This window comes from Spea bombifrons, chromosome 3, assembly GCF_027358695.1.
Source record: "Spea bombifrons isolate aSpeBom1 chromosome 3, aSpeBom1.2.pri, whole genome shotgun sequence".
Lineage (NCBI taxonomy): Eukaryota > Metazoa > Chordata > Amphibia > Anura > Pelobatidae > Spea > Spea bombifrons.
The window spans coordinates 45,110,949-45,183,037 of NC_071089.1; the positions used below are offsets into that span (position 1 = coordinate 45,110,949).

Genomic DNA, 72,089 nt, shown 5'->3' on the forward strand with positions numbered 1-72,089 from the left:
GCTGTTAATGGTCAGATCAAGGCATGTATTTTATATAACAGGGCATATCAAAGAAAAGAAAAGTTTATTAAACATACGTTGCTGCAAGACATTCATTTTACAGTTAATAAGTAATCTGTGAGGCAGGGAACAAAAGTAGATCAAAAATACAACATTTAAGATCACAATTATATTTTCAATTGCTTCTTAGCGTTTTCAGCCAGTCGCACGACCACTAGAATTCACATCAGAAAATGCATGTATGAGAATAAATCAATAACAGCTTTTATCTGATAGGGAAAGGACTATACCCAACTATTACTATTCTAGCACACTATCTTCTAATGCAGATCTCCATTATTTACAGTTCTCTAACACTGATAGGGCAACTTGCATAGTGAGGTCTAGGCCAGATACATTCCTGTCTATGAAATAAAGAGCATTTATTGTTCTATATAAATTAGGAAATTATGAAATTCATAACTTTAATAACTTTACCACTTGCTATGCTACATTCTACTTCAAGCGCACAGAGATAACCAGGCATGGGAAAAATCACATGCTGATCTGATTCAGTTGGATACATCTCAAACATTATTGGTAACAATACCAACACCAGCAGAGAGATTTTGAAAATACACCCAAGCTCTTATTTAGTGAAAAACAACAAAACATTTTAATGCCTTTCTCAGCAATGGGAATTTCATACCCATGGTTTTAATATCTGGTGACAAAGCAAACCACATTGATATGATAGACACATGACTGCATACAATTACGTGGTAATATTCCCTTCTTGGCTTCTTCTGTCATCTGTCACACTTTCAATTCCCATGTCTGAGAAGAAAAATTTTAATTCATTTTTGAAAACTTAACTCCTTAAGGGCTAAGGCTGTTTTTCTATTTTCAAACAACTGAAGTTTTTTTTTTTTAACACTTTCTTCAAAGGTCATTGTTTTGTTTTTAATAATAATTTCTTTTCCTTCTGATTTAGCTTAACTGCACAAGTTTTTGTTTTTCTCTGGAAGAAAAGCCTTTTTAAAACTATATATATATATAAACCATCAAGTTGGAAAAACTATGAAAAAAAACCTTTTTACCTATAAAAAATATACACAGCCATTGCAAATGGAAAAAAACCCCAAGAAATATATTTAGATATTTTTCCTGACTTTGGAAGCGCTTTATATGCCTTGTAATTACATTTATTTTGGAAGTAACAACTCTACATCTGAAAAACTTGCATTACTGTTTTAGAGTTTTAAACATTTTAAGAACTGTTATATTCTGGCCATCGGGCACAAATAACAGCTCGAAAAAACAAAATTGCTGAACAAAGGTATATATTTTTTATAAATGGACAACCCAAATTTTTACTAGCGACATTTTAATACTTTTTATTTAACCATTTTACTATCAATCAGTTTTGTAGTAAATTTTTTTCAACAAAACACATTGCAGGCTTTCAGTAGATTTCCTTCCCAGTGTATGTGCAAATAAAGAAAAATACCTCTTGATTTGTATTCAGAAGCACCTCTGGATTACACCAATATCTCACATCCATGTCTCATTTAACCCTATAAAACTATATATTCCCTAAAAACACACCCTTTGGAAATTTCAAAAACACCCTAGTTACCTTTCTATGTGACCCAATCTGGTGCTGGAGTGGCAGCATTTTATGTAAATGGTTCTATTGGCCTACCCACAGAGCATTTGCCCAGTGTGCCAGAAAGGCAGGCATGCACACGCATCCCTTTTAATTACATTTATGGTTTTCAAGTTACATTAAAACTTAATTGGGTTGTCCAGGCAGCCACCTGAGCAGCCAGAATCAGAGGGGTGGTGGGCTGACAAGGGCATGCTGAGACAGTTGTACTTCACTCAATATTCTCTGTAACAGAGGCTCACCAAATTGCTTAAAGTTTGTCAATTGTTTTGTATTACTCCCACACAAATCTAGGTCCATAAAGGCTTGGTTAGAGTTAGAGTGGAAGAACTTGACTGGCCTGCTCAGATCCTTGACTTCTACTCCACTGAACACCTTTGAGATGAACCAAAATGGAGATTGTGAGCCAGGTCTTCACGTACAACATCAGTGCCCAGCATTACAAATGCTCTACAAAAATTCCCACATAAACACTCCAAGATCTTTCCTAGAAGAGTGGAAGCTGGTATAGGTGCAAAACGGGGTCAAACTTCATATTAATGTCTATGTATTTAGATTGCAATGTCATCAAAGTCCCTGTTGGTGTAATGGTCAGGTGTCCTAATATTTTAGGATATTTTAATTTAAGCCCTGTGCGGCCGCACACCCCTAAGGCCGGCCCTGGTTGGGGCTGCCCGGCCCCCTAGAGTGGCGGACCCGGTCGCAGTTGCTGCGGGCTTAAGGGGCAGGTGCCCCTTATGCCCTGCGTTAATGCGGCCGCATAGGCCCAGTCAGTCCGGTCCTGACTGAGACTATTTTAAGGTAGGGGCCTGGAGCTGCAGCTCCATCAGCCCCTACGTCAATGCGGCCCTGGGCGCCCGGACCACCGGGCCTGTGTACGGGCTACTGTTAAACAGCTGCATCGGCGCGATCGGCGGCTTTGCAGCATCCACGGAAGCCTCACAAGTGAGGCTGACCATGGATCTGAGGAGGAAAACCTCCCCACAAAAAAAAAGGCCGCCACCGCACCGATCATCAATGATCGCTGCGGTGCCCGGCTAAAACAGCTTAAGAAGCGATCGGAATAGCTTCCTAAGCATAAACGGTGTTGCTGACATGCCTCGATATCGAGGACTGAAGCAACACAACCCCCGACCCTGATAGGCTTGTGATTGCTCTGAAGAGCAACCACAAGTGCCATCATGCAAATGACGCTGCCATCACTCACAAGATGGCGTCACTAACTGAAAAATCAACGCGTTCACAAAGGGTTTATCCAAACCCTCTTGAGAACTCTCGAGGTACTACATTCAACCATGCAGGGTCAATGGAGCCCAGCTCACTAATCAGTGTCATTAGTTAAAAAAAAAAAAATGTAAAAAAAGTTTAATTTAAAAAAAAATATATGGTAACATGTAAAAATCTTTCCCCACTGTCACCAAAAAATATAGTTTTTTATGAGCAAATCCTTCAATTCCATCGCTTAACAAAAATTATTGGGTGCCTAGTTTTAAAAAAAAATGTACGATTTGATGGGGTAAATTGAATTGGCCGGCTTCAAAGATGTCCCAAATATGGGACATGGGCACAGAGTGACCAGATGTCTAAATGGCAAAAAAAATACACACCTCACAAAGGTGGTCTTTTACCTCCCAAATATCCCCACAAACCCATGCATGTGGGGTATCACTGTGCTCAGGAGATGTTACTGAACACATATTGGGGTGTTGTTTGACACGGACATATACCAGGAGTACAAGGTGTATGAAAAAAAATGTAAAAAAAGTTTGACAAAGGCTGGTGGTAAAATTAGTGCATGGAAAGGGTTAAAATACCAGCATTTGAAAAACCTTGGGGTGTCTAGTTTTCAAAAATATATGGTTTGATGGGGTAGATTTGATTCGCCAGCTTCAAAGATACCCAAAATAGCACATGGGTCAGAATGAGCAGCTTTGGAGAAAAAAATTGTTTTGAAATAGCAAAACACTACTGCTACATCTTGCCCCATAACATGCAGAAAAAAAAAAACAAAAACATTGGGTATTTCTAAACTCAGGACAAATAGTAGAATCTATTTAGCAGGTTTTTTTTCATTAGTTTTTGCAGATGAGTAAAAAAAGAGAGAGAATATTTTATCATTTTTTTTAATAGTAAATTAGATGATATGATAAATAAAGATATTTAAAGAAATTCCTGTTTGTCCTAAAAAAACTATATATAATGTGTGTGGGTGCACAAAATATGAAAGAATAAAATTACAGCTAAACAGCAACACTGAAAAATGTAAAAGAGCCATTATCCCAAAGTGTACTACGAGTAAAAAATGGTCTTGTCATTAAGGGGTTTATAAAATATGCAGATTGAAATAGCTTAAATAACACAAAACCTTCACTTTTCTGCTCACTGATTTCTGGGCCTAGAAAACCATGTCCTTTAAAGTGACTATAGTTCAATTTATTCCTACAGAAAGTAAAGTGCCAGGAAACAGATGATCAAATACACACCAGGACAGGCTCTGCCACACCGACACCCAAACACACATACCAGTACAGGCTCTGCCACACTGACACACCACACGCACACACCAGGACAGGCTCTGCCACACTGACACCCAAACACACACGCACCAGGACAGGCTCTGCCACACCGACACCAAAACACACTCACCAGGACAGGCTCTGCAACACCAACAGCCAAACACACACAAGGACAGCCTGTGCCACACCGACACCCAAACACACACACACCAGGACAGGGTCTGCCACACCGACACCCAAACACACACACCAGGACAGGCTCTGCCACACCGATACCCAAACACACACACCAGGACAGGCTCTGCCACACCAACAGCCAAACACACACAAGGACAGGCTGTGCCACACCGACATCCAAACACACACACCAGGACAGGCTCTGCCACACCAACAGCCAAACACATATACCAGGACAGGCTGTGCCACACCGACACCCAAACACACACACACACACACACACACACATCAGGACAGGCTCTGACACCCAGACACACATGCCAGGACAGGCTCTGACATTCACCAGACGGGCTAAGCTACAACAATAATAATAAAAAAAGTGTTTTCCTACACCGTGTCGGCCACTTGGCCGGCTGTTTTATTAACATTTGGGCTGGCCTGGGGGGCAATAGGCCCCCCCTGCCCCCCAGCCTAGGCCGGCCTCTGCCTAGTACCCTATAGAGTAGTATTTTTAATAATTCTAGCTTAAGGGGTCTGTGGGTCAGGGGCGTACCTAGAGTATTTGGCACCTGGGGCGGATCCTGTATGTGGCACCCCCACATACACACACTTTAAAACTGCATAGCTTCTATTGTTATATACTGGCGCAGACATTGAAGGTGGTACAGCATTACTGTTATCATTATATACTGAGGCAGACATTGATGGTGGTACAGCATAACACCTACCACTATATATTGAGGCAGACATTGAAGGTGGTACAGCATAACACCTGCCACTATATACTGAGGCAGACATTGACGGTGGTACAGCATAACACCTACCACTATATACTGAGGCAGACATTGAAGGTGGTACAGCATAACACCTATCACTATATACTGAGGCAGCCATTGACAGTGGTACAGCATAACTGTTATCATTATGTACTAAGGCAGATATTGATGAGGTACAGCATAACACCTATCACTATATACTGAGGCAGACATTGACGGTGGTACAGCGTAATCCCTATCACTATACATTCAGCCAGACATTGACAATAGTGCAGCATAACTCCTATCACTATATATTAATCCAAACATTGATGTGGTGTAGCCCTACCACTTCATTGTCTGGCTTAGTAGTAGGGATGCACCGAAACAAAAATTATGGACTGAAACCGAAAATGCAGCATTTACCTGGCTGAAACTGAATATGACCCCCCCACCATAAAAAAAACCTCAAACTTTTATTTAAAGTAACACACCAAAATAGGACAAAAAAAATTCAATAATATATATATATATATAATTGTTAACAGCAATCACACCAGATTCCAGCATGTACTAGCTGACTTGGCATGATAGGAGTGTGATTGCTACTTGATTTTTAATTTTCCCGATTGATTGTAACAGCGCTACACACATTCATATAATATAATGTATGGAACAGTATAGAGTGATTGGAGTTATGATGTCCTTTAGAGCATAATTATATAATGAAAAAGACATTGGAAATGGTACAGCATAACACCCATCACTCTCACACATTTACCAATCCACACTTACCAATCCACACATACTAATCCACTCTCACTGAATGCTTTCCTACCTTTCCTCACTTTTGTCGTTACAACAGTCAGCTCCTTTTACTCCTCGTCGCTCTTCTTCTTCTGTCTCCTTCCGGTTCAGAGGGCACAGACGGCGGTGGGCGCGGCTTCAGTGTTGTGCGTTGACAACATCCCGGCGCACAGCAGCAGCACAGCGCAAGGGAGAGGTATCGGAGGTCTTTAACAGACCTCCGGTTCCCTTGAGTGATTTTAAGCCGTTTAAAGGGAGATCCTTGATCTCCCCAACCGAGCCTGCTCCTCCAGCGGCGGACATTACTGTCCATCTCTGGAGGGGTGCCCGGTGCCGGCAAGTTGGCACCCCCATGATAAGTGGCAGCTGGTGCGGACCTAACCCCCTCCCCCCCGCTAGGTATGCTACTGCTGTAGGCACATACATTGTACATAAGACTGAAAAAAGACCAAAGTCCATCAAGTTCAACCCTTTCTTTTACTCCAAAAGGCAATCGGATTTCTCCTTGGATCAAGAAACTCTAAAATATTAATTCTATTTATAGCCCTGTATATGTCATGCCTTTCTGAAAAAAATATGCCCTTTTGAAGGCATCTAATGTATTTGAAAACACCACCTACCATGGCAGCAAATTCCATACCTTTATTGTCCTTGCTGTAAAGGATCCCTTCCTTTGTCGTCTATGAAATCTCCACTCTACCAGTCTCAGAGGGCGACTTCTTGTTCTTTGTACATTTCTGTTAATGAACAGGTCACTGATGAGCTCTTTATATTTGCCCTGCATATACTTATATAATGTTATCATATTTCCCTTCTAAAACGTCGCTTTTCTAATGTATATACTTTTAACTTTTTTAGTCTCTCTTCATAACTAGTATCTTCCAATCCCCTTATTAATGTTGTAGCCCTACTTTGCACTTTTTCTTGTTCCATAATGTCCTTTTTAAGGACAGGTGCCCAGAATTGTACCACATATTCAAGGTGAGTTCTTACCATTGACATGTAAAGAGGTGTCACAAACCGGGGGAGCAGGTCTGATAGGAGCCCAGGTGCAGGGGATACGAGGGGCTCTGTCTGTACCCCACGATGCATAATGGCTTGGGGTTGGTACAGACAGGCGCAGGAAATAACTCAAAGACAGAGGATGTGGATTAAGAGTTGTATTGCATATGATGGTACAATATATATATACAAAGAAAGTCTCTTGGCAGGAAGCCCTCTGGTTGGGGCACACACGGCAGGAAGCCCTCTCGTTGGGGCACACACGGCAGGAAGCCCTCTCGTTGGGGCACACACGGCAGGTTGCCCACTTGCAGGGCACACAGCAGGTTGCCCACTTGCAGGGCACACGGCAGGAAGCCCACTTGCAGGGCACACGGCAGGAAGCCCACTTGCAGGGCACTCGACTTGGGAGTCCACTTAGTGGGGCGCTGGCCGCAACTCAGGAACAAATCAGGAAACAAAGCAGGAACAAATCAGGAAACAAAGCAGGAACAAATCAGGAACCAAAACAGGAACAGATCAGGAACCAAAGCAGGTGGCCCTCAAACGTCAATGTCAAGGCCCAGACTGCAGGGCTGGACAGGCTTATAAAGGCTGTGATAATCAGGTAGCAAGGTGCACCTGGACATGATAATCAGCCAGAGTGGTTCTGAGTGGCAAGGGCGGCCACTAGTGGTTGAAAACGGACATGACCGCGAATTGATCATGCATGGTCCAGGTAAGCAGGGTGGAATCATGACAAGAGGCAAGATGATATCTTCCTCCCGTGAATCAATACCTCGTTTTATGCATGCCAAAACCTTATTGGCCCTTGCAGCTGCTTGCTGGCATTATGCACTGTTGTCAAGTCTATTGTCTACCATTATTTCTAAGTCCTTCTCATTGGTAGTTTTCCCCAAGGATATTCCATTCATAGTATAGGTTGCATTTTTAATTATTTTTACCATAATGCATAACTTTGCATTTATCTATGTTGAACCTCATCTGCAACCTGCACGCCCAGCCCCCAACTCTGTCTAAATCATCCTGCAAAGAAGAAACATCAAGATTAGTCTGAATTATCCTGCCTAATTTTGTGTCATCAGCAAAAACAGCTTGGGAGATCATTTTTAACCCCTTAACGACCTTTGCCGGTTCAGGACCGTCACGGAAAAACGGTCACTTAACGACCTTTGACGGTCCTGAACCGTCAAAAAATTACATAAGCTTAGAAAGTGATCAACGATCACTTTCTTCACTTAAACGGCGTTGCTGTAATGCCTCGATTTCGAGGCATTCAGTAACGCCGAGATCGGCATCGGGGGCCATGCCTGGCCCCTCCCCGGGGCGTCAACATCCGCCATACATTGTATGGCGGCGGACGCCTGTTTGAAAATGGTGTCACTGGAATGCCTCGATCAGGAGGCATCCAGCGACACCAAACACTTACCTCGGTGATCTTCACCATCAGCAAGATGGCGGCTGCCCTGTAAAAAAAAAAACAATCAAGTTTTAAAAGTTCGCTAGAGGGTCTCCAGACCCTCTAGAGAACTCTGGCTCCACTTGCAGGTTGAATACAGGTACTGCATTCAACCATGCAAGTCAATGGAGCCCAGCTTTCTAATCACAATGTGATTAGTAAAATATTCAAAAAAAAATTGAAAAAAAAAACATTAAAAAAAAAATAATAAATGTGCTAACATTTAAAAATAATTATGCAGTGATGTCACTAGAGGAACCATCCAGTACCAGCAAAATGTGTAAAAAAAAATATAAAAAAAAGTATTAAAAAAATAAAATAAAAATAAAAAAATAAAGTTTATTATTTTGAGCAAGTGCTAAAATTTCTCAAAAATCTCAACAAAGAGTTAAAATAAAAGCACTTCAAATACCCAAGGGGTGTCTAATATAAAAAAAAATGGCTGATGGGGTAAATTGGAGTGGCCGAGCTCAAAGATAGGGCATAGGTACAGACTGAGAAAAAAAGGGCACTTCCCAAATGTGGCATTTTAAATCTCAAACAACACGACAAACCCATGCATGTGGGGTATCACTGCACTCAGGAGATGTTCCTGAACACACATTGGGGTGTTGTTTGACAGTGACATATACCAACACCTGTATATCTATAACTAAAGTACAATTTGTGTGAAAAAAAAATAAAAAAAATTACTATTACAAAGTTTGACAAAGTGTGGTTGTATAACTGTTGCATGGAAAGGGTTAAAATAACAGCATTTGAAATACCCTGGGGTGTCTCGTTTTCAAAAATATATGTTTTGACGGGGTAAATTGAGTTAACCGGCTTCAAAGATGTTCCAAAGAGGAGATGGAGGCAGACTGACCAGATTTGTTAAAAAAGGTTTGGAAAACATAAAACGCTGCTTGTACTTATTGCCCTGTAACTTACAAAAAACAGCAAAAAAACATAAAAACATTGGGTATTTCTAAACTCAGGACAAGTAGTAGAATCTATTTAGCTAGTTTTTTTTACTTGCTTTTTTAGGTGCGTAAAAGATTTTTCAAATAAAAGTCATAAAATGTGTTTTTTTTTCAATTTTTCACCATGTTTTTTTTATTTTTTTTTATAGTAAATAAGATGATACGATCAAAATGGTATCTGAAGAAAGCCCATCTTGTCCTGAAAAAAACAATATATAACTTATGTGGGTACACTAAATGGGTGAGGAGAAAATTACAGCTGAACACAAGCACCACAAAAGTATTAAAACAGCCTCGGCCCCACAGGGTACAAAAAGAAAAAATGAGCACGGTCCTTAAGAGGTTAAACACATTAAAAAGAAGAGGACCCAGGACAGACCCATGAGGCACTCCACTTAATACCTGTGTACAGTCTGGGAAACATCCATTCACAACAACTCTCTCCATTCTATCTTTTAGCCAATTTCTGAGGGACGTTCTAAACAGCATATTGGGGATGATGGGATGATGGGATGATTGGCTGCAATACTCAGCACTATCAATAGGTGTCAGTATACTTTTTACACTCATGGTAAATCACAGTATGTTCTTTTTGGTAGTTCTTGATACTAAGTTGCAACGAATACATTGCAAAAAGAAGCTGCAAATGTTTAACTATTTATTTGCTGAAATATATACAGTTTTATAAAGGAATCATGGTAAATTCTATAGAAATAATAGAAACATTTTAAGTAATCAACATATTGATATAATATGGTACATGTATGTGCAAACACTATATTTTACCTGTTTTGATTGGCACAATATGGGAATATATATTATTATTATTATTATTATTTTTATATGGGGATTATGGGTGGAATATTATAGTTACACATGCTAAGGAACATATTTGACCCATTTCTGATAAGAATATGGCTATAATTATTTGTTTACATGGGGATTATGGGTGGAATATTATAGTTACACATGCTAAGGAACACATTTGACCCATTTCTGATAAGAATATGGCTATAATTATTTTTTTACATGGGGAATATGGGTGGAATATTATAGTTACACATGCTAAGGAACATATTTGACCCATTTCTGATAAGAATATGGCTATAAATATTTTTTTACATGGGGATTATGGGTGGAATATTATAGTTACACATGCTAAGGAACACATTTGACCCATTTCTGATAAGAATATGGCTATAAATATTTTTTTACATGGGGAATATGGGTGGAATATTATAGTTACACATGCTAATGAACATATTTGACCCATTTCTGACAAGAATATGGGAGTATTATTATTTTTATATGGGGATTATGGGTGGAATATTATAGTTTCACATGCTAAGGAACACATTTGACCCATTTCTGATAACAATATTATGGGTATAATTATTTTTTTACATGGGGAATATGGGTGGAATATTATAGTTACACATGCTAAGGAACATATTTGACCCATTTCTGATAAAAACATGGCTATAAATATTTTTTTACATGGGGATTATGGGTGGAATATTATAGTTACACATGCTAAGGAACATATTTGACCCATTTCTGACAAGAATATGGCTAGAAATATTTTTTTACATGGGGATTATGGGTGGAATATTATAGTTACACATGCTAAGGAACACATTTGACCCATTTCTGATAAGAATATGGGTATAAATATTTTTTTACATGGGGAATATGGGTGGAATATTATAGTTACACATGCTAAGGAACACATTTGACCCATTTCTGATAAGAATATGGCTATAAATATTTTTTTACATGGGGAATATGGGTGGAATATTATAGTTACACATGCTAATGAACATATTTGACCCATTTCTGACAAGAATATGGGTGTATTATTATTTTTATATGGGGATTATGGGTGGAATATTATAGTTTCACATGCTAAGGAACACATTTGACCCATTTCTGATAACAATATGGGTATAATTATTTGTTTACATGGGGATTATGGGTGGAATATTATAGTTACACATGCTAAGGAACATATTTGACCCATTTCTGATAAGAATATGGGTATAATTATTTTTTTACATGGGGATTATGGGTGGAATATTATAGTTACACATGCTAAGGAACATATTTGACCCATTTCTGATAAGAATATGGCTATAAATATTTTTTTACATGGGGATTATGGGTGGAATATTATAGTTACACATGCTAAGGAACACATTTGACCCATTTCTGATAAGAATATGGCTATAATTATTTTTTTACATGGGGAATATGGGTGGAATATTATAGTTACACATGCTAAGGAACATATTTGACCCATTTCTGATAAGAATATGGCTATAAATATTTTTTTACATGGGGATTATGGGTGGAATATTATAGTTACACATGCTAAGGAACACATTTGACCCATTTCTGATAAGAATATGGCTATAAATATTTTTTTACATGGGGAATATGGGTGGAATATTATAGTTACACATGCTAATGAACATATTTGACCCATTTCTGACAAGAATATGGGAGTATTATTATTTTTATATGGGGATTATGGGTGGAATATTATAGTTTCACATGCTAAGGAACACATTTGACCCATTTCTGATAACAATATGGGTATAATTATTTTTTTACATGGGAATATGGGTGGAATATTATAGTTACACATGCTAAGGAACATATTTGACCCATTTCTGATAAAAACATGGCTATAAATATTTTTTTACATGGGGATTATGGGTGGAATATTATAGTTACACATGCTAAGGAACATATTTGACCCATTTCTGACAAGAATATGGCTAGAAATATTTTTTTACATGGGGATTATGGGTGGAATATTATAGTTACACATGCTAAGGAACACATTTGACCTGTTTTTGATAAGAATATGGGTATAATTATTTTTTTACATGGGGATTATGGGTGGAATATTATAGTTACACATGCTAAGGAACATATTTGACCCATTTCTGATAAGAATATGGGTATAATTATTTTTTTACATGGGGATTATGGGTGGAATATTATAGTTACACATGCTAAGGAACACATTTGACCCATTTCTGACAAGAATATGGCTATAAATATTTTTTTACATGGGGATTATGGGTGGAATATTATAGTTACACATGCTAAGGAACATATTTGACCCATTTCTGATAAGAATATGGGTATAGTTATTTTTTTACATGGGGATTATGGGTGGAATATTATAGTTACACATGCTAAGGAACATATTTGACCTGTTTTTTTTATAAGAATATGGCTATAAATATGACATTCATAGTTTATCTATATAGTATCCTATGATAAACATTAATTATACCTGATGAGGAACTTCTAAAAATTCATTCAAAATCTAAAAGGTGACCATCTACAAACAGTTTTTAATCCAATTAATACATTATCCGTGTTTAAATTCAATAAACTACATGTCAATGACACCAAAGTTTTAGTAAGTAAAAACGAGATCATCAAAAAACAGAGTTTCAATTTCAAATTAATTAGAGTGAAATTATTCATGTATAAATTCTATCAAATTTTCAGTGAATAGAAAATACACTGTCTATATAAGGACTGAATCACCTTATAAAAATATTTATGTTTGTGTTCAGTGGTCAAAATTAATTAAAAAAAAAAAAGCTAATTCATCAAAAATCTAAAGCTTAATCATCAAAAAACACAAAACTTTTCAGTTTCCGCTTGTTCAAAGTGAAGTTATTAATTTTTAAATAGTGATAGCTAAATCGCCTTATAAGAATATTCGTAAAAAAAAAACAAAAAAAACCCAGTAGCTAAATCATCAAAATTGATCGGCCAGCAAAGAGTTGCAATGAGCACAGATTATACCTAGTAAAGACCTATAAAAGTTCATTCAAAATGTGAAGCTTTATCATCAGAAAACACAAAATATTTCAATTTGCAATTATTCAAATTTAAATTCAATAAAGTATGTGTCAATGGTACCGTCAATTTTAGTAAAAAAACAGATTAAATTATCTAAATAATAGCAGCTAAATTGCCTTGTAAAAGGTATTTATATTCATGTTCAGTGGTCAAAATTCGTTGAGATAAATTAAAAAAAATAATAATAAAAAATAAAAAATATATATATATATATATATATATATATATATATATATATATATATATATACCAACATTCTATTAAGACAAGTGTCAAATGTTACTAGGGGTGTGTAACCATGACATTTCACCCATAATCCCCATTTAGAAAAACATTTATACACATTTTATTAACAGAAATAGATCAAATATGTTACATGCAATCATATCATTCCATCAATAATCCCTATTAAAAAAATTACCATACACATTTTCTAATCAGAAACAAGTGAAATACATTACTAGGCATGTGTAACCATGATATTCCACCCATAATCCCCATGTAAAAATAATAATATTCCCATATTCTTATCAGAAATGGGTCAAATGTGTTCCTTGGCATGTGAAACTCTAATATTCCAGCCATAATCCCCATGTAAAAAAATTAGTATAGCCATATTCTTATCAGAAATGGGTGAAATATGTTCCTTAGCATGTGTAACTATAATATTCCACCCATAATCCCCATGTAAAAATAAAAATACTCCCATATTCCTGTCAGAAAAAGGTCAAATTTGTTCCTTGGCATCTGTATTTATGATATTCAACCCATAATCCCCATGTAAAAATAATAATACTCCCATATTCTTATCAGAAATGGGTCAAATATGTTCCTTAGCATGTGTAACTATAATATTCCACCCATATTCCCCATGTAAAAAAATATTTATAGCCATATTCTTATCAAAAACAGGTTAAATATGTTCCTTGGCATGTGTAACTATAATATTCCACCCATATTCCCCATGTAAAAAATATTTATAGCCATATTCTTATCAAAAACAGGTCAAATGTGTTCCTTAGCATGTGTAACTATAATATTCCACCCATAATCCCCATGTAAAAAAATAATTATACCCATATTCTTATCAGAAATGGGTCAAATATGTTCCTTAGCATGTGTAACTATAATATTCCACCCATATTCCCCATGTAAAAAATATTTATAGCCATATTCTTATCAAAAACAGGTCAAATATGTTCCTTAGCATGTGTAACTATAATATTCCACCCATAATCCCCATGTAAAAAAAATAATTATACCCATATTCTTATCAGAAATGGGTCAAATATGTTACTTAGCATTTGTAACTATAATATTCCACCCATAATCCCCATGTAAAAAAATAATTATACCCATATTCTTATCAGAAATGGGTCAAATATGTTCCTTAGCATGTGTAACTATAATATTCCACCCATAATCCCCATGTAAAAAAAATAATTATACCCATATTCTTATCAGAAATGGGTCAAATATGTTACTTAGCATTTGTAACTATAATATTCCACCCATATTCCCCATGTAAAAAAATAATTATACCGATATTCTTATCCAAAACGGATCAAATATGTTCCTTAGCATGTGTAACTCTAATATTCCACCCATAATCCCCATGTAAAAATAATAATACTCCCATATTCCTGTCAGAAAAAGGTCAAATTTGTTCCTTGGCATCTGTAACCATGATATTCAACCCATAATCCCCATGCAAAAATAATAATAATATTCCCATATTCTTATCAGAAATGGGTCAAATGTGTTCCTTGGAATGTGAAACTATAATATTCAACCCATAATCCCCATATAAAAATAATAATACTCCCATATTCTTATCAAAAATGGGTCAAATATGTTCCTTAGCATGTGTAACTATAATATTCCACCCATAATCCCCATGTAAAAAAATAATTATACCCATATTCTTATCAGAAATGGGTCAAATATGTTCCTTAGCATGTGTAACTATAATATTCCACCCATATTCCCCATGTAAAAAATATTTATAGCCATATTCTTATCAAAAACAGGTCAAATATGTTCCTTAGCATGTGTAACTATAATATTCCACCCATAATCCCCATGTAAAAAAAATAATTATACCCATATTCTTATCAGAAATGGGTCAAATATGTTACTTAGCATTTGTAACTATAATATTCCACCCATAATCCCCATGTAAAAAAATAATTATACCCATATTCTTATCAGAAATGGGTCAAATATGTTCCTTAGCATGTGTAACTATAATATTCCACCCATAATCCCCATGTAAAAAAAATAATTATACCCATATTCTTATCAGAAATGGGTCAAATATGTTACTTAGCATTTGTAACTATAATATTCCACCCATATTCCCCATGTAAAAAAATAATTATACCGATATTCTTATCCGAAACGGATCAAATATGTTCCTTAGCATGTGTAACTCTAATATTCCACCCATAATCCCCATGTAAAAATAATAATACTCCCATATTCCTGTCAGAAAAAGGTCAAATTTGTTCCTTGGCATCTGTAACCATGATATTCAACCCATAATCCCCATGCAAAAATAATAATAATATTCCCATATTCTTATCAGAAATGGGTCAAATGTGTTCCTTGGAATGTGAAACTATAATATTCAACCCATAATCCCCATATAAAAATAATACTCCCATATTCTTATCAAAAATGGGTCAAATATGTTCCTTAGCATGTGTAACTATAATATTCCACCCATAATCCCCATGTAAAAAAATAATTATACCCATATTCTTATCAGAAATGGGTCAAATATGTTCCTTAGCATGTGTAACTATAATATTCCACCCATAATCCCCATGTAAAAAAACATTTATAGCCATATTCTTATCAAAAACAGGTCAAATGTGTTCCTTAGCATGTGTAAATATAATATTCCACCCATAATCCCCATGTAAAAAAATGAGTATACCCATATTCCTATCCGAAACAGGTCAAATTTGTTCCTTGGCATCTGTAACCATGATATTCCACCCATAATCCCCATGTAAAAATAATAATATTCCCATATTCTTATCAGAAATGGGTCAAATGTGTTCCTTGGCATGTGAAACTCTAATATTCCACCCATAATCCCCATGTAAAAAAATTAGTATAGCCATATTCTTATCAGAAATGGGTGAAATATGTTCCTTAGCATGTGTAACTATAATATTCCACCCATAATCCCCATGTAAAAAATATTTATAGCCATATTCTTATAAAAAACAGGTCAAATGTGTTCCTTAGCATGTGTAACTATAATATTCCACCCATAATCCCCGTATAAAAATAATAATAATATATATTCCCATATTGTGCCAATCAAAACAGGTAAAATATAGTGTTTGCACATACATGTACCATATTATATCAATATGTTGATTACTTAAAATGTTTCTATTATTTCAATAGAATTTACCATGATTCCGTTATAAAACTGTATATATTTCAGCAAATAAATAGTTAAACATTTGCAGCTTCTTTTTGCAATGTATTCGTTGCAAATTAGTATCAAGAACTACCAAAAAGAACATACTGTGATTTACCATGAGTGTAAAAAGTATACTGACACCTATTGATAGTGCTGAATATTGCAGCCAATCATCCCATCATCCCATCATCCCCAATATGCTGTTTAGTACGTCCCAATTTCCGATCCAAAAGCAGACATTTGCCCCTAAGACTATTTCGTTAGTTACTTTGTAGATAACCATAGTGAATGTGGAGGTTATACCTTTTATATGTAATGCTAGGTTTGTCAAATTTGTGTAGTAATTTTTATGATTAAATATTATTAATGCTGCCAATGACTTAAAAACCACATTCACAGTGGTCACAACTGCAACTCACCACTCAAAGGGGCCCGTGTCACCCCTGCGACGGATTGACTGCACACACAGACCTGCTACATACTGCTGTGGCACTTGCATGCTGTGCGAGCAGCCTCACTTTTACTGCCCAGGGGAAGCAAGAAGGCTTTGGTCATGTGGCATGACCACCCTCACCAAAGCCTTTTGCTTACCCTGGGTGGTTAAAAGGGAGGTTGCTTTCACAGAGAAAGCTGCAGGTGAGGTTGGGGGGTGCGAGAGGCAGTATAAATTAGCGAATGAATGTATAAGTGTATTTTAAGTTTTTTATTTTAACTAATTTCAACTAATTTCAATGTATGTAAAAGTGTTTAGGAGCAAAGATGGCACAGACAGGCTGCTTTGAAGCAGAAATGGCACAGGTAAGCTGTTCGGGACAGAAATGGCACATATAGGCTTTTTGGGGGCATAAATGGCACATGCATGCTGTTTTGAGGGTAAAATGTCACAGACAGGCTGTTTGAGGGGGCAACATTGCACAGACAAGCTGTTTGGGTGGAAAATGCCACAGGGCGACTCTTTGGGGGTGAAGACGTGAGAATTCCACCTAGATAAGGTAATTTATATTATAAGAAAAAAAATAGTAATAATGAACTTAAAAAATGTTGATTTCTTTTATTGTGCGCCCTCTTGTGGTTAATAGAAAACGAAAGCCAAAGCTGGCTTTACTGTTTGCGTGGTTGGAAAGTCCCGCGGTTGGGAAATCCCCGGAAGGTGAGGGAGGAGAGCAATAATCCGGAGTCAATAGGGTTCATTTGCAACAAGAACGAGCGCAAACTAGCTTTAGCAAAATCAGCTGGCCTTTACCCTCTGCAGGGGCGGTTTCTTTCATGGACGTGTGTACACTAACGGCCATAGGACTCAATACTGAAGCTCATTAGTATCGCTGCAGAAGATATCTGTCTATACATTAACGGTAAGTGCTTTTGTTGCTATGTGGGTTTCATTGAGTTATATGATACCGGATGTTCGTGCGATCGAGACCACCCGACCTCAAATGTAATATTATTACAATTATTTATTTATGTATTTTGATATTTACAAATGGTCACTGTATTTCCTAACGCCTTATTGTCGTTGACGTGTTGCGATAGGAAGATTTAACCGGCGCATGCGCCAATGGTTAACCCTTTCAGCGCGCAGCTAGTGCAGAGAAATGTTCTGCTTAAACTTCAGAACCTTGCATTGGAACTGGGAAAGTCATTTCATGATAGTACAACGACTAAAGTTTGTTTTAACACTTTGAGTGCTGGGGGGGGTGTTTACATTTTCCCACCTGCAGGCCGGCCCAGGTATTTTGCTACAATTGATGTATAATCTCAATCCATATTTTTTTCTCATAAAGTTATTTATAAAAACGTTAAAGTATGTACTCAACGTGCTTGTGTTCAGGTGTGTACATTTTTGTTACATAAAATATGCGTGCTGCTGTGCATCTGTTTAAGTACATGTCAGACTTAAAGCTTCATTTAACCCCTTAAGGACTGGGCTGTTTTTGTAATTTGTATACCCTTTGTCACAATACCTGTTTTAACATTTCTGCTATGTTTGTGTTCAACTGAAATGTTCTTCTCCTTTAGTGTACCCACACAAATTATGTATTGGTTTTTTTTGGACAATAAGGGCTTTACGTACCATTATTTTAACCATATCAACTAATGTAAAATGTAAAAAATATATTTTTTTCTTTAAAAAAAACAAACAACCTTTTTTCAGGTTTTATTTTTTACAGTTCTAGAAAAGCCAATGTAAAAACCTTCTAAAATTATTCTAATATTTGTCCTGAGTTTAGAACCAATATATTTTTATAGAGCATTAAGTAGCATATTGCTATTTCACAAGTATTGTTTTCAAATCTGGTCATCCCTGCACCTTTGTCCTATTTGAGAAATCTTTGAAACTAGTCAATTCAATTTACCCCATCAAATCATGTATTTTTATACGATCCTGCAGAATACGTTGGTGTCTAAAAGTAATATTAATAATAACTCTATGTTCCCTGCATGTCTTGTATAGACTACCTGATTAGGCTACTTTCTTATAAGCATACTTGGTACTTGCAAGCATACATCTCAGGGTTTTTGCCCCTGTGTCGGGGTGAAGGGGCAGATTCTCCAGGTCACACAATCAGGAGCTGACTCGATATTATATACTGCTTTGATCATATGTAAGACTCCTAATTGGTACTTTCGCTACTGATAATCCCTGCTTGAATGCAGGTGACTCAACCCCAGGGTTTTTTGGTATATCACGTCCTGGAGCTATCTGGCAATTTTTACCATACATGGGTTTAATTAAGATTCCCCTTTTCCGCACCCACACAAATTAAGCATATTGTTTTTTCAGAACAAGTAGGGCTTTCATTTGAAAGTGTCAATTTTCTTTTTTTGTGCTTTAAAAGTCTACATCCATCCCTTACATAGTAGTAGGGTAGTATTAAGGTGTTTAGGGATAGGAAACAGAGGCAGGTGGTTATATTATAAATCATTACTATCATATATTGACAAAAATATTGGGACACACTTCTTAGTTATTGAATTCAGATGTTTCAATAAGTCTCATTGTCACAAGTGTATAAAATCAAGCGCCTAGCCATGCAGTCTGCATTTACAAACATTTGTTAAAAAAATTGGGTCGTTCTGAAGAGCTCTGTGAATTCAAGTGTGGGACCGTAATAGAATGCTGCCTTTGCAATAAGTCAGTTCATGAAGTTTCATCCCTGTTAGGTGTTCCACGGTCAACTGTAAGTGGTATTATTGGAAAGTGGAAGTTTTTAGGAACAGCACCAACTTGGCCTAGAACTGTAAGACCACTTAAAGTCGTGGAGGGGGGTCACAGAGTGCTACGCTGTGTAAATGTTGCCAACGCTGATTCCATAGCTGAAGAGGTCCAATCTTCCACTGACATTAATATGAGCACAAAAACTGTGTGGCAGGAGTTTCCATGGCTGAGCAGCTGCATGGAAGCCTCACATCACCACATCACCAAGTGCAATTCCAAGTGTCAGATCGAATGGTGTAAAGCACACCACCATTGGACTCTGGAGCAGTGTAAACGTGTTTTGTGGAGTGGCGAATCACTCTTCTCTGTTTGGCAACTGTAAAGTTTGGTGGAGGGGGGAAATGGTATGGGGATGTTTTTCAGTGGTTGGGCTAGGCCCCTTACTTCCAGTGAAGAGAGATCTTAATGCTTCAGCATACTAAGACATTTTGGGCAATGCTATGCTTCCTACTTTGTGGCAACAGTTTGGGGAAGTCCCTTTTCTATCCCAGCATGACTGTCCCCCAGTGCACAAAGCTCAAGACCATCGCACACCTTTGGGATGAACTTGAACAGAGATTGTGAGCCAGGCCTTCTCGTCCAGTCCTGTGTGTAACCTCACAAATACCGTACTGGATGTATGGGCAAAAAGTCCCACAGAAAGACTTAAAAATCTTGTGGGAAAACGGTGATGTCCGCTGATGGGGAGGTTTGTCCAGGCTGTCAAAAGGTTTTGAATTAGTGGTGCTAAAATGTCCCAAATGAGATATAGGGCCAGTAAATGAAAACCAAAAAACTATGCATCTGGAGTATTTCTATAATCTGGCGAAGTTTGGGTGAAAAAAGGAAATTATTATGGCAAACTTTGTCAGTGACTGGTGGTCAAATGGCTGCATGAAAAGTGTCCAAATGCTCCTGATGAATTACTCTGGGTTGTCTGCTTTACAGAAGTAGATGCCTTTTTGAGGCATTTGGTTTGTTTGTTCAAAATTAAAGTTGCAAAGCCTGGTTACCAAAAGTAAAAATTGAACAGTTTTGAAACCATGATATACACCTTTAATATGTGCCCTATAACTGCTGGGAAATTCTATATAACTGAGGTTTTTCCAAAATCAGCACACATGCATTTTTACGTATTTTCTGTCAATGTAATTAATTTTGTTCTCCTGATCATGTAAGTATGGTTTGAAAAAAGCTCAATCTGCAGTTTACAGGAGAAAATGGTAATAACAATTTAACTGACATGGTAAAATTAGCTCTGGTACAAAAAAAGGTAGTGAAATGGGTTAAATGTTTCTATCACATCTCTATTTTCCTTCAAGCAATACATATTCTGCATAGGGACCTTTAACCTGCTCAGTCCCCCTCAGGACATATAACATTTTTAAAACCTGAGCCAAGAAGCCCATTAGGACATACTTGTACCTGACTTTGTTTCACATGCAGAGTCCCTGGCTTCCTGCCAAGCGATCAGGAGTAACGATTCAGAGGTGGTCATAGAAAAATGCAGATCACGCGATCGAGCATTCAGTGCTGCTGACACCATTGCTGCCCCTGCTGGATGATTGCACATATTGCAATCAGCAGTGCCGGGCTATGGAACCCTGCTTGCTGATCAGCACAGTCAGGTCATAAGGCAGTAAACGAAGAAAAAAAAATGGCAAAAAATATCTGATCCTTAGTTTCTGAAAACTCCAGGGACCAAAGGGATTAAAATATCCCCAGATAACTTCTGCATACCAATTCCCATTCCTAAATCCCTTCCCAGTAAGGAACAAAATGGACAGGGGAGAGACCCAGGAGGGATAACCCAGACCATTCTGGGAACTCATATGACCCCCACCCCAGCTTGTCACACAGGTTGTGATCAGCATTGCAAGGCTATGGAGCTCAGTTTCCTGATCATAGTAAAAAGGGAGAAGAGGGGAAACAAGACGTTTCTCGCTTCAAAAAAATAAAAAAGTAGTATAAATGGAATGACTGGAAATAATTTACTTAGAAAATACAAAAAGCAAAACAACAAACATTTCAACCTGAAACCAAGGACTATTAAAAAAAAATATATATGTTTTTGTTTCTATTCTGGCATGGGTATTTTTTTTTACATGTTAGCATTAATAATTGTGTTATAAGTGTTTATGTGGTTAAAAAAAGTCCTGCTTGTCCTGGGGAAAAAATGGCGAATTGTGCTTTAACAAATATATATGGCAAAAAAGTTCTGGTTTTTAGGGTAGGAAAACCCTTGGTCATGAAAGGGTTAAACACAGTATATGCGCTATTTGTCTTCAATTGACCCTTATTAATACTGGGAATTTTGTAAGTGGATTCTGACTATAATAAATACATGCTTACTGTAAATATAATTGTGAATCTTGTGTAATAACCTGGGAGAATACAACTGATACATGAGTTTGTGCGTTATGTAGTACTTCCCCAATATATGTATTTCTTATCTTGAATACATAAATTACATCAGACATGACTAATTATGTGACTACATTTTTTTTTTTCATTTGTGAAATCTCGGAAACTCACATTGGCTCATTTGTAATTGTAGGGGATTTCTTTGCTTTGCGCTATTCTATTTCATTGCCTCCCAGGTACAAAATTGTTATCCAGATGAGGGCTGACTTTTTCCTTTTGCTCTTTCACAGCAAGATGGCAAACCAGCAGGTTCTTCCTCAGGATCTGTACATGAGCAATATGCTAAAAGCAGTTAAAATCAGGGATAAAACTCCACAGGATATCATCAGACCCAGCAATGGAATTATTCATCATTTTAAAACCATGCACAGACATACAATTGAAATGTTTATGGTTTGCCAATTTTGTTCACAATTTCGGGAACTACTACAAAACTGTCTTATTGATAGAGCCATGCAGCTTGCTTTGGAATCTCAAAAGCAGCTTAATGCTTGCAGAGAAGTTAAAAGATTAGTTCCTCTAAAGACGAATGGTAAGTGGATTTTTATATTACAAGCAAATGAGAAATTTTTGTACGGTATGGTAAAAATGGTGCTGCCAACAACAAAAAGAAGTCTATCGGTATGTTTGTTGATTTCCCAGACTTGTTTCTTTTTTTGGAAAATCTCTATAGCAGACAAGTTCTCCTTGATATGGATATATTGAATTAATAGTTATAGGACTGCTTTTGTAATCGAGTTGTAGATACTGTTTGTACAAACTTCTACTACAAAGGTATTTGGATGACAGATTTTTAACCCCTTAATGACAAAGCCCGTACATGTACGGGCTCAAAATGCATAGTTTTGAATGGGTTTTGGGACCGCCCATTGTCCTTAGGGTTAATCTAATGTCAAAAACAATCATTTTTTTTTTGTTATTATTTGTGCCGATTTATTGTACAGCAACAAAATATTCTGCCCTCCAGTAGGATGTAATGATTTGTCTCAACTATTAATTATCACTGGTGGATTAAGGCAGTTTTGCCTTATCAAAATTGATATGAGTTAGTAGATATGAGAATAACAGGTGATACGGAAATGACATTTTAAAGTTTGGTTTGTTTTATTTGAGCGACAGTGTGGGGCTATTGCCTTTTTCACACATTTTATAAAGGATTTATGCCAATGGAAACATCATGTCCATTTTGTTGCGTATCTTAATAGCTTGTTGAAACATTTGTGTTAAAAACAATTATTTAACAGACTAAAATAATATATGAAATCATAAGAACATTTGAATTAAGGTTAACTTAAGTCGTGCAGTGACAAGTCAACATTGAATTAAAGTAATGGGTTAACAGCTCATGTGGGCGATGTCTTTTTTAGAAAAAAAAATACAGAAAAGTGATTCATGTGTGATTGAGGATATGAGAATGAAGGAAATGAGGAAGATGAATGGTAATATATGAATTGAAACTTTGTATATGCAGCCAGGAAAAGTTTGTCTGGCTTCTTATTGGCTGTAAGATTCACTTGCCTTATAAATATACATTCCAGCTTGGCCTCTCCCCGTCGTGTGGGAAAGTCCAGTGTACTTTGCTGTTGAAAGAGCAGAACAACAACAAAAAAAGAGAATAGACTTTGCCCAATCGCTATGTACATAGCTGAATGCTGGGAAATTCCAAGTGACCGTCAGGGAATTTTATACTGATTATTCTCCTCAAGAATGAAAGGCGGTGATACAACATGATTCTTCTAGTTTTTACAGTACAAGGGAAATTTAGCTGTAGCTCTTTTACCTTTAACGTCAAACGAGTAAAAAGTTTGAGGCATGCAAGCAGAATTCACGAGACTATGTACTTACGTTATGCTTCGGTTGTACCTGCAGCACCAAAGCTAAACTACATGGAGGCCTCATATTAACAATTCAGACTTTAGTCTTCCTCACACTTAAACTTAAAATGGTGGCCACAGATCTCAAAAACGTCCTTACAAACAATATGTTACCGAAAAGAAGAAAACACAGGTTATTTCACTAGGACATTTTTCAGCCACCAATCCTTTTAAAAGTGTGTGTTTTTTTTTCCATATGTACATTGCAGTGTTGCTTTATATCTTTCACAGAATGGTGCACCCTGTGTAAATACCTATTTGGGGTCTTTTATGACCCCAAGTATCTCTGGAAGCATGACATTACCAGCAACCAGGGGACTACTACGAGGAATCCTATAAAATGACGTTGGCAACAGTGCCAACTTCATGAGGCCCATATTGACTTTGCAGCTTTGTCATGCCAGGTTAACAACCCCATTCCTTTTACGTTGTCCCCCTGGCGGGGGTCGCAGTTGAAGGACATCAACTCTCTTGCTGCAGGCTTTAACATGAATGGGTTTTGGTATGTAAATTGGGTGATGCAGCACCCGGTGGTAGCCAAAATCAGGAGCTGTTAACTTTTGTTTTACAGTATCAGCCTTTATGGGGTCTTCTATTAAGACAGCTGCCTGGAACTGCAGAAGACTGTCTTAAGTGTACAATATTAAGATGTTCCTCTATAACTTAGGGTAGACTGATGCATAAATCACAAGATCTTAAAACTGAATTAATTCCTCAATTCGAATTCCTCTAGGTGTCCTCTTTACTATATTGAAATATACAGTGTATACTTAGATACTCATAAACAGATTGTAGAGGTATTAATGGCATCTCTTTTTTTCCTCTCCATATGGAGCTATCTTAGTGCAACATACATTCATGTGTTAAGCGGGCTTGGTGCCACTAACCTGGTGTCTCACGTATAGGCCAAAGGTACGCTTAAAAGTAGAAGCAGCATTCAGAGGTGAATTGAGTTTCTATTTTACTTTGATTGTTGCTTTTACTTTCATCTTTAATGTTCTACATCCTGTTTTAAAATCTCTTAAACCTTTTATAACTATTCACTTATATATTCTATATCTTCTATAATGGGTGACAGGATGTGAGGTATTTCTATGTGCCTTTTTTTTTGCTGTAACCTAAAGCAATCTTTGAATGGTGATTTGTAGCTCAGAGTTGATATTTTGATTACCCTATTCCCAAAGGAATCGTATAGATGAAACGTGTTTATAATTTGTGAGTAGATTAGCAGTGAATTAAATATATTATATATATATATTCCTCTTACACATCTCTGAAGCTACTCAGAATTTTAGTCTAGTTCAAGCTAGGTTGTTAAGTGCTTGGACCAGTTCAGTTCTTCTACAGTGTGTTATAATTGATACTTTAAAGCATATATCTAATTTTTCTGCTGGTTAGAGTAACGTTAGTGCATGTGTAGTCATATGTTTCCCCTGGTCCCTTCCTGCTTCAGCAAACTGAACAGTCTAATGTGAATGAGGTAGCAAGTGTTGTATAAATGAGTCATTAAAATGTGACTATTGTACTTCTATTTGGTTGGTCCTATGACAGTGACTCACACAGCTTTCTTAATGAAGACAGGAGGAAATATATCAATGTCTTTATTTATAGTGTGGATTTCCCATGGGGTTTCCAGCCCTTTTCTGGTTATCTGGTACTTTTACACAGAGATTAGGGTAGAATAAAGAGTTACAGATTTATTTTTTTCTCGTTAGTTAACAGATCATTATTTTAATAGCTTCTGAGGTCCCATAGTCCTTTTACCAAAAGATACGATGTTGTCATCATGTCTTCAGTATATGAAAACTTTGGTGGCGTAAGCTTCCCAGCACTGTCACATTTTAGCTAGTTTTAACTTTTTAACTAGTTTTTCTATTGAAATGTAAGGGATGTTAAGAGGCATTTAATTACTAGTTACAAATTTTCCTCTGTTAATAGAATTCAGTACATTATTTTAAACACCTCAAAATCTAGTTCAGAAGCCAGACAGATAGGAATCATTCGCCCATCAAGTTTGTCCATTTTTCTTACTGTAAAAAACCTGAAGCCTTTGGTCCTATTTCCTGGAAAAACCTATGCGTAATTATGCACGTAACCTGGAAGACTACTCCACTTATCTACCATGTAAAACTTCCTTACATTACATCTAACTCTTTGACTCTCGAATTGATGACTGTTTCTCTTTTGTAACTGAGGTCCTTTAGTTTAGTTTGTAAAAACTAAGCAGAAGCATTTATTTATGCAGTTAAATATAATTGTGTTCTATCACCCTTTTTTCTCCTCCACGTGTGCCTGAGACTGAATTATTGAATATGCATATGTTCTGTGAGACTTTTTGCTCTGTCCAGCTGACCTTTAAGTTGACCAACCACTCAAGTTTTTAGTGAATAGAATTCAGTATGGCCATATTAAATCATTTTTGGAATTGTAGGCTATTGCATTATGTATATTAATCAAATGTAATCTTTTGTCACTTGTGTTTAGGAGATGGAAACTGCTTAATGCATGCTACATCCCTATATATGTGGGGTGTTCAGGACACAGACCTTGTGCTGAGGAAGACCGTGTATAACGTTCTGAGGACAACAGATACTCGCAACTTCAAGTTTCGTTGGCAGCTAGAATGTGTAAAATCAATAGAGTTTGTACAAACAGGGCTTCGCTATGATACCAGGGTAAGTAAAAAAAATTATATGTTGTGTAGATTTTGTATAAAACACTTTGTAAATACCCATCTAGTGCTAGTGTTGATTTTTATTAAACAAACCCATCGGTAGGGAAGGAAGAAGCAGGGCCTGGCCCCCAGAAAATGCAAAGGAAAATGTAGCCTGCAGATATCACCCTAGGCCCTGGCTGTGAGTTTTTCACACCACATTGTATAGAATAATTTAGTTTCCTATTTTCTCTTTATGATTGCATCATTTAAAACTGTTGAAGAATATTTTTGAAATGCTTAACACATTGATACACTTTGACACAGAATTTCCAGAAACCATCTAGTGTGCTAATTTATCACAAATTGTGGTTGCTGTGAAAAACCCAGTACAGAAAAAACACCACGTATTTTCATTCCTTTAGCGTTTACTGTATACCCTCAAACTTTAATACATTGAAATGTTTTCTGTTAGCATTCAGAGAAATATAGTAAAAAATCGCTCTATACCCTTTGTCTAATATTTTTGTCTGCGCCTGGCGGCCATTCTAATGTGTATACTATACAACATCCAGTTACATGACACTGTGCCTTCTTTACTCCTACACTTTAAGCTTGTTGTGACAAACACATTATTTTTACCATTGGCACATCATTAAAAGCAGATCCTTGTTTTTAATCTCCAGAATTGGGATGAAGAATGGGAACATATTGTTAGAATGGCATCTGCAGAAACCTTAGAGGGACAAAATGGTCTCCAGTATAACTGCCTGGAGGAAATACACATATTCGTTCTGGTTAACATCCTTCGGAGGCCAATTGTTGTTCTTGCAGGTGAATATAAATCCATAAGCTATTTGTAAATATCCTAAACATATCAGTTATCTTGTTTATGTCTTGTCTTTTTCTTAAAATGTAAAAATTTTTTCTAATCCCTTTCAGATGTATGTCAGAATACAATATTTTGACTTAAACTTAACCACATATTAGGTACTTAATAAACACATTGGCAAGACCACACATTACTTTATAGTAAAATATGTGCATTGTTTACTTTAACAGATACTGTTGTGAGGAGCTTGGAGTCTGGCTCCAGTTTTTCTCCTTTAAGTGTGAGTGGAATTTACCTACCTCTTCATTGGCCTGCACAAGAATGCTATAAGTACCCAATAGTTCTTGGCTATGACTGTCAGCACTTTGCACCTCTTGTGACTATGAAAGACAGTGGTCCAGGTATGTATAGTTTATTTGGGTATTATTTATAAAAAGAAGAATGTGCATGAAACTCAAACAATTTGAAAATACTGAACAGTCTTCGTGTTTTTATTTAAAAATATTGATTTAGAAACGGCATCCCACTGTCACAGTGGATTACAATATTATATTGTTTGATTGCTATGCACATGTTTCAGCATTTTCTTGATATGTCTATTGAGCTTTAGAATCATGTTCTTATTAGTCAATATTTAATAAACTTTTTTTCCTGCTTACAGAGATCAGAGCTGTCCCATTGGTTGTTGGTGAACGAGGAACATTTGAAGATATGAAAATTCATTTTTTAACGGAACATGAAGAGAAAACGAAAGAGAAACTACTAAAAGAATATTTATTTGTATTGGAAATTCCAGTGCTATGCTGGGAACTTGGAACAACTCATATAATTAATTCTGCCAGGTCAGTAGAACAACTCTGTTAATTAGTTCTGTCGGTGTGACCAGTGGAGGACTGTGGTATGTAGTGAGGCTATATAAATCAATAATAGTACTAATATAAGTAAGCTTGTTTGCTGGAAAATGGACCAGATTAGCTTGGTAAAGAATTGTGAACTTTAATAAAATTTCAGATTCATAAATGCTTTATTAAATGTAGTGAACAAATGGAAAACAGGATACACTATAAAAACGCATCTTGTTCAGAGCTGAAAAAAGAAACGTATTATTAATTACTTGTTTCTTATCCTTGCTGCGAAGCTGCAATTATTCCTAATACTGGCTGGACAGTCAAGTAATGATGGTTCCTGAACCAGTCCCTAACTTTTTAAGCTGTGTTGTTTTGATTACCTATAGATTACCTATGGATACATCTAGGGCTGCAACTAACGATTATTTTAATAATCGATTAATCGGCCGATTATTTTTTCGATTAATCGATTAATCGGATAAAAAAAAACAATATGCAAATTTTTCGTTTATTTAAAAGAATTTAATGAACTGGATGTTAAAAAACAACTTAAAATTTACATTAACATTCTTATTTTGTTATGATGTAATAAAAAACAATATTTTCAAAGTACAAGAACCCAAACACAATATTTATGAAACAAAATAACCCCAAACATTCTGAAAAGAGGTGGACTATTACTGTTCAAGAAACTTTGCCCCAGCACTTTGCACTTTGCACCCAGCACTTTGCACCCAGCACTTTGCACCCAGCACTTTGCACCCAGCCCTGGCACTTTGCACCCAGCCCTGGCACTTTGCACCCAGCACTTTGCACCCAGCACTTTGCCCCAGCCCTGGCACTTTGCATCCAGCACTTTGCACCCAGCATTCAGCACTTTGCACCAGCACTTTGCACTTTGCACCCAGCCCTGGCACTTTGCACCCAGCACTTTGCACCCAGCCCTGGCACTTTGCACCCAGCACTGGCACTTTGCACCCAGCACTTTGCACTGTGCCCCTGCACCCAGTCTCTAACTCTGCCCTGCACCCAGCCCTGCCCCCACATTCTGCCCTGCCCCCACACTCACACTCTGCCCTGCACCCACTCTGCCCTGCACCCACACTCACACCCTGCCCTGCATCCCCACCCCCACTCTGCCCTGCACCCAGTCTCCCACTCTGCTCTGCACCCACACCCCCACTCTGCCCTGCACCCCCACCCCCACTCTGCCCTGCACCCAGTCTCCTGCCCTGCACCCCCCACCCCCACTCTGCCCTGCACCCCCACCCCCACTCTGCCCTGCACCCCCACCCCCACTCTGCCCTGCACCCACACTCACGAACCGCTCTGTGCGAATGGAGCCACTCGCACAGAGCGAACCGCTCTGTGCGAATGGAGCCACTCGCACAGAGCGAACCGCTCTGTGCGAATGGAGCCACTCGCACAGAGCGAACCGCTCTGTGCGAATGGAGCCACTCGCACAGAGCGAACCGCTCTGTGCGAATGGAGCCACTCGCACAGAGCGAACCGCTCTGTGCGAGTGGAGCCACTCGCACAGAGCGAACCGCTCTGTGCGAGTGGCTCCATTCGCACAGAGCGATTCGCTCTGTGCGAGTGGCTCTGTGCGATCCGTGCACATAGACATGAAGAATACTTACCTCCGGAACGCGTCACATCCGTCACGTAGCTAAAAGAAGGCGGAGACTGCAGAGCGTGTAGCAGAAGCGGGGAACGCTCGCGGAGGTAAGTAAAAGGAGCCGAGTGCTCCAACAACGAATTGATCACTCGATTAATCGATAACGGAAATCGTTATCGATGATTTCCGTTATCGATTATTATCGATTTTATCGATTCGTTGTTTCAGCTCTAGATACATCTAGACAGTGGTATATTTATGTATGTTTTAATGCTTTATGGTTTTTTTAAGCTTATGTTTGTTTTTAATTTCCTGTATTTAAATGCAAATACTGAACAATCTTTTGATTGCAGGTTGGATGAAGGCAACCTACCAAATGAAATAAATTTAGTGGAGGACTACTTGCAACTGGTTCAGCATGAGTACAGGAGGTGGCAGGAGGCTACAGAACAGTCCGGAAAGGGAAATTGTGTCAGAAGCAAATTTGAGATTTCCTTGAACCACTTGTCTCTTGTAGAGGTGAAATGTGAAACCCCACATTGCCCTTTCTACATGTCAGTATCCACTAAACCTTTTTGCCATGAGTGTTTTGAAAAGAACAAGCAGAAGGACAAGCAGAAGATTGAATCTGTTGCACGCCGAACAGAATATTTAAACAGTTCTGGACACAAATCTAGGGATTTGGAGCCTATTTCTGCTCTCGCAACAGCACCTAGCCTTTTCCTCTTCAGTGATACAAATGCGATGAAATGTAAAACACGGGATTGCCCTTTTACATTAAATGTGGAGTTCAGTGGTCTTTGTGAGCGATGTCATAATGCCAAACAAAATGCATCAGCTAAAAAGATGGACAGGACAAAAAACATTGACATTATACAATGTAATGTGTGTTTGCAGGATACCACTAGAACATTTAATGGCATGTGCAGCTTTTGCTTCAAAAGGACTACAGAACATTTAACCAGCTCAAGCTTTCCTTCCATGGTCCATCAGAGGGATATCTCCGAACCTCCTAGTTTATCAAGACGTCTAGTACGTTTAACTGGGCATGAAGCAGCCAGTAGTGAGTCCCGGGGGTCACTTGTAATTTTACAGTCATCGGAGCCTTATAACACAGAGGACAGAACAGTTTGCCAAAAGTGTAGAAAATCGGGCTGTCCATTTTTTGGGACACAACAGAATGAAGGTTTTTGCACACTATGCTACCTTGAATTTCAGGAAAACAGTGGTAGGTCGTTGCAGATATTCAATGCTTACTTTGCTGTAATGCCCTTTGTGGGAAAGTCCCTCTTATAGATTCTTTGTAGGAAATGGTTATGTACCTTAAACCATTATATGGGGTTACAAGGGGTTATTGGACCTCCATACACCTAATTTGATTTTACTATTTTGGTTTCAGGGCTTCCAGCAGTAAGATCTCAGAAACTTCCAGGAGTACTTGGACAAACCAACATTGGTGCCTCTACTTTCAAAAATATGTCTCGTTGCTTAGGAAGGGAGTGCAGTACCCTAGGAAGCACATTGCTTGAAGGCTATTGTCAGAAATGCTTCATCGAAGCACAAAATCAATGCTATACAGAGGCAAGAAATTCAGACGAGCAACTACAGACACAGGTATTTAATATCAAAAATGTTTTTTATATAAATACTTATCGTTGTTCAACTTAAGTCCAGAAAAACAGATGTGGCCTTCAAGGTGCATTATACAATCATACCCTTATGTCTGAGAACATTGTAATAGCTGTTATATTACATTAATTTAAAGGGACAGTACTCTGAGTACTTTAACATGCATTATTCAAAATAAAAAGGACTTACCAATGGTAAAAGCCACAACCCTGCAGCTGTTAAAAGTCACAAAAAGGATTAGGAGATTTCCAGTTTATATGCCTCTGTGATTTTCAGTCAAAGGTTTGTTTGAGGGATAAGCCAAAACCATAAGTCAATGAGCTATAAACCTAAAGTTTAATGCCAACAAATGACTGAATCATAATTCACCCAATGGTAGAAGAATATTTTGCACAATCTTTTGGAGCAATCTCTGTAATCGTGAATGCCACTTTTTTGAAAATGAAAACGACGGCCATTGAACATACAAAAACATACAAAAAGTACATTGGGTTAAATATTGTATGTATATTTAAGGGAGATTGTGTGTATGTATGTAAGCAGAGCTTAAAGAGACAGTTTAATTGCTCGATTATAAGATAAGGGGTTTTTCAGAAAAAATCACCTGGGGAAAAAAAACAACTTTGCCTTGTAATCAAGGTTGTCCTTTATTCAGACCTTGGATCCACAGCACCAGTGGACAGAGAGAGAGAGAGTTTTTTTTAGGTAACTAGAAAGCATTCTAGGAATGGGAAATTGATTTTTAAAAATGTTTATAGGGCTAGATACGATTTCAATCTGTCAGTTTGGGACCAGGCTGTCATTTCCCCAAAACCCAAGGAGATACATCCTTGGTCCTGTTCTAGATGAATGTTCTATTTACATCTTACTCATTATATTATTTATATATTTTTTGTCTTCTCTACAGCGAACAGCACAAAATAGGGCTTCAAAGCATTCTAACTTTCAGCTAAAGATATGTGCCAGAAGTCTCTGCAATAACACTGTGGTATGCAAAAATGAGGATCTCTGTGAACAGTGCAGGAACAGAGCTGCTCACCACAAGCCCACTGGTGACGATCTTCCTAAACAGCGTTGTAGGGCAACTGGTTGTGATCACTACGGTAACAATAAGTGTAGTGGATTTTGTAACGAATGTTACCGTTTCAAACAGTTGTATGGATAGAGCGAATGAAAAAAAACTATATTCATGGTGCTACCTTTAATTTGTAAATTATATTGTACCTTTGTACATTACTGTGTTGCAAACTGCCTTATATAAATTATTTATATTTATGTTATCTCGATATGTATATAAAATTATAACATTGCCATGGTCTCTTGCTAATTTGCACCACTTTTATTTAACAATCTGTAAATATTTCCCTATATGTTATTAATTTATCTATTGTCCCTTTTGAATGTGGACATTTATGACTAATGGTTATAAATCGTTATGAGAAACTGTTTGTTCTGTGTGCATATCATAAAAATTGTAGCCCAATCTACTTGTCCCTCATGACAATCTCTTTGTCCTGATAATAAATAATTTTATAAAAATAATTTTAATCAAAACTGTATTTAACTTCGGTCTATGTATTAAATAAATAAATTAAATAAAGCATATGTATTAACAACTAAATAATGTTATATTAATAACGCCATGTCAGCAGATGTCAAACAGCATAACAGCACTCCTCATACAGAGCCCATCATCCTGGGGACTTCACCCCATGAGTTTTTCCTTACATCCACTAAAATTCGGAAGATCTGCTCCCCGGACTGCTTCCTCCTCCAAGCTGTGGTGCACGTAGTCAGAAACAAACAGGGCTGTGTGAGGGCTTGGACATCGCGCCAGATATGAAATTACATCATATCTGGCGCAGCCGCAACACAACGTGGGAGAAGAGGCTTCAGTGGCGACCTGCCACTAATTGGAGGATATCCATAGGGCTGCAACTATTTTCATAATCGATTTGTTGGCCAATTATTTTTTCCATTAATCAGATAAAAACAATATGCTAATGTTTTGTTTATTTATAATCATTTAATGAGCAAACTGGGTGTTAAAAACAAACAGCCAAATAAAAAAATCAAAATTTACATTAACGTGTCATTGTACTCTGTGCACACAACACTTTTATCACAATGGCATTTCCCTAATCGCTTTCTTATTTTACTATGACATATTAATGAAAGCTATATTTTATATATTACAAGAACAAAAACATAATATTTCTCAAACTAGTTTTTAATACCTAAAATAAGTTTTACTAGTAAATATTAATTTACATGTAAACTATTTTTTCATATTTAATAAAAACTATGAAAAAATGCATTTTTTAAAAAAAAAAAATTTTTTGCCAACCTGGTCCCCAGTTATACACCTCTGCCCCCCAAGAAATGCCATATACCCGCATATATGCCTCTCTGCCCCCCCAGATATGCCACTCTGCCCCCTAGATATGCCCCCCGATTTACTTTTGTTTCCCTGTCTTGCTGTTATCCATTCCTGAATTTCCCTATGCTCTGTTAAAGCGGCCGGCGTGTATACACCGTGCCGCCCAGTGGCAGCAGTGCCTCAGCTCTTCCTCCTGCCCCCTTTAGGACAGCAGGGCGGGGGGGACACAAACATGTAAGTATTACCAAAAAAATAGTTAAGGGTTATAGGAAAGTGGACCCAAATTCAAGAGGGGGGGGGATTCCCTTGGGACAAAAATTAAATAATACAAAAGGGGGGTGGCTGGGTTGTGGCATTACAAAATCAGTAGGAGGTGGCTGGGGGTAATACACATGGCAGCGGGGACATCAGTACACAAGAGGTTGGTTGGGCATCACATTAGCCAATACCAAAAGGGTGGAGGCATCAATACACAAGGGAGGGGATTGGCTGGGGCATCACATTAATCAATATACAAGGGTGTGGGGGGCATAAATGAACAAAGGGGGCCAATACACAAGGTTTTGGGGGGGGACACAATCGATACTAAAGGTGGCTGGGCTGGGGCATCAATACACAATACACAGTAAATGACAAAGCTGTGTTGAAAATAGGCAGGGCCTGTCCTGATGTGTGTGGGGATGTCGGTGCGGCAGAGCCTGTCCTGGTGTGTGTTTGGGCATCGGTGTGGCAGATCCTGTCCTGTTGTGTGTGTTTGGTTGTCGGTGTGGCAGACCCTGTCGTTTGTGTGTGTGTGTGTGGGTGTTGGTGAGGCAGAGACTGTCCTGATGTGTGTGTTTGGGTGTTGGTGGGGCAGTGTCTGTCCTAGTGTGTTTGGGTGTCGGTGTGCCAGAGCCTATCCTGGTGTGTGTGTTTGGGCGTCGGTGTGGCAGAACCTGTCCTGGTGTGTGTGTTTGGGTATCGGTGTGGCAGACTCTGTCTTTGTGTGTGTTTGGATGTTGGTGGGGCAGAGCCTGTCCTTGTGTATGTGTGTGTGTTTGGATGTCAGTGTGGCAGAGCCTGTCCTGGTGTGTGTGTGTTTGGGTGTTGGTGTGGCAGAGCCTGTCCTGGCGTGTATTTGGTCATCTATTTCCTGGCACTTTACTTACTGTAGGAATTAAAAGGAACTATTTAATTTTTACTTATCCAGAGATTAAAGTCCCTCCTGAATCTGTAGCCACTTCAGAGGAGAAAACTTTTTTGGTCCAGAAATCAGTCAGAGGAAAAGTAAAGGTTTTGTGTTATTTACTCTATTTCAATCTGCATATTTTATTAAGAAGGATTACTGGCAGTAAATTGTGGCTTCAGGCGTTCCCTGTCTAATGACGTGTTTTTTAGTTTACTGATTACTCCCAATACCATCACTCAAGATTGTTTTTGGTTGAACATTGGCTTAGTGTACAGAGAGTTGTTATAAATGATAAATCTTCAAGCTGGACAAAAGTGCTAAGTGGTGTTCCTCAGGGTTCTGTTCTGGGACCAATTTTATTCGATATATTTATAAATGACCTTGCAATAGGCATTGAAAGTCATGTTTCCGTGTTTGCAGATGACACTAAACTCTGTAAAGTAATACAACGTGAGCAGGATATTACTTTGCTACAGAGGGATTTAGACTGAGGCACTGGGCAAACAAATGGCAGATGAAATTAAATGTAGATAAATGCAAATGCACTTCGGGGTAAGGAATGCACAAGCAACTTAAACCCTAAATAGTAGTGAATTAAGGATAACAACAAATGAAAAGGATTTGGGAATTGTTATAGACAACAAACTAGGAAACAATGTGCATTGTCAGCCAGCAGTTGCCAGTAAGGTATTGTCGTGTATAAAAAGAGGCATCAATTCGCGGGATAAAAATATAATTTTGCCCCTTTATAAATCAATGGTAAAACCACACCTTAAATATGCTGTGCAATTTTGGGCACCTATTCTTAAGAAGGATATTATAGCACTGGAAAAGGTGCAGAGGTGGGCTACAAAATTAATAAAAAGAATGGAACACTTTAGTTATGAAGAAAGGTTAATTAATTAAAATCTGTTTAGTTTAGAAAAACCGCGCCTCAGAGGGGATATGATAGCATTATATAAATATATTCGGGGCCAATACAAACCATTGTGTCAAATCTATTCATAAACAGGACTATGCATAGGAGACGTGGTCACGCATTTAGACTGGAAGAAAGAAGATTTAGTCTAAGGCAAAGGAAAGGTTTGTTTACAGTTAGGACAATAAGGATGTGGAATTCTCTGCCTGCAGAGGTAGTTTTATCAGAGTCTGTACAGACATTTAAACAATTGGATGAATACTTGCAAAAACATAATATTCAGGGATATAATTTTTAAATTATGGGGAATCAGCTTCTTGATCCAAGTAGAGATCTGACTGCCATTCTGGGGTCAAGAAGGATTTTTTCCCCTAGTTTGTGCAAAATTGGAAAGAGCCACAACTGGTTTTTTTGCCTTCTTTTGGATCAACAGAACTGACTCTCTGATTAACGAAAAGCTTTCCTTCAATTTGCAATGCCATAAAGGGCCCTGTTAGTGTGGTATTTGAGCAGGGAAAGTAATTTGCAGATAAAGGAAATTTAATGGAACAAACTACGTTACTGTAAACAGCACGTTCGTTAATGTATATTCATGTTCTGTCCCCACATGAAGGCGAATGAAGGTGTAACTGATAGTGGCTGTGTGACTTTCCTACCTTCGTGTCCAAGCAGTGGAGCAGACAGGACCGGCAAAAGCTCAGGTTAGATGGATACACGTAGACACAGTGATTTGAATCAATGTGGGTTTATTTGACCCAAGTCAAACACAAACAATGATATAATACTGAAACCTTGGTGTTGTCTGTTGAAATCTTTCCTTAAGCTAACTGCTGGTCAAAAAACTGATGCCTTACGAGCCCAAGTGATGAATGTCCAGTCACACAGAAAGCAGATCCCTCACAAGGGTTGCAGGAAGTGACATGGACCCAGGCTCCTCAAAACTTTATTAACAAGAGCAGAGGCGTGCAGCATACAAATTCTGGCCAGCAAATTGCAGCAAAACAACAATACATATAAACAACGTAGTGATGGAAGAACTGATAATATGGTGGACATTAAATAAATATGAGAATAGTACAGAGGACAGCACACTCCCTGTCTGAAATTCCCGAGGGAATTTCACTATGACTAATGTCCAAAAAATATATGGAACAAACCTGTAACAAACATGTTAGAATAAAACAGGAAACATTACAACATAGTCCTGTTTCAAACTTGGAATGGAGAAGATCCATGTTCAGTTCTGTTCATCCTGCAGGGATGTTCTCGATGGGTAGTATCAGAATAAGTTTGTTAATTGGCCTTGCAAACGTTTTATGCTCACCCTTTCTGAAGATATTCAACTCCACCTTCCGGACCCTGCCATCTTTGCTAGGAAAAACCTTTGTAATAAGTCCCATAGGCCAGTGAATCCGTTCGGTTTGTTGCTCCTTCATCAACACGAGGTCTCCTTCTTTCAAGTTTGGTTTTTGGTGTTGCCATTTTCTTCTTCCTTGAAGAATCACAAGATACTCCTTTCGCCACCTGTTCCAGAAGTAATCCGCTAGGTATTGTACACGTTTCCATTGTTTCTGGTAGATGTTCGCATGGGTAAATTCTTTACTAGGTATTAGCGTATTCTCCGTTTTTTGGGTAAGGAGAACAGCCGGAGTCAGTATAGTTGGTGTTTCAGGATCCATAGACACTGGCACAAGTGGTCTTGAATTGATTATGGCTGAAACTTCAGCGAGAAGGGTGACTAGGGTCTCATGTGTGAGCCTTGAAGAGTTTACATCCATTAACATAGAATTCAAGATGCTGCGTGAGATCCCGATCATCCTCTCCCAGGAGCCCCCCATGTGGGAACTATGAGGAGGATTGAAAATCCCAGTGCAACCTTTCTCTGCCAACTGATCTTGAATGGGCTTGGTATCGATGTTCAGTTCTTTACTTGCTCCGATGAAGTTGCTTCCGTGGTCAGACCTCAACTGTTTCGCTGGTCCTCTGATTGCGAAGAACCATCTTAAGGCATTAATAAGGCTGGATGTGTCCATGGATTCTATTACCTCTATGTGAACGGCACGCACACTCATGCAAGTGAATAGTACAGCCCAACGTTTACTGTTTGCGTGACCGCCGCGGGTCCTGCGTGCAGACACCATCCATGGCCCAAAAATGTCTAGGCCAACGTAGGTGAATGGTGGCTCTGTACATAGTCTATCCACAGGTAAGTCAGCCATTTGTTGGTGTAGTTGTATTCCTCTTGCTTTACGACAGTGCACACAGTCGTGCAGTATTTGGGCCACACGTTTTTTCATACCTATAATCCAAAGGCCTGCAGACCGTAACCTGCCCTCAGAGATTTGTCTGCCTTGGTGTTCAGCCTTTTTGTGGTGGTGTCGGATCAGCAAGACAGTGATATGATGTTTGCTGGGAATGATGAGAGGATTTTGTTCTGCAACTCCTAGGTGGGCTTGATTCAAACGACCACCGACTCTCAGCAAGCCAGAACCGTCCATAACTGGATTTAAATTGGCAAGAGGGCCTTTTATTGGAATCTGCTGTTTGTTGTACAAGCACTTCCATTCTACGTTGAATTCTTCCTGCTGGACATGGCGTATTATGAGGGACTCACTATGAGAGATATCTTCAGCGGAGAGGGGTTTATGACAGACATGCCAACCATGACAATCTTTATCTCGTTGAGTACTGTGATAACATCTCGCAATGTGCACTAACCTAGCGATAGTTCTGACGAGTCTCATCCAACGGGAGAAACGCTGGAAGCGCTGACAACCGAGGCTGGAGGTTTGCTTTATTCCAGTAACTAATGCACTAACTTCAGCACGGATTTCTGGATCATTATCCGGATCCTGGATGCTGAAAACTTCCTGTACACATTCGTCCCTCTGTCTCAACAGAAACTCCGGACCTGTAAGCCAAGAAGAGTTAATAAAGGAACCTATAGACATCGGCCTAGTGGCGTGGTCTGCTGGATTAACATTGGATGGCACATAGTGCCATTGTTCAGGTTTTGAAGACCTCCTGATTCTCTCTATGCGGTTACTGACGTAAACATAAAATCGTTTAGTCCGATTATAAATATAACCTAAAACGACCTTACTGTCCGTGTAATACTGGACCTCTTCTATGTCGACACCCAGTTCTTGTTGTATGAAGTCTGCAATCTCCACTGCTAACACAGTCCCACAGAGTTCAAGCCTGGGAATAGTATGATCAGGCTTGGGAGCCAACTTAGCCTTACCAAAGACGAATCCAATGTGACTTTGATTGTTGGGTTCTGTCACCTTCAGATAGGCAACCGCTGCTATGGCTTCCGTGGAGGCGTCTGAGAACACGTGGAGTTCTTTCCTTATGCTAGAGGTAGATGAGGTTTTGACATAGCATCTCGGGATGTGGATCTCATCCAAGGCACACAAACATTGTTTCCAGGCTTCCCATTTTTGCTCTTTATCAGAAGGAAGTGGGGTATCCCAATCCTTGACGGTTTCAGAAAGCTGTCTCAGTAGGGATCTACCTTGTATGGTGATGGGCGCTACAAATCCCAGCGGATCAAATAGGCTGTTCACCACTGATAGGACACCACGTTTTGTGAATGGCTTGTCTGCACAACTTATTTGAAAACCGAAGGAGTCAGCCGAGAGATCCCACCTGAGGCCCAAGCTCCTCTGCACAGGTGGACTGTCCAGTCCCAGGTTAATGTCCTTGAATCCAGGTGCATGATCACCTGACTCAAAGGCTCTCATTACGGCCAGGCTGTTTGAAGCAATTTTGTGTAGTCTAAGTTTAGCTTGGTACAACATTCTTTGAGTCCTCTTGAGCAGACTGATAGCCGCTTCTTCAGTCGGTAGTGATTTGAGTCCGTCATCTACGTAGAAGTCCTTTTCTACAAAGTCTCTCGCGTCTGCACCATACTCGGACTCTCCTTCTAACGCAGTTCTCCGAAGGCCGTAAGTTGCTACGGCAGGTGAAGGGCTGTTTCCAAATACATGCACCCTCATTCGATACTCCACCATCTTTGCGTTGGTGTCATTGTCCTTGTACCACAGAAACCTGAGGAAATTCCTGTGGTCCTCTCTGACTACGAAACAGTGGAACATCTGTTCAATGTCGGCAGTGATGGCAACAGGCTCTTTCCTGAACCTCATCAGCACTCCTACTAAGTTATTTGTCAGATTGGGACCCGTGAGAAGAACATCATTTAGAGATACACCTTGATGTTTGGCACTTGAATCGAAAACAACCCTAATTTGATTAGGTTTCCGTGGGTGATACACTCCGAATGAAGGCAAGTACCAGCACTCTTCGTTCTTCCTTAAGGATGGAGCTCTTTCTGCATGGTTGTTACGGAATATTTTATCCATAAAGGTGACAATGTGTTTTCTCATTTCAGGCATGCTGTTCATGGTACGCTGAAGAGAGTTAAATCTAGACAGAGCTTGTTCCAGATTGTTAGGGAGTCTTAGCCTGGTAGCTCGGAAGGGTAATGGAGAAACCCAATGATTGGTTTCGTCTTTAAAGGAGTCTCTGTCCATTATCTTGACAAATTCTCTGTCCTCTACTGACAAGGCTACTTTATCGTCGTTCTTGGTTGTGTGAAAGACTGATCTCCCCAAGTCTTCGGCAAAAAAGGGAGAAATGATGTCAGGTGGCTGTATGAGGTCTGGAGACTTCTCTTTCACCTCATAGTGATGAGGACACGGCTTAATGCTAGTTGCGCGTCCATCTCCACGCACGTAAGTCTTGAAGGAGTCAATTCCTGGTTGATCTAAGCATACGTTCCCTATGACTACCCATCCCAAGTCCAGTCTCTGGGCGTATGGTGCATAGTCGGGACCATTACATTGTTGACGCACCTTGTGTACCCTTAGATTGTCTCTGCCGAGCAGGAGTAGAATCTCGGCGTTGATGTCCATAGGTGGGATAAGGCTGGCTAGGTGCCTTAGGTGTGGTTGGTGAAATGCAGCTTCTGGGGTAGGAATCTCATCCCTATGGTTGGGTATTTGGTCACATTCGATCAGCGTCGGTAGGGGTATTTCGGTATCCCCATTGATAGGAGAAGCAATGAATCCTTGTGCCCTTCTGCCGCTAGTCTCTATGCGGCCCGAGCAGGTGTTTAAGGTGTAGGGTTCTGATGGTCCTTTGATTCCAAAGGCTTCAAAGAATTTAGGTCCCGCTAGGGACCGGTTACTTTGGTCGTCGATGATGGCATACATTCTTACTGCCTTTTCTGGTTGTCCGTCTGGGTAAACCTTGATTAGGCATAGTCGGGCACAACATTTCTCACTCTGACTCTCCCCACATACTTCCAAGCATGAGCAGGAAACAGCTGTGGTGGTGTTGGCGTGATTCTGGGGCTCCCCGCCATGACTTGGAGCGGGACTAATGGAAACTGCAGCCGGTGAGTCTCTGGCGAGTGGGGTTGGGTGCATAGCTGAGGCATGTCTTTCGCTATGACACTCTTCACACTTGATGGCAGATTTACAGTCCCTGGCCATGTGCTCCAATGAAGCGCAGCATCTGAAACATACCCCAAGCTCGGTGAGGACTTTCTTGCGCTCCTGTATGGTTTTGGATCTAAACCCTCTGCATTTGTTCAGTGAGTGTGGTTTTTTATGAATAGGACATTCACGATTGAAGGACTTATCTCCTAACGAGGTAGTGTACTGTTTTCCTGTGGGTACTGCAGGTGATGGTAGGTTAGTCTTTGTAACGCTCACGCTGCTCTTAAAGTCTCTGTGTTTATGCATGACACTTTCATACCTTGATGATGATGACGTCGCTGAGGCTATAGTGTTGGACCCCAGGAAGTCAAGGCTGGGGTCATTCCTCATCTGGGACTGTTCATCGATGAACCTACAGAAATGAATAAATGGGGGAAAAGTGACGTCATGCGCTCTTTTGTACCTTGAGACTGACGCTGCCCACTTCTCTTGCAGACTGTATGGTAGCTTCACAACAATTGGGTTCACTCCATGCGCTGTATCCAGGTAGCACAGCCCAGTCAAACGAGGGTCTCTTTTGGCTAGCTCCAGTTCCATGAGCAGATCACTTAAGTCCTGAAGCTTATGGACTTCCTTGAGATTGATCTTTGGGATGTTTTGCAGTCTCAGGAACAGGGCCTTCTCTATCGCTCCTGCACTACCAAAGGTCCGTTCAAGTCTCTGCCAGGCGGCAGCGAGACCTGCTTCTGCTTGTCCCACATAGACAGTTCTGAGGCTCTTGATACGATTTGTAGAGCCTGGGCCCAACCATTTGATCATGAGGTCAAGTTCTTGCTCTACGGTTAGGTTGAGGTTGGCAATGGCGGCTTTGAAGGTTGCTTTCCAGGCTCTATAGCTCTCTGCACGGTCATCGAACTTTGAAAGACTGGTGTTGATTAGCTCTCTGCTCACCATAAACCTGGCAAACTCAGACAGATCTGATTTCTCACTGCTTGTTGCCATGACAACTTGTGATGCCCCTGGGGCGTATGGGCTGCTTGGCGTGAAAGGGTGAGATGCTACCGGGTAAAATGATGTTGCTGCAGGGTTGAGCTGTGGTTTAGCCTCTGTAGATTCTGATGACTGCTGCTTGAGCTGTGGAGGTAGGCCAGAAAACACCTGATCTTGCTGTAATAACTGTCCTTGAGTGGGCACATCCGGGTGACGGTTATTAGCTTGCTCAGGTGCTGTGGGTGGCACTAGCACCGTAGGTAAAGCTGGTTCGGAGGTTTCAGTGTTGTCGGCTTGTACAGTACTGGAAATAGGGGGTGGCACGGGTAACTGTTTCAGCACATAGTCACTGGTGCGATCGACTGGATCGTCCATTTCCTGTGGTAGCGAGCAGACTGGATCAAGACCTTGGCTCAATGCTTGCTCAAGTATTCTTACTTTGGCTAACGCAATTTCCTCATCCATCTCTGATTCAAAAATCTTTATCCGAGCTTCTGCTTCTGCCTTTGCATAAGCTGTTTTCTCAATGAAGGTACATCTCGCCTTGGATTGTTCTGCATTTATGCGGGCCTCTATTATTCTGTCACTCATGGCTGAGCTTCTAGAGCGCGATGATCGGTATGACCGAGAGGAATGTTTAGATGAATTTGATCTGTGTGATCTAGTTTCCTGCATATGAGAGATATGGAGTTCCGCTTTATCTTTAACATCCTGCACCATGGCGTCTCTTTCTCTGTCTAATGATTCTGCCTTGCTCAGTTCTGATGAGGCTTCATCGATATTAGAGTCTCTTAGAAAGGTTATATACCTTGTGGATAGTCCCTTGTATCTTTCAATAAGAAATAGTAATAGTGATCAGGCGCTAGTAATTTATACAACAAATGTGTGATAAATGTGTAAGTGAAAAAATGCTGCAAACACTAATAGGATAACCCCAAAATGCCTACAATAAACAAAATATAGTAAAGTGTTGCGCCTATTACAATTGTGACAATATAAATATATAAATAATATAGTATCAGATAAACGAAAAATAATACTTATATTAGTTTTCAGTTTCCATTCGTGGTGTCAGAGTATGTTGCAATATGTAAAAATAAAGAGAAAAGAAAAAATCATAGTGCTTTCCATAAATATATAAAAAATCAAGTGAATCTTTCGTATGATCTTTCACTCACATGAAAATGAGCAATGAGTTTGCTCTGACTTATCAGGTTCTCTAGTGAAGGAGCTTCGACTCCGTTCCCGCCGAACAAGTTGCTCCGGGACGCCCTCTCCGAATTATCGCTTCGAGTGTTATACCGTCCACACGGCAACAAGTGCGGGTCGGGTCGATACGGGAGATAGAGCAGGCAGGGAGGTGAAGTATGGATATATATTTAATATTAAAAAAAGTGCAGCATGCTCACATTTAAAATAACAGTCTGTAGCGCGTCTGAAATTCTCCGTTCCTTTCCAAAGCAAACAGTTTTCAGGTTTAGCGCAATGACGTAATCCAGCGTAATCCAACGCAATCCAACACGCAAACGCGTTTCACCCAATCGGGCTTCCTCAGTGACGTGTTGGTTGGTTCTCTCCTCCCTCCTTAAATACTCGATCTCTCGTACGGTATGTTGATTGTCTCTCGTTACTTTGTTTCCAGTCTCTGTGACGTGTTAATTGATTCTTGTTACATTGTATCAAGCATTAGCTATCTCTCTATGACGTGTTAATTGGCTCTTATTGTATTATATCAGGTTAAATTGGACCAGATAAGAATAATGTACATAATAAATTTCTATAATATGTGATAAATTAGACCTTGTATCTTTCATAAGCTGTGTTCAGCCGTCCAACAGCGACTTGTAAGCTGGCAGCACCACCTGAGGAGGATTTAAGTCCTGACATGAGGGAGGAAACCCGTTCCCATTGCTCTTCCAGGTTATCACATAGCTCATCTTTCATGGTGTGATAGTTTTCAATGACCTTTATTGTCGGTTTAAGAGAGCGTCTTGGTCGTGCGTCTTGGTCTGCTGGAAGCGTGGGCTCTGCTTGCTGCTCTTCATAATTACCATTATCAGGTTGCATTTGCTTTGTTTTATCACTGGGGAACTCAGCAAGGTCCTTTTCGGCCATTTTGATTTAAGGTGCGCTATCTCTTTAAGAAAATAAACTTTTGAATTGGGGGCTGAAAATCGCTGCACGGTTCCTATAGGGCACCTGATAAGCTTCCTAAGGTGTTTTGAGTGAATTGCTGGGTTTTTGGAGTTGTGGAGGACTTCCAGGCGTGGGAGTAGATACTGCAGATGCACGTTGATTCCCCTAGGCTTGTCCAGACATGTTCAGTGGCTGGGCAGATTTGCTGCACGTGAGCCTGTTGCTAGGGAGATTCCTGAGTGTGGTACTGGTCACTAAGGCAGTTTTTTGACTGTTCTGTCCCCACATGAAGGCAAATGAAGGTGTAACTGATAGTGGCTGTGTGACTTTCCTACCTTCGTGTCCAAGCAGTGGAGCAGACAGGACCGGCAAAAGCTCAGGTTAGATGGATACACGTAGACACAGTGATTTGAATCAATGTGGGTTTATTTGACCCAAGTCAAACACAAACAATGATATAATACTGAAACCTTGGTGTTGTCTGTTGAAATCTTTCCTTAAGCTAACTGCTGGTCAAAAAACTGATGCCTTACGAGCCCAAGTGATGAATGTCCAGTCACACAGAAAGCAGATCCCTCACAAGGGTTGCAGGAAGTGACATGGACCCAGGCTCCTCAAAACTTTATTAACAAGAGCAGAGGCGTGCAGCATACAAATTCTGGCCAGCAGATTGCAGCAAAACAACAATACATATAAACAACGTGGTGATGGAAGAACTGATAATATGGTGGACATTAAATAAATATGAGAATAGTACAGAGGACAGCACAATTTATACAAGCAATGTTAGGATGTCATTAGCACTTATAAACACATTAAATAAAACATGATTTCTAATATTTTTCTCAGTTAGCATCGACGACCTGTAAGTTTACATTTGCTGCCAGCCATTACGAAATAGAACTATTAATGAATAAATTATTTATGAATGTTAATATTTGAAAGTATTTCTTTCAAAATAATGAAGCCTTCTTTTAAGGAAGCATATTATTTTTTTACAATGCCTCAGAAATATTCAGAAAGCAGCTGTTACTTTAGAAGCTACAGTCTGTTCTTCTTGATGACTGACATTGCCTTTTTAGCAGACTAATCTGGTAGCTGACAGTTACTCTTTCTGCAGCAGGCGATTCAATTTGGATAAAGAGGATCTTAAAGAGAGATCCTCTGCTGAATTGGATTCAAAATAAGTGTCTCCTGGAGCCACGAGTGATCACTTAGGTGGCATTCACTCATTGGTGACCAGAACACTGACTGCATCACTTCCCGTCTATCACCGGTACAGGCTTGTATGTAATTGGGCAATAAAATATGTGATCTACAAGGGCTCTCCTATGTATATTCTCTAGATCTTAGAAACACTTTCTGTTTGTACTCATACCTGGGAACTCTCAAGGTTTCACCTGGAGTCTTTGGGTGAAGCACTGCTTCTTCAGGTGTTTCTGATCTTGATCTGGGGCATGGTAGCTGTGTTTAGCCATGCCCACTACTCTGCATATATCTGTTCCCACTCCCAGACAATTCAATGCTGTTTGGGGGATTATTCATGCCCACCAAATGGCTAAAAATGAAGCAACAGATTTAAGCTTTAATGTGTAAGAGGGGACCAATTTCCATAGTTTTACTTGGATGTAGTTGATTCCAAAAGCAAATTTCAAAACAGAAAGCATATTAATAAATAGGTTTAGCTGTGGTCATGACAGTTTAAACTAGATGTATACAATAGCATTGGGTTACCTTGGCTTGATATGAGCTTAGTTGTGACTGTTTATAACAATTATAACAATCATCTGTTCCTTAGCAAGTCTAAAAATTAGGTAAATACAACCAAAGTGTAGAAGCCATGTGTGAAAAACTATGTTCCTATGCTTCCATAGGAACTAAGATGCCCTTGATTAATTGATCATCAGCAAAAAGTCAAAGTTTTAGCAGTTTGCTGCCCTGGAGCTTTCAGGTATGTATTAACACAATGACAAGAAGGAAAGACATCACCAAGGATCTTAGAGAAGCAATTGTTGCTGCCCATCAATCTGGGAAAAGTTATAATTAGACTTGGGTGCTGGCCAACTCTTCGTGTTACAGTCTTACTTCTAAAATTTTTTTTAAAAACTCCTGATATCTAAAAGTGAAAGCTAGCCTACAAAAAGAAAACTTTTCACATCCCCCTCCATTTTCCCCAAGCATATGTTTCATACATAGTGAAGGAAAGTATGCCTAACACTCCAATAAATAGATTTTTTAAATGTGTTGCTAAATATGAAGCTTCAGAAAACTGACGTGGGCCAGAAGGAAATGTGACATTTTCACCACTGTTTCAGCATCAGAGTGGGCTCCTTAGTAAAGTGCTTGTTAGAATAAATTGTGTTTGTAAAGTTTGATGGCATATAAAAACAAAGGTCTTGGAAATTCATCTGTTATGGGGAAATATATTGGCACTAAATTTCAATGAAAGTCTAAATAACACAGAAAAGTCCAGGTTTGGACAAAGTTAGCCAAAATGTTACTACTAGATTGAGGGCTGGGATCATTTTTAGTTTGGTGGAAGCTAAAGGCTGGAACCAGTTTATTCATTTTTTATTTGTAGTTCATTTTCGGTGACAAACTTTCAGTGTTTAAAAAAAAAAGTGAGAAAAAGTGTTACTATAACACTTTATATTAATGTAGATAGCATACAAAAAAAATATAACTGAGGTCGCTGTGTGATCACTCCACTAGAAATATAAGTTACAAGAAAAACATTTCTTGCCCTCAAAGTACAAAAATAAGAAAAAATAGTGTAGAATGTAAGGGGCCAATTTTTAGGTTACTTGCACTTGTTGCCCTAGAACTTGCATTAGGTATTTCTAAGCTCAGGACAAATATTAGAATATATTAAGCAATTTTTTCATTACCTTTTGTAGATGAATAAATTATTTTTATTTTTTATAATAAATTATATATGATCAAAGTAATGGTATCTAAATACAATTGGTGTTTGGTACAGTAAAGAAGAAAATTACAGCTAAACACAAACACAGTAGAAATGCCATTGTCACAAACGTTACAACATTTCAAAAAACAGTTTGGTCGCAAAATGGTTAAACCAGATAAACACAGAGTAGACAAAATATTTATTTCCTTGCATACATATTTTGGTAATTTGATTTATTCATGCAGGAAGGCACTCTGCTCATGAGACACTAGAAGAGGGGGGACTACAGTTAGGACCACTTAGCTAACTACAAATAACCATATGGGTGACATTATGAATAAATAAACAGACAAACATAGCAGAGAAGGTGCTTCTGGGTGCCATGCTACGTTTTCCGGCATTGGTTCAGTTAGTCCAGAAGAAGGCTACACTGGTCTTACATATATACTGTGTATATATATATATATATATATATATATATATATATACCTGTGTGTGTGATCTCACCCATTCTATACTGTGTCCCTGAATGGGAGAAATAAATTGTCATCACCTTAACAGGACCAGGATGTCAGGGTCTGAGGTCACAAGTAAGTGTGCTGCCTGGAGACACAGGGGTTCTAGTTCACTGCCCATGGACAATAATGGGACATTTACAGGGTTAGTTCCTTAGCAACCCGCTTCTGGCATCAGTACTAGAGCTATTAGTTAGCCTTAGATGCTTTCTACAACAATGTGAGGATCGAGCCAGGGTGCCGGCTGCAGAGATGGGGGGAGTTGCTTCTTTTCTGGGGAGCCTATTTTGAGTCAGTTGCTACTGGAAGTCTGGGAGAAGTGGTGCAAGAGGTGGGGTGGCTGTTGCCTCTTGTTAAGAGGGGGCATCAGCTGCTGAGGTAGAAGATAAAGTTGAAGAGACTGTTCACTGATAACCAAGGGAATCACAGTAATGTGTTATAAAAGTAGGCAGCAACTTTGTTGGAATCTGGTTTTCTTTTGGGTTTTGCATCCCAGGGCGCTGTCTGTACCTAGAAAAGTCTGTGTTATCCATGTGTGGTTGGGGGTGAAATGATGAAAGGGGACTACAGTTAGGACCACTTAGCTAACTACAAATAACCATATGGGTGACATTATGAATAAATAAACAGACAAACACATAAAAAAACAGAGTTAGATTAGCTGACATACAAGCATGTGTGAGCATGGATATGTACTTGTGTGTGTGAGCATGGATTTGTACTTATCTGTGTGTGAGCATGGATGTGTGTGTGAGTAGGGATGTGTGCTTGTGTGTGTGAGCATCGATGTGTGCTTGTGTGTGTGAGCATGGATATGTTCTTTTGTGTGTGAGCATGGATGTGTAATTTAGTGTGAGCATGGATGTGTAAGTGGGGTGAGATGGACGGTGTTAGTGAGTATGAGTAAGTGTGTTATTTGTGTGTTTACATATGTTGTATGTTTGGAGGGGGCAAGGGGCAAAAAAGGCACAGACAAGTTGTGTGAGGGCAATGATAGCACAGACTATCTGTTGAAGTTGAGGGGCACTGGGACAATTTTCCCACCGGGGACTCGCGGTTTCTAGTTATACCCCTGTGTGATGCTTCAGTTCTGTATGTGAACTGATGCATTTCACCAAAACAGCCATACTATGCTAATGCTTGCCACCATTTGCCAAGTTGTGGACACTGTGAAGATTTGTGCCTGAGGGTGCGTCTGGGCATGTCCATGGATTTACTAGTGACAGTCATGTCGAGAGAAAGAGTTTTATATGCAAGTATAACCAGGGACTTTCAAGGGCTTATTCAACTAAAAAGTATAAGTAGTAGTGAGACTAAGTTTCAGATATGCGTAGGTTGTTATCTCAGTCTTGCTGAAAATAGTAGGGATGTGTTAGCACAAAACAATATCAACATCAGCTGAACCAGAGCGCTACTACAGGATGTTTTGTGGGTTTATATATTGGTTTTTAATATATTTTCATAACATACCAATTCCATTCTGACCCTTGATCTTCACTGTCAAATGACATAGCTATTTTACCCGACACCGATTTTGACTGTTTATTATAAAGACCATTAGTCTATATTTTGACCCCTTGTCCCATACATTTCAAATGGCCAAAAAGCCACATCATTGTTTTAGGGGGTGCAGTTAGAGGCTTGACTAGAAAGTGATAATAGTTATGTAAGCGAGTAAGGCATTTAGAAGAAGAGCAGTAGGTCCTGAACTTATGGGTGGAAAGGGTGCATGACCTTGCTGGAGGGAGGTGAAAGAAGTGAGATTTTTATGGATCTATATAGATTTTTGTGGATCTATATAGTCCAGGACATAGCTAGGAGACTTTCTTTTTGGCTACAACAAGAAACAATAACATCTGTAAGAACACCAGTATGTCCTTACCTGTGATGTCTGATCCAGTGTTGGAGGCAAGGCTGGAGGAGATTAGGACCATTGCAGTTTCCAAAGGGTCTTTTTGAAGGCATTCTTACCCAGTCCCTTAATGTCTGTATCTGGACCTGTCTGGAGTAGGCCCAGTCGTCCATCATCACGGTTGAGTCCTGATTTTGTCCGCTCTTCTCAGAGGGTTTATAGTGGTGGTAGCAGAGAAGGTGCTTCTGGGTGCCATGCTACGTTTTCCGGCATTGGTTCAGTTAGTCCAGAAGAAGGCTACACTGGTCTTACATATATACTGTGTATATACATATATATATATATATATATATATATATATATATATATATATATACCTGTGTGTGTGATCTCACCCATTCTATACTGTGTCCCTGAATGGGAGAAATAAATTGTCATCACCTTAACAGGACCAGGATGTCAGGGTCTGAGGTCACAAGTAAGTGTGCTGCCTGGAGACACAGGGGTTCTAGTTCACTGCCCATGGACAATAATGGGACATTTACAGGGTTAGTTCCTTAGCAACCCGCTTCTGGCATCAGTACTAGAGCTATTAGTTAGCCTTAGATGCTTTCTACAACAATGTGAGGATCGAGCCAGGGTGCCGGCTGCAGAGATGGGGGGAGTTGCTTCTTTTCTGGGGAGCCTATTTTGAGTCAGTTGCTACTGGAAGTCTGGGAGAAGTGGTGCAAGAGGTGGGGTGGCTGTTGCCTCTTGTTAAGAGGGGGCATCAGCTGCTGAGGTAGAAGATAAAGTTGAAGAGACTGTTCACTGATAACCAAGGGAATCACAGTAATGTGTTATAAAAGTAGGCAGCAACTTTGTTGGAATCTGGTTTTCTTTTGGGTTTTGCATCCCAGGGCGCTGTCTGTACCTAGAAAAGTCTGTGTTATCCATGTGTGGTTGGGGGTGAAATGATGAAAGAGGTTGCATTTAGACTAATTCATCATCACTCTTTTCCTAAGGTGGTGTCATAAATGATGACATAGCACCAGAATTGTGCTGGGTCTAATATGCTTCTTTTGATTGGACGGGTCAGATGTCTAGGCAATGCAGTAAAGGGGTTTTAATGATCAAAACTGACATAAAGTCAACTTTCTGGTTGCTCCTTGGGCAAAGGATTATTTCCCTCCCTTGAGGTATTCCTGGGATGGGAAATCCCAACGAGTTGTTCAATCTCGTGTTTATATTTTGAGAAGTTTAGTTTTACTTTTCTGCAATGAGTGATGTCACGGTAACCCCCTGTGGCTGAGGAAACATGAGGGTATGTTTGGGTTTGGGAGGGGGGCACTGATGCATTCCTGGGGAGACTCCTCACCTGCCTGTCCAGTCCATTCTTATGTGTTATCTATTATGGCTCATTGGGGGGGGGTCTGGTCTGCCCTAACCAGACTCCCATGAACTAGCTGCCTATGGGGGCTCTACATGCATGGAAATGCTTGATGCGCCTGACGGGGACCTAGCCACAAATCCATGGAGCTGTATGGCAGCTAGAAACTGCGTCGATACCCGCCGGCAATTGGAACTATGACGCCACAGACATCCATTGTCCTACAACTCTTCTGGGGTTATACTGTGCTTGTGGTGGGCAACACTTGGAGGTGGTTACAGAGAGGGAGCTTATTTAGGAACCCTGGTTTTATTACCAGTCTTTAGAAATAGAAAAGAGTGAAGAATCATTCAACAGAACATGTTTCCTCTGTGATGTGAGGCTTGCATGCGAGTGGAATTTTGGAACTCTTCAGCTATTGAATCAGCAGAGCTTTGGCGACTTTTACGCACCATGCCCCTCCGCACTTAGTGACCCCACTCTATGACTTTACGTGGTCTTCCACTTCGTGGAGATGCTGCTGTTCCTAAACGCTTCCACTAATACCATTGGAATGACCATGGAATATCTAGCAGGGATGACATTTCACAAACTGACTTATTGCAAACGTGGCATCCTATTACAGTACCACACTTCAATTCACTGAGCTCTTCAGAACAACCCTTTATGTGTAAAGGCAGCATGAAAGGGCAGCATATTTGTATTTATGTGTTTGTGGGCAAGTGTGTGTAAAAGCAGCGTGTATGGGTAGTCTTGTGTAAGGGCAGTGTATTTGTATAAGTGTGTTTTGGGCAGGTGTGTATAAAGGCAGCGTGTATGGGCAGTCGTGTGTAAGGGCAGTGTATGTGTATATGTGTGTTTATGGGCAGGCATGTGTAAGAGCAGTGTCAATAAAATAACCTCTGTAAAAAAATAGCTGAGGGGGCACAATTTTCCATTCTTGCCTCGGGTGAAAACAGGGGCGGGCTGGGCCGGGGGGCAGGGGGGCACCCTGATTCTACATTAAACGGCCACGAAGCCGGCCATTTAAGTGGCCGATTCGGCCGTCTTTAATGCCCGCAGCATCCGCGGTGGGCCGGCCGAACGGGCCGGCACACGAGATGCCATTGCAGCCGATATGGCTGTGAGTCCTAAAGGGGCGGTAAGACACGCTGGCCACTTTAAAATCATTAAGCGGCCAGCGTGCCTCCACAGTGCCACCCAGTGTCCTGTTCCGTGTGACTCTGTCCCCTTGAGCAGCACGTCACATTGTGAATGTGATGGGCCGCTAAATAGGGCGCAGTCACACGGAACAGTTCCTCGTGACAGGTAGAAGAGCACGTTGGAGGACAGCAGCAGTGAAGGATGGCAGCAAAAATTTAAGTATTAAAAAAATAGTTGGGGTAATAGAAGGGGAGCCATATTCAAAGGGGGGTGCATTGGGACAACAATTAAATACAAAATGGGGGTGGCTAGGGGGTATAAGTACACAACAGGGTGGTTGGGGCACCACATAAATCAATACACAAAGGTGGGTGGCTGGGTTCAATATACATGGGTCATTAACAATGCAAAGGGGGGCATCACTACACAAGGGAGGGGTGCTGGCAGGGGACATCACATAAATCAATACACAAGGGTATTGGGGCATAATGTACAAAGGGGGCTGGCTGGGGCACAAATCCACATGGGGCAATATACAAGGGTGTGGGGGGAAATACAGTAAAACCAAAGGGGGGCTGGCTGAGGCATCAATACACAAGGGGGGAAAACAAACAAACAGCAAACCAGTGTGGAAAGCATTTTGGATGTGGGTGTCAGTGTGGCAGAGCCTGTCCTGGTGTGTGTGTGTGTTTGGGTGTAGGTGTGGCAGAGCCTGTACTAGTGTGTGTGTGTTTGGATATCGGTGTGGCAGAGCCTGTCCTGGTGTCTGTGTGTTTGGGTGTCGGTGTGGCAGAGCATGTCCTGGTGTGTGTGTGTCTGGTTGTCAGTGTGGCAGAGCCTGTACTGGTATCTGTGTGGCAGAGCCTGTCCTGGTGTGTCTGTTTGGGTGTCGGTGTGGCAGAGCCTGTCCTGGTGTGAGTGTTTGGGTGTCGGTGTTGCCTGTACTGGTGTCAGGGTAGCCTGTTTGGGGACAACATTGGCTCACACTGGGCTGCTTGGGGACAAAGTTGGCTCATTCTGGACTGTAATTTGTTAATGTTATCTTGGTGCTGGTCGGGTTCTATGTGGGCAGTGTGGACACCAGGGCTGGCTTTGGGGGTGTGCATCTTGTGAACTATGCCTGTAATTTAGGGGGTTTTATCCATACCTTCAATGCTTAGTTGTTATGTGATTTCCTGTTGATCTGTATCTGCTATGCTATGCTTCCATACATTATTTATATATACCTGCAAATACAGGGTTTGTATTTCTTATTCAGTTGATCTATACATGCATGTGCTGTTTACATGTGTTGTTTATTTGATCTATACCTGAACTACAGGGAGTAAGTAAAAGAGAGGTGTGGCTTAGTGGATGAGGGACAAAGGGACTCTGGGGATGATTACAGGGGAGAGGACCTCTCAATGTCACAGTAGGGTCAAGAGGAGGGAAGACTGTACTGACTCTCACAGTCTTCCACTAATCAATGGTCAGTGTGGCAGGGGCCCGAGGAAATGCCTAGGGTCCAATTTTTCCATATTTAAATTTTTTTTGTTAAATAAAAAAATAGCTAATCCTTGTATTAAACATAAATTATTTTACTCTCAGTCCCATCACATTACATCAATATGCGTTAGAAAATCAGGAAAAGATGGGCATGGATGGTGTGCTGATTCAGTGGCGCAACGGGCCACTTGACTAGACTTGCCCCCCAGGCCTTAGGCTGCCAGCCCTCCCCTGGGTGAAAAGGAGCTAGCTAGAGCTCTGCTCACAACAATCAAGCAGCTTGAGAGCCTGTCGCTGAACTTATTTGTAAACTATAAAGAAAAGCTTTTGTAAAGCAATACCTGAGAAAGAAGGAAAACTTTTGAAAGCTTACATTTTGTAAGTATTATGTTAATCAAATAAAAAGGGTATCATTGCATACAGCAATACCCTGGTATTTTGGCATCTATATATGTATATAGTTTTTTCAGCGGTATGATTTAGTGCCCCCAGTTTTGACTGTGGTATCTTATGTGCCCCCCTATATATTGTTCCTAGGGTCGCCACTGAGTGTGATAGAATTTCATGGGAGCCTGGGTGAAGTGCCACTATCACAGCATGCCTCTGTCAACCCAGCACCACTGCAATTAACATTAAAAAATACCATATCTATTTGTCGTAACTTTAATTTATTATGTAGGAACAGCCATCGTCATTTTTTTCTTATTATAGTCCTTCTACCTGATAGAAGCTGATTCTGCCAGCCTTAGAACAAGTGAAAGGGAAGTAAATTAGTACAGAATGGGAAAGTACAAAAGTCTTAGTTATACAGTTTTTTCCTCACATTCTGTTGACTTGCAAACAAAATAAACAAGTGATCAAAAAGCTTTAGTAAATATTTGTAATAATGCAAAAAACTAATGTGGATGACAGAGCAACTGATATCTGATGTGTAGAAAATATGCAAATTACGTTTACTAAAACACACATAAAGTATATTTGCCGAAAACAGACATTACTTATTAGAACCTAAATTTGTAATTCTTGGCATCGATGTGATTTGTATTTGTGTTTCAAATTTGAGCCTGATAACCTTTGAGCTAAAGAAAAAAAATTTAGTTGTATGTTGGGAAGAGGTGCGAAGAGCCATCAGTTTATGTTAGCATTTAAGTTATTTCATGATCTGTAAATGTAGCATTCAAAAATGTGTTGTGTTCTTAATTGAATGCCTTTGCCTTTTGCTGTAGTTTGGTTCACCTTCACAGTTTGCAAAAACCTTCTACAAGCTGCACAGAACATGGAGGTTTAATTATACTTCATATCTTTTGTTTTAGCTAAATAGTGATCGAGCTGACTCTAGAACGGGGAATTCCTTTATTGCTTTTTTTTTTTTTTTTTTATCAACCACTTCCTTCACAGAGTACAAACTGTACTGCACGGAAGTGGCTTAGTTCCTTAATTTATTTGTGTAGCTAAGTAAAACACTAATACTATTTTGTGTTAATTAATATGGGCTTTGTAGTTATCCCAGCTGCACCATTGCTTTACCCTACTGCATTACATTCACCTTTACAAATTCCTATTAAGGGGCACGCTAGATGCCCAGTAACTGGAGCACAAGGGAATCAAAGCAAGGATTGTTGGAACATATTTGTATGCTCCAACTGTAAACCATGACTGCTGTGCCGGATATATGTTACTGCTTTTTTTATAATTGTAACACATATGTGTGGTTCATTGTTGTACACGTAATTGTTGTCATTATTACTCTTTTCAATAAATGGAGAACTGAGCCAGTCTGTCTGACATTGCCTGCCTTGTGCCCTGCTCTGCCTTGCCTGCTGTAGATCAATTTCCTTCCTTACTCTGAGTGATAAATATTTTTCAAATTTTGGGGGCAATTCAGTATCCTGTATGGTGGAGCTAGACATGTGCCAGTGTCAGCCTACTCCCAGTGCCCTCCTACTACTGCAGCTGCTGCCATATCACCTTCATTACTTTGAGGGATCATTAATTAAACTGGTCCATTTTTTGGGGAGTAATTGAGTCACATAGCTTGCTGCTGGATGTGTGTATCCATTTGTGCAGTCCTGCAGTGCAAAACCGAGTATGGATCTCTTTCTTAACCTTACAATGGTGCTGCTGTAGGCAAAAGGTGAGTCCAGGAGGTTTCATGGACCTCTCCCTTTGAGAACGTCCCCTGAATGTCACTCACAAATAAAAAAATGCACCCAAATTTCCTCTGACTCGATCAGCCAGGAAACAAAATTAATAGCCTGAAAATGAATGCATAAAAAAAGTCTAAAAATTTCATCTGAATCAATTTTGCTGGCCATGCACAAATATAATGATAATAATAATAATAATTGCAATAATAATAATAATAATAAAAGCACTTGAGGTAGAAGCTGCAGCTCTGCTTCACATACATTTTCTGAATAAACCCCCATGTACAGCGTTAGTCCAGTCACTGCACAAGGCATCAGCAAAAGGGACAAAACGGAAATTAAAAGGGACCTGTTAGTTATCATTTGCATATGATGACTGGGCTTTCCATTGATACTTTAGGTTAATTGAATCAGAAATCATGTGTTTCTCACCTCCATTTTAGATGGGTCACTAGATCGGACTTAATATTATTTATATATTTATTTATATACATATTATCATTTGCCCTTCAATGGTTGATGCCAGAGGAGGCCCCTGCCGACGACCAATAGAGTTGTTCGTACGGACCTTTAACTCCTGGAGCCTCCCCAGACCAAGTTTTGAAGTCAGGAGCCGGGAGACCAATGGTCTCCCCAAGCCAAGTTGCTCCGAAGGGTAAATTGCCCTGCCCTTTGCCATTGGAACACAAAGTTTTTTTTACATGAACAGCAACGCGGAGACGAGCGCGAAGACGAACACCAGACCGGCGCCCAAGTCTAGTTATAAAGCCATTTACAAAAAATGTAAAGTCCATTATTCTACATTGAGAAAGATTATTCAAAAGTGGAAAACATTCAAGACAGTTGCCAGTCTTCCCAGGAATGGACATCCCAACAAATTTACCCCAAGATCACACCGTGCAATGCTCAAGGAAACTGCAAAAAAACACATCTCAGACAATACCGGCCTTAGTTAGCATGTTAAATATTGAAGTTCATGACTAGAAAAAGACTAAACAAGTATGGTGTTTTGGAAGGGTTGCCAGGAGAAAGTCTCTTCTCTCTAAAAACAACATGGCAGCATGGGTTTGCAAAGTTGCATCTGAACAAACCACAAGACTTATGCAGCGCCACGTTTGGCAAAAACTAAACACAGCATATATGCACAAACACCTCATAACAACTGTCAAGCCTTGTGGCCGAGGGGGTATTGTGACAGAGATCCGTACTGGGACTGAGTAGCTCTGCTGTAGAGATCCTTCTTGCCGTTGAAAGCTTAATTGCTCTAGGGATTAACCCTTCATATTACCCCCAAACACTAGTCGAGACTTAGTGTATGGGTAAAACAGAACAGTTTATTGAGGAGAGCACAGATATTTATACACACAAACATGATAGGATTAGGGGTTTATTTTCATCTACTAGCAGACAGCCCAGTGCCTCCATACAGTTCTATGGCCAGCAATGCCCACCCGAAAAAGAGTCACTATTTTGGGGTGATCCCCAGGGAGCAGCGTCAATCTGGGTCTGGGATGTTATGGGCTAAAAAGTGACGTGATCTGTCATCAGGACCATGAGCGACAGCATCGGTAACTTGGCTGGGAACAGTTCGTGCAGTAGCCAGGCCAGAGTTCCAAGGCTGTTACTGGGTAAACCCCGGTCCTAAAGATTGGTAATAAAACCAGCGTTCCCAAACGAGCTCTCTCTCTCTGTAACCACCACCGAGTGTTGCCCACCACAAGCTTAATGTAATATCATTCCACAGTGACGCTGTTCCAATTGTCGGCAGGCATCGCCGTGGTTCTTAGCCGCCGTACAGTTTTTATGAATTTGAAGCTAGGTCAGGCCCCCATGGCCAGCTAGTTCATGGGAGTCTGGTTCCAGCAGACCAGATGGGTTTTCCCAGTTACCCTATACCCTCCAATGAGCACAGGGTAACTTAGACATAAGAGGGGACTGGGCAGGCAGGTAAGGAATCTCCCCAGGAATTCACCAGTGCCCTCCTCCCAAACTCAAACATGCCCCTTGAGTCCTCAGCCTTAGAAGGTTACCATGACAGTGATGATTTGGCCTTGGTTTGCAGCCACAGGACCTGTGAAACTTGCAGTCATTAAATCAACAATGAACTCCTCTGTATACCAAAGTATTCCAGAGTTAAATGTGAGGCCATCTGTCCGACAGCTAAAGCTTGGCCGAAATTGGGTCATACAGCAGGACAATGATCCAAAGCACACCAGCAATTCTACAACAGAATGGCTAGAAAAGAAGCAACGGCCCAAACGTCAAAGTCCAGATGTCAACCTGAATGACTGTTGCTCAGGAATAAGTTTGCACCAACCGTTCGGCGCCCCTCACTCTCCTCCCTGAGGCCTCTGTCTCGGTCGCGGTGCCGACATTTCATGCTGAACGCCGGAATATGACGCCACAAAGGTGGGAGAGGATAGATAGTGAGAAAGGGGGTAGATAGTGAGAAGGGGGGTTAGATAGTGAGAAGGGGATAGAGAGTGAGAGGGGGGAGAGGAGGTAGATAGAAAGAAGGCAGAGAGGGGGTAGATAGTGACAAGGGGGGGGTGAGGGGGTAGATAGTGAGAAGGGGGTGAGTTTCATGGTCAGGACTACTTGCCAAGCCGTGACAGTGTAGAAAGTATGGGCATGAAGGGGTTAATAGCACCAGGCCTCTGGATTTACTAACTTCGCCCCTTAACAAGGCATCAGTTATATTAAATTAACCCCCAAATCCTGCCTGTATCCCCAGGTAGTCTGCCACTCACGATTTTGATACCGGATTCGTGAGATCCCCAAATTAAAATATCTATCTATATATATCAACCCACCCCGGGCAAACAACATACCGTATTGGCTCGAATATAGGCCGCACTTTTTTCCCCCTCTTTAAGTCTTTAAAGTGGGGGTGCGGCCTATATTCGGGGTCTAGCTCCCGATGTCCGGGACATGCAGTTCCGGGCGCCGGGCAGGCAGCAGGGTTAGGATACAGATCCCCCGCAGCGGTGCAGGGGACCTGCATCCTACTCTCTGATACGCTCAGACAGCCTCCCCTGCCAGCACTTCCCACGGGGGGAGTGCCGGCACGGGAGGTTGTCTAAGCGTATCGTGCAGATGTTCACCGGCTGCGGCGATGCGCGTAAACAACCTCCGCTGCCGGCACGTCTGCACGATGTGCTTTAACAATCTCCCTTGCTGGGACTCCCCCCCCCCGTGAGATGCGTTTTACCTCTGCCCCCAAGACTTACCAGAGCAGACTCCCGGGTGTCTTGCGGGGCGGCGGGGGACATCTACACAATACGCGTATACAACTTCCAGTGCCGGACCCGGAAGTTTTATACGCGTATTGCGTAGATGTCCCCCGCCGGCCCCGCAAGACACCCGGGAATCTGCTCTGGTAAGTCGAGGGGGGGGGGCAGAGTGGCAGCATATCTCGGGGGCGGGACAGTGGCAGCATATCTCGGTGGGGGGGACAGTGGCAGCATATCTCATGGGGGGGAGGAGGAGGACAGTGGCAGCATATCTCGGGGGGAGGACAGTGGGAGCATATCTCGGGGGGGACAGAGTGGCAGCATATCTCGGGGGGGAGGACAGAGTGGCAACATATCTCGGGGGGGCAGAGTGGCAGCATGTCTATTAAAAAAACTTTTTCTTTAAAAAAGCACCAAACTTTTAGGGTGCGGCCTATATACGGGGGCGGCCTATATCCGAGCCAATATGGTATATATATATTTATTAGGTAATAACAATTTGGTAACGTGTTATCCAAAAAGACAAATGTTACACATTGCCACAATTACAGAAAACAAGACATACAAAAGAAAAACAAAACAGGCAAACAGTTCTTAAAAACAATGGGACTTAAACACAGGACCCTCACTCACAAGTTTCTTCAATAAGCAGGCCTGTGGAAACTCCTTAAGTTTGGGGTGAACGTGACACTCATCCCCTTCTCACTATCTACCCCCTCACCCCCCCCGTTCCAATTAGAGTATATTGTGGAGTTCTTTTTTGAGGTTGCTGCATTGCCCCTAAATAAGAGTATTTTTCAAAGAAAACACCCTGATCACATGACCAATTATATGACACCTTTTCCAAGAATTGGTTCCAATCTTTGATCTGCCAATAAGTTATGGTGGGGAAAAGGTGATGGAAAACCCCTCCACTTAAATAGGAATGGAATTCCTATAACTCAGGATCCTTATCAGTTGGTCCATGAATCACCACAGGGGTCCTCTGGGAAGATGACACTTCCAGCCAGAACAGATACAGAGGGCATGTCCAAAGAAACTGATCAACATCAGATTAACTCATTCAATGCTTACACATAGGAACGAACCACCTGTGCTGGATTACCCTTCCATGCATTCACTACATCATATGAGTTAATCATGACCGTGAGGGGGTAGATAGTGAGAAGGGTGGACAGTGATAGATAGTGAGAAGGGGGGAGAGGGGGTAGATAGTGAGAAGGGGGAGAAAGGGAGTAGATAATGAGAAGGGGGAGAGGGAGTATATAGTGAGAAAAAGGGGGGACAGGATAGATAGTGAGAAAAGGGGGGACAGGGTAGATAGTAAGAAAAGGAGTGTATAGTGTGGGATTGTGAGAGTTATACCTTCGAATTTGTGAGGTGTTTCTTGTGACGGCCCCAGGTACAGCTGCCGAGGCAAGAACCTGCCCACCCCTAAACAACGCTTCGGGAGTTGTTTAAGCTGCAGCGTCGCTTGATGAGATGGCAGCCCACCAAGGAGGAAGTAGCCAAACTGGAGGGGTTGGTGGCGAAGGAGCTCCAGCTCGGGGACCTATACCGACCATAATATTGGGCTGCAGACCAGCAGGGGTTGGGGTCTGGAAGTCACTATTCTCCGGAAGGTGAGGACATCGGCATCCCTGGCTTAGATTGGGAAGCCTTTAAAGCAGAAGAAGACTTTGGTAGCTCAGAGAGCTATAGGTTCTGGGACCTGTACAGAGACCGCGTGGAAATGCTGTCATTTTCCCAGGAGCTGACCTTGGCAGCCGACTTAGAAGGTCTAGTCTACAGCGAATGGTACCTGGAGATGGAATACTTGTGGCTGCTGGAAGGTGGCCTCTCCATGACACGGGAGTCGACGGATCTCAAAGTCCCAGCTGGCCTCTGCCCAGCACCTACAACAGAGATCCAGGGCAGATCCCAATTGAGGGAGCTGAGGGTGTCGTCCCTCCTCCTCAGCGGCTGATGGATGACCTGGGAGATGGGGCAGTCAGCCCATCTCCCCAGAGGTAGACCCCAATTGAGGGAGCTGAGGGTGTCGTCCCTCATCCCCAGCAGCTGACAGATGACCAGGAAGAGAGCGCTGCCGGCCCATCTCCCCAGCAGGAGCCCCAGGGAGGGTTTGCAGGCGACAACCCTCCCCAGCAGCTGTGTGAGTACCCGGGAGATGCGGCTGCCCGCCCAGCTCCCCATCGACAGCCCACTATCCCGGGAGCAGAGGAACTTGTCCTCCCTCCCCAGTGGCAGATGAGAGCAGGGGACGCCGTCCTCTCCTCTCCGTCCAGTCTGGGTACAGATCAATGTTCCCTCTAATTTTTCTTAGGTGGTGTGCGCAGAACATTTCTGTTGTGCAGTATATAGTAGGGATGCACCAAAATGAAAATTCTGGACCGAAACCGAAAATTCAGCATTCACTTGACCGAAACTGAAAATGACCGCCCTTTAAAAACAAACAAACAAAAAAAACACTTTATTAAAAATAACACACCAAAATTGGACAAAAAATATATAATTGCTAACAACAATCACACTCCTATCATGCCCAGACAGCCTCCCTATGCCATGCTATCCCCCACTTACACATCCATGCTATCACACACACACTCATTCACAAACATTCAGCATAAACTACAGCATAACACCCATCACTCTCACACACTTACTAATCCACTTTCACTTAATGTTTTTCTACCTTTCCTCTGTTAGTTACTTTTCCTCCTCCTCTTCGTTCTTCCTCTTGAGTCTTCTTCTTCTGTGTCCTGTCCTTTCGGTTCAGTGAAGGCGGTGGGCGTGGCTTCGGTGTTGTGCGCCGGGATACGACATCAAATCCCGACGCACAGCATCAGTTGCCGCGCGCATCGCAAGGGAGCAGGATTGGAGGTCTGCATTAACTGACTTCCCGCTCCCTTGATTGATTTTAAGCCGGTTGGAGGGTGATCCTTGATCTCCCCAACCGAGCTTGCTCCTCCAGCGGCGGACATTACTGTCCGTCTCTGGAGGAGTGTCAGCGTGGTGACACCCCCCTGATGAGCGGCACCCTGGACGGACTGCCCGCCCCCCCAGCTCCCCGTTAGGTGCCGTGCGCACAATTTTAGGACGTGTGCGCTCTCTCGAAAAGTTTTGTGCGCGTGCACAAGCGCACAGCTTAGAGGGAACACCAGTACAGATCGGTCCCGTCACACTTCTATTATAATTTTGATGCGGTGCTCAGTCAAGTCCTTGCAAGTCAATTTTTGGGAGTCAGGCAAACTTAAAACACTTTATGCCATATTATGTTGTCCCAAAAAAATTGTCAGAAAGACACAATGCATTTTTTCACATCAGTACAGAGATTTCAATGTTGATGTGCATGAAGTCAGACTGTCTCAGTATTGTCCAGTACTGTTGGTGTGAGCTTTGTTTTAGGGCACAGAATACCACTGTAATGAAAGGGTTAATTGATCACATTATTTTACTTGTGGTTTTGATTTATTTATGATATAACTCCACTATGTCATATGGTTCAGCCAAATGGCTTGCCGATTAAAGACACATGATGTGTGAAAGATATTGTGCTTACTAACAAGATGCGCCTTATACCCTTTGCTGCCAAAACATTTGGGTATCGCATGTGGTGCCCTGTCTTTTTTCCTATCTAGACTACTTATGCTGACCATTGATATGTGTGTGTTTGCTTTATATATATTAGATGCGTGCATTCCGATTTGTATAAATTATAATTTAAAAAAAATGTGCCAATTATGTTAATTCGTACCAACATCTGAAAAAAAGAAGGGGTCCCAATTAAACAAAGCAGAGAGCTCTAAATGTTTGTATTTCATTGACTTTTTTACTCTCTCTCTTATTCACTTTTGCTCACGCTCTTTCACACTCTTTGCCCCTGCTTCCTTTTCTGCAGCTCCACTTCTTGTCTTGCCTCTTCTTGTTCTTCTTTCTTCATCCTTGGTCTGCTTCTCCCTGCTATCCAGTCCTCTGAATTTCCTCCAGACTGAAGGGCTGGAAATTAAATTTGTTGTCTGAAAACAAATGGACCAAAGCATGCAACATGTTGTTAATACTGTATATAATATATTCTTACATCAGTCTTATCTAACTTTTGCCACAAGATGGTGCCATGTGCACATTTTATTGTAAAACTAACTACAAAAACAGGCTTGAAATTTACTATAGGCACCTATAAATAACATTGCTTTAAAAGCTCAGGGCTAGGTTACTAACACTGCTGGGTAGGTATTCCTAGGTATTTATACACACTGCTGTTCAAATGTTTGGGGTCACTTAGCTGAAAACAAGGACATTTCTAGCTGTGGTAACATAATTGCAAAAGGGTTTTCTAATGATCAAATAGCTTTTTAAATTTAAACTTGGATTAGCAAACGTGCCATTGGAACACAAGAGTGATGGTAGCTGATAAAAGGCCTCTATATGGCTATGAAGATATATAATCAGCTGTTTTCAGCTATAATAGTCATTTACAACATTATATATATATATATATATATATATATATATATATAATCACTTTTTTATGTATTTACCCTTATAGGTGGTCAATCATACATTTGTAATTGTAAAGAAACTTGTCAGGAATATGCAAAACATCAGAGTTATTTTTTTGACATGTGCTTTATGAAAGGTTGGTAGGAATAAGGAGAGCATAAGAGAGTGAATTTATTAGATAGAAGAAAATGAATCAAATGTAGACAGGTGCCATATGATAAATCTCCATACTTCCTCAACAGCAGCAAAAAATAGGACTGGAGCTCTCCTGGTTCCGCAATATTCCAAAATGTATTGTTAAACAGCACATAAAATTGATCAGTTGTTCAGTTCTCAAGGCAGATGTATTATTTGGGTTTCATACACACCACACTCTGGCTTTATGCAAGGCACTTAATCATAGGCCTGAATTTATTAGTTATGATATAAAATAATGGACGTAGGTGTGGTTTTGGTGAGGGGCAGCATTTCATTCTTGGACCCAGGCAGCACAATGTATTGGACTGGCCCTGAATCTAGTGTATACTTTATGCCAGTGAGTGGCCAAAACATTTTGCAGCTTCTTTTGAGGGGTTAGAAGTTGTCACCTTAAGACTCCAATACTGCCTCTAAACTAAAATCAGGGACTGTGGTAGGCAGGGTTATTCTAATGAAATATCATTTATTCCTCTAAAAATTTTCTATTTAAGTACATCACCAGAGACAGTGGATTGGATCTTTATTGGGTTATGGCAGTTTTGACGGTGAGTCTCACTACTACGTTCCTCCTCACTACACAGTCTCCTAACAAGATATTCAGATCATCCCACAGTAGATTCAACTCTGTGTGGTCATACTCTGTGTCGTTACTATTTAATATTATCGAAAAGGTCTTCTGTGGTACATAAATGCATAATTTTGTTGCTCATATCAGGCATAATACAGAATCCAAATGATTTATCTCTAGGTGAGGCCTTATCACTGAAGTATATTTTTAGCTTGTTAATAAATACAGATAAGAGGGAGGACACATTTCTCTGGAAATTATTATTATCTTTTATTTATATAGCGCCAACAATTTACGCAAGGCTTATGTGTAGTTTTATCATATCTCCAATCACTACTATGTCCTCTTCTCTGCAGTTCCCAAACCTGAGATCAGAAGTGAGATTTTGAGTGTAAATGGTAAAAAGAGGGAAGAGCAGTTAGTTGCCACACAAAACTTTGGGTTCCATATGCCAGGCTTTATCATAATCATTTTGTTTGCATTTCAGTGGCAGATCATAGTCTGGGAGTGCAGTAATTAACACATTTTCATGAGAAAAATCCCAGATCTCTCATCAAATCCGTGTATCAAAATGTGTGCTATCCAATCTTTCACTATCCTGACTAAGGAGGCAATATTGGGGTTTTGTGACTTTCGTCCCAATTTCTTTCTGGTTGGGTAGGTTTCCTGGGAATAATCTTTGTTTTTATAATGTTCAGATGAAATGTGTAAATTTCATGTTGAGCTCTAGCAAGTCACATGAATAAACCACAAGAGGAAGGATATTTGTGTATCCTCTGGAGCGACGAATCACTCTTTACTATCTGCAAGTTTGATAGATGAATATAGCCTTGTCAAATGCCAGGAGAATGCTATCTAATGGGATGCACAGTTCCAAATATTTAGTGGAGAATGGATAATGGCCTTGGGCTATTTTACTGGGTTTGGGCTAGGCCTCTTAACGCTAGTGAAGGGTAACGTTAATGCTAAAGCATACAAATACATTTTGACTATTTTATGCTTTCAACTTTGTGACACTAGTTTAGTGAAACTTGCTTTCTGCATGGCTGTACCCTTCTGCACAAAGCAAGGTACAAATTTAATGTGTAGGACCTCCACAGTGGCCTGCACAGAGCTCTGTGGGGGAGAAAGAAAGAGGGATTGGATTTAGCTAGTGAAGGGGCGGGTACGGGAGACAGTATGTATAAATGTATGTTAGAATAAGTGTGTAAACATGAACCTGTATTTGAGCATGAATGTATACTTGTATAGGCATTTGTGTGCCCATGGATGTGTAAGTGTTTGGGGGGCAAAGTTGGCAGAGGCAGGCTGTATAGGGGAACTAGCAAGCTGTTTAGCAAAGATGGAACAGGCAGGCTGTTTAGGGGCACTGACTAATTATTTTGGTGCCAAAAATGGCAAAGACACTTTGGGGTGCTGGCAAGTTGTTTGGGGACAAGCTGTGTGGGGGCACTGATAAATTTTTTGGGGGTAATGATGGCACGGGCAGGATGTTTGGTTGCAAAGATGGCACTGACAAGCTATTTGGGGGCATAGACAAGCTGTTTAAGGGCAAAGATGGTTTGCCCTTATTAATGACTAATGTGTTTTAATTGACTTTAAAATGCAGGGTTTGTCCCTATTCTAAACTAAAATATTGGAGCCAGAATGTGCATTGTGCCCAAAATGGCACCATTAAATAGGGGCTGTATTCAATTATAGGGCTGGCTTTAATTCCCAGTCAGGCCCTGACCAATACAGTTTGGGAATGTAGCTTTTTTTTATGGAGGTCATTCATATTTGTTTCTACACTACAAAAAGTTATCTTAGAGGGGATATGATATCATTATACAAATACATATGGGGACAATGCCAACCGGTCTTCTGATGACCTAATCATTAAAAGGACTGTACAAAATCCATTAAGACTTGAAGAATAGGTACTTTACAATCAGAACACTAAAGAATCGGAGCTCACTACCTACAGAGGTTGTACTAACAATTCAGATGATGCCTTTAAATATGGGCAAAAAAGAATATACAGTACAAGATTATAACTGATTATAAGGACGTATAGCTCCTTGTTCCAGTCTGAGAAATCAGATTGCCATTTGGATTCAAGAACACATTTTACAAAATTTGACGTTTGTTCTTTTGTCTTCTTCTGGACCAACAGCAATGTTGAACTTGATGGTCTTGTGGCTTCATTAATTACTTCATCTGCAAAAGTGCCTACAGATTTTGTCATACAGTTTCAGCATATTTCCACAAGATGTCACCCAAACACTACTGCAAAGACAAAACAAAAAAGCTCACCCTGGTCAGTATAGTCTTTTATTGAAATGTTACTAAACACAGTCATTTATAACACTGATATTTTAATACAGTGATAATCCGGCAATGAGACACATTTGAGGCATATGCATTAAACAAAACAGAGGCATCAAGATTCTGCTTTCCCAAATTTGCTATCTACTTCAGAAATATCTAAATAAAAAATAGGCAAATTTTGAAATTATGGATCTACTGGCTGCTTAGTACCACCTTAGTGTAAACTGAAAAATGTATTACATTTTCTGCAATGCTCTCATACTGCAGTTTCTCAAAAAAAAAAACATGGGACCAATTCTCTCATAAGCCAAACAATTTTGTTAACAGTTTTGTTAACATTTTCAAGGTCAAGTTAGGAAAAAAATTGGGATTTTCAAAGGTGAAATCCAGCCCTATGTAATATTCAGTCATCTTAATATTTCACAAAACCCTGTTTTTGTGACTATATGAGTCAGGAACATATTTGTATTGATTGATTGATTCTACATGAATACTGAGTATTTGGACAGTGAGGAAAGTTTAGAGATTCATACACAATCGTAAAAAAAAAATATAATACTAACAGATCTAATGCTCAAGTTCTCTTATCTTAAAAGCAGCTTGTATTTTGAAAACATATAGGTACATCATTTGGATCACAACATTTTGGAAGGTAGCTTTAGGTATGCAGGAATGTATTTTGGAGGCTTTAATGATGAAAAATAATTTATGAGAACCACAAAATTGCTACAGAGTTGATCCTTTTTGAGTGTTTCTTTTACAGTTCTCTAGCTGCTTGTATGATAGAACATATTATATATATATATATATATATATATATATATATATATATATATATATATATATATATATATTTGTATAGCTTACAGACTATAGGCCAAAGGATGCCATACAAACATATGTTCTTTTGCATAAATAATTACAAAATACTATGACCATGAGGTCAGATGAACGATGAACCATTGGGTGGGGCCCACAATTTTCAATGGCAAAACAGTGAAGGTAAGATTCACCCATGGAGCTTACCCAGTGAATTAACATTACTTACGAAAACCCCATATACCTGTACAAAAATGAAAAGGGCAGGTAGTTCCGAGAGGAACTTTTTTCCAGAAGTGTGTTATCCAAAGAAAGGGGAATCCCAGTGAACACACTCACATATTAACTCTGAAATACCGGTATATTAAAAATACCTAAACAGTCATCAGACTATACTGTGATCACTAACCATGTAGCCATATTCATACTGCTATATTATATTAATACATTTAATATTATTTCTATTTGAAAAGTCAGTATACTGTTAATTGTGTCTATATATATATATATATATATATATATATATATATATATATAAGACCAGTGGCAAACAGCATGGGAATTTTCTACTACAGATTAGCTCCTATCGAATTTAACACTATAAATGGAGTAATGCTCCTTAATGCACAAAAACAGTAACCCAGACACTACATTGCACTGACTAGACTCTTGTTTTTAAATTACGCACCTTCCTTTTTTCCTGTCAGCACCCAACAAATAAACAAACCGTGTGTCTTTTTTAAAAGTTTTTATTGCAAACCCATGGGTTTGGTCACAGAAAAGATACATTTCCTCTTATTAATTACAGTACATTGGTGTGATGTTTAAATTCTTACATATATATCTGTTCATTTAAATATACAGCTCTTGATTATATACAATATGCACAAATGGTCAGGAATGTCCAAACAAATAAACATAAATAAAATGTTTATTAAAACCACATTATTACTACTTTGAACAACTAAATGTGGGGCATTTTGGTCCATAAAACGCATTTCTAAAAATAGAAATCTGAATAGCAGCAATGCTTTTCTAGAAGCATTTTAAAAAATATTGTTGCAAGCCACTTGGCAATACATTTCGTTAGTACTACCTAAAACACAAAACAAGATTTTGCATCTACATTAAATTTCGCTTCCACATATGGAAGAACATATGCCCCAAAATTAGTGATCAGCATGTGTCACATTTAGGTGTGATTACCAGTCACACTGTGACAAACCACACATCCATTTCATTGTATAAACCCAAGAAATTCCATCTAATGTGGACAGTTCTAGAGTCTTGACTATCTCTGGATGGAGAAAGGCACATTGCAAAAAAAAAAACAACACAGTTGCTTCTTCTCTTTCCTTTTTATTCTTGTCTTCACATGTTCATGGTCTGCAGCCAGGTTGAAGTTCATGTTCTTCAGGACATTAGCACCCAATATTTGGGGGCAGTGTCCTCCTCCATTTGACGCTTATCTACTGATGATTCCTCCCAGCAAAACCAAATAATGTTGTTAAAAATTATGGCTGTGATGCTATGACGAAGGATGTGCAATCGTTAGTAGAGAATAAAAATAACCAAAGTGACTGAACCGATGGCTAAACGTAGCATTGCTCAAAGAAAGGACTCCATTGGTGGGGCATATGAGAAGCCCATAAAAGCGTCAGCAGCTTCTTTAATACTGGCAGTTATGAGGATGCTGTCAGGAGATTGGCCAATGGAATTGGGGACAGGCTCGTCAGTGAACTCAGGATCGAAGTGCTGCAAGTCACTTGGACCACTCTGGAGGAGGAGAAAAAAAACCATAAAATATTATGATTTGCCAGACCAAAAACATCCAGTTCATGTTATTACATTTATGTAGTGGCTTAAATGGAAGAGGGCTTTTAATTTCTTGGAGGGGGGCACATTTTAAATGGATTAAAAAAATTCTTAACACATCGAATAAACACAACTAGGGAAACTACAAACGTCTTAAAAACTATTGGGAGTATTTGTTATTGATAAAACACATAGCATATTAAAAAAACCAAGCTAATACTTACCACATTAGGGTTAAACGGAGGTGTAATCTTCTTATTGATGAGATCATCCCAGTTAATTGGAGTGAAAAAGACATGGTTCTTAATCTCCATCTGTCAGCAAAAGGAGGAATAGGATTAGATCAATCAAAAGTAATTAGACACGTGTGGTGCTGTCCTCAGTTGTCAGCTGATCATGAGTGCTTATATTTAGACATATACTTACAAAGTCATTCTTGGCACCAAGTCTTTTAGTTCTGTCTTTCTGCAAAAGACCCTCCAGAAGATTCCTGGCCGAGTTTGTTATGTTTGGTTTTAGCTGCAGTGGTTTATTCAAGATATTGTCATACATTTCTGCAGTGTTCCTGCTGTAGAATGGAGGCTGTGGAAAAGGTAAAAAAAAAAAAATGTAAAAAAAATGTAGCCTAGCAGACCATATGAAGATATATATTTATCTATAACACACACACACACACACACACACACACACACACACACACACACACACACTTTAGTCGTTTGGGCACCAAACATGTACAGAACCTTTTGGCATGTCAAGAGCCCAGATGACTAATAAAGCATCCTAGATTTCATTCCACATAATATAAGATGTAACAGTAACTCTGCTTACCAGGCCATATAACATCTCGTACAATACAGCTCCGAGACACCACCAGTCCACAGTTCTGTCGTAAGGCTGTTTGTGAAGAACCTCAGGTGCAAGGTACTGTTGGTGATGAAAAAATAAAAATTATAAAAAACCAATCCACACATATTGGCACATTCAGTTTCACAACCACGTAATCAGTAGAAGCAAAGCCTACCTCAGGGGTGCCACAGAAAGTGGAAGTTGTCCCATTGGGTTCAATGTTCTCCTTGCAAAGTCCAAAGTCTGTCAAGACAATGTGGCCTTGAGAGTCCAACAAAATATTCTCTGGTTTTAAATCTCTGCGGGGGGGGAAATAAAGAAAACAAAAGGTTTGAGTTAAAATTATAATGTAAAATTTTATGCAAGAAATTTTTTTTAAATAGCATGGGAAGCACATCTAATGGCCTAGAGCAGATTGATGCTGGAAACTGCTGATATCAAACAATATGGTATATAACTGGGAGTTAAACAACACATACCTATAAACAATGTTCAAAGAATGAAGGTATCCGAGTGCACTGGCGATTTCAGCAGCATAAAAACGAGCTCGAGGTTCCAAGAAGCACCGTTCTCTTTGAAGGTGGTAGAACAACTGTTGGACACAACATGGGAGAAGATATTGAGAAGTGTGCCAAACAATCCACAATTCATTTCAAATGACATGTATAACCAAGGAAACAATAGCAGGAAATTGCATGCTGATCATAACATAGTATAAAATTTGGCAGGTTAGAGGGAAATGCTATAACAAGCAACTTTCCATCCTCTCTGTCTTTTGCGTTCCCCGATTTAAAAAAAAAACAAAAAACTGTGCAGCCAAGGTCCGAAATGATCTACTGTATTAAAACAAAGCTCACCTCTCCACCATTGATGTAGTCCAAGATAAAGTATAATCTGCTTGTTGTCTGGAAAGAAAAGTGGAGCCCAACTAGGAAAGGGTGCTTCACATTCTTTAGCAGCACATTACGCTCAGACATTATGTGCTTCTCCTGAAATTAAAAGAAAGGCAAAAAAAATAATAATTAAAAACTGTTTTAAAAATAGTCGGTGCTATTTAAACTACACCAGGCAAACGTCAACTATAACATACCTCTTTTTTCTTTAGGATCGCTTTCTTCTGCAAAACTTTAACAGCATAGAATTTTTCATCAACTTTATGTCGTGCAAGGAGCACCTTTCCAAAGCTTCCTTTACCAATGATTTTCAGAAATTGGAAATCAGATGGTTTAGCATGAGGGTTTGATGAGGGACCAAGGTTGATCTTCTGAGATGGACTAGGCTGTTGAGTAGAAAATGTTCCAAAATTAAAATACATTCAGTTAACCACTCTATAAAGTCTACATTTTCATAGACCCCAAATGATCTCCTTATTTCTGTACCCTTAAAACGTAAATATGTTTTTTTTCTTATGATAATAAGTAGTCTTGGTATATGAGATCTGTGCAGGTATACAAATCACCCCAGTGTGAACTGGCCCATTTACTTTTAGATGGGCACCACTTAAAAACTACTTGGTAATGGCAGCTATATTTATATAGAGAGAGATATTGAAAGCAAATTACTTACAGGAGGTGATGAGCTGTCATTCAGTAATTCTGGTTCGGTAGGTTG

At 40.0% G+C, this 72,089-nt stretch overlaps 2 protein-coding genes across 5 annotated transcripts in view; one reads left to right on the forward strand and one right to left on the reverse strand.

Moving 5' to 3' along the window:
- Positions 1-17,987: 17,987 nt before the first annotated feature.
- Positions 17,988-33,354, forward strand: TNFAIP3 (TNF alpha induced protein 3). Of its 2 annotated transcripts, none has more exons than XM_053460821.1 (9): positions 17,988-18,008; positions 22,507-22,808; positions 26,635-26,825; positions 27,490-27,637; positions 27,866-28,036; positions 28,297-28,477; positions 30,455-31,329; positions 31,501-31,715; positions 32,638-33,354. In XM_053460821.1, the coding sequence occupies exons 2-9, from the start codon at positions 22,511-22,513 to the stop codon at positions 32,893-32,895; spliced, it is 2,337 nt and encodes a 778-aa protein (XP_053316796.1). In that variant the 5' UTR covers positions 17,988-18,008; positions 22,507-22,510; the 3' UTR covers positions 32,896-33,354. The 2 variants fall into 2 exon arrangements, with proteins under 2 accessions (XP_053316796.1, XP_053316795.1); XM_053460820.1 differs by lacking the exon at positions 17,988-18,008 and adding an exon at positions 21,082-21,491.
- Positions 33,355-68,547: 35,193 nt separating this feature from the next.
- Positions 68,548-72,089, reverse strand: part of SGK1 (serum/glucocorticoid regulated kinase 1) — a 6,941-nt gene continuing 3,399 nt past the window's right edge. For all 3 annotated transcript variants that reach the window (XM_053460828.1, XM_053460827.1, XM_053460825.1), the window contains exons 3-11: positions 72,045-72,089; positions 71,569-71,757; positions 71,336-71,467; positions 70,958-71,070; positions 70,654-70,777; positions 70,461-70,556; positions 70,056-70,211; positions 69,854-69,943; positions 68,548-69,590 (exon numbers count right to left, since the gene is read on the reverse strand). The exon at positions 72,045-72,089 is cut by the window's right edge and continues 31 nt beyond it. In XM_053460828.1, coding sequence (XP_053316803.1) covers positions 69,423-69,590; positions 69,854-69,943; positions 70,056-70,211; positions 70,461-70,556; positions 70,654-70,777; positions 70,958-71,070; positions 71,336-71,467; positions 71,569-71,757; positions 72,045-72,089 — 1,113 coding nt within the window. In that variant the 3' untranslated portion in view covers positions 68,548-69,422. The remainder of the gene's footprint in view (positions 69,591-69,853; positions 69,944-70,055; positions 70,212-70,460; positions 70,557-70,653; positions 70,778-70,957; positions 71,071-71,335; positions 71,468-71,568; positions 71,758-72,044) is intronic.

What these genes read in the sequence shown, in the direction of transcription:
- TNFAIP3 (XM_053460821.1), top strand. Translation starts at nt 22,511, where the DNA reads ATGGCAAACCAGCAGGTTCTTCCTCAGGATCTGTACATGAGCAATATG. An exon ending in AGTTCCTCTAAAGACGAATG is followed by an intron (nt 22,809 to 26,634) that starts GTAAGTGGATTT and finishes ACTTGTGTTTAG; the next exon opens with GAGATGGAAACTGCTTAATG. An exon ending in TGAATTTCAGGAAAACAGTG is followed by an intron (nt 31,330 to 31,500) that starts GTAGGTCGTTGC and finishes TTTTGGTTTCAG; the next exon opens with GGCTTCCAGCAGTAAGATCT.